General features: G+C 33.4%; 4 protein-coding genes and 1 pseudogene across 5 annotated transcripts; 2 read left to right on the top strand and 3 right to left on the bottom strand.

Moving 5' to 3' along the window:
* Positions 1 to 22,001: 22,001 nt before the first annotated feature.
* LOC114389387 lies at positions 22,002 to 26,958 on the top strand. Of its 2 annotated transcripts, XM_028350048.1 has the most exons (9): positions 22,002 to 22,118; positions 23,124 to 23,453; positions 23,746 to 23,779; positions 23,929 to 24,156; positions 24,663 to 24,752; positions 25,615 to 25,680; positions 25,763 to 25,854; positions 25,939 to 25,986; positions 26,367 to 26,958. In XM_028350048.1, the coding sequence occupies exons 2-9, from the start codon at positions 23,125 to 23,127 to the stop codon at positions 26,476 to 26,478; spliced, it is 999 nt and encodes a 332-aa protein (XP_028205849.1). In that variant the 5' UTR covers positions 22,002 to 22,118; position 23,124; the 3' UTR covers positions 26,479 to 26,958. The 2 variants fall into 2 exon arrangements, with proteins under 2 accessions (XP_028205849.1, XP_028205850.1); XM_028350049.1 differs by lacking the exon at positions 22,002 to 22,118 and having other exon boundaries at positions 22,132 to 23,453.
* Positions 26,959 to 29,094: 2,136 nt separating this feature from the next.
* On the bottom strand, positions 29,095 to 31,561 carry LOC114389150 (glutaredoxin). The gene is made up of 4 exons (XM_028349768.1): positions 31,406 to 31,561; positions 31,232 to 31,320; positions 29,588 to 29,686; positions 29,095 to 29,497 (listed from the first exon to the last, which is right to left on the bottom strand). The coding sequence occupies exons 1-4, from the start codon at positions 31,459 to 31,461 to the stop codon at positions 29,418 to 29,420; spliced, it is 324 nt and encodes a 107-aa protein (XP_028205569.1). The 5' UTR covers positions 31,462 to 31,561; the 3' UTR covers positions 29,095 to 29,417.
* Positions 31,562 to 38,425: 6,864 nt separating this feature from the next.
* On the bottom strand, positions 38,426 to 46,190 carry LOC114391131 (DExH-box ATP-dependent RNA helicase DExH17). The gene is made up of 27 exons (XM_028352126.1): positions 46,123 to 46,190; positions 45,504 to 45,687; positions 45,108 to 45,269; positions 44,481 to 44,718; positions 44,344 to 44,380; positions 44,207 to 44,253; positions 43,884 to 43,921; positions 43,732 to 43,753; positions 43,401 to 43,613; positions 43,105 to 43,261; positions 42,960 to 43,011; positions 42,351 to 42,422; positions 42,159 to 42,208; positions 41,926 to 42,043; positions 41,784 to 41,847; positions 41,580 to 41,663; positions 41,365 to 41,490; positions 41,084 to 41,280; positions 40,817 to 41,005; positions 40,462 to 40,713; positions 40,332 to 40,381; positions 40,153 to 40,170; positions 39,708 to 39,787; positions 39,416 to 39,605; positions 39,285 to 39,322; positions 38,818 to 39,165; positions 38,426 to 38,733 (listed from the first exon to the last, which is right to left on the bottom strand). The coding sequence occupies exons 1-27, from the start codon at positions 46,188 to 46,190 to the stop codon at positions 38,426 to 38,428; spliced, it is 3,402 nt and encodes a 1,133-aa protein (XP_028207927.1).
* A 10,445-nt stretch (positions 46,191 to 56,635) lies between these two features.
* Positions 56,636 to 59,597, top strand: LOC114391130 (annotated as a pseudogene).
* Positions 59,598 to 62,141: 2,544 nt separating this feature from the next.
* LOC114389590 (probable inactive 2-oxoglutarate-dependent dioxygenase AOP2) lies at positions 62,142 to 68,206 on the bottom strand. Its single transcript, XM_028350291.1, has 3 exons — positions 67,717 to 68,206; positions 65,240 to 65,561; positions 62,142 to 62,635 (listed from the first exon to the last, which is right to left on the bottom strand). The coding sequence occupies exons 1-3, from the start codon at positions 68,088 to 68,090 to the stop codon at positions 62,393 to 62,395; spliced, it is 939 nt and encodes a 312-aa protein (XP_028206092.1). The 5' UTR covers positions 68,091 to 68,206; the 3' UTR covers positions 62,142 to 62,392.
* Positions 68,207 to 72,089: the final 3,883 nt, after the last annotated feature.

The following is a 72,089-nucleotide window of genomic DNA, read 5'->3' as shown; positions in this document are numbered from 1 at the left end:
TGAATATCCTTTTCGAAGCAGGCACAAACCTGGTTTCCCCACGGCATGAGAGCATTGGCACAATAATCCAACTTTGAGATTATCTCGTCATACACGTTTTGGCTCCAACCATGTTTGACCATCGAAACAAGATCAGATTTCTCGAGCTAGTTATTTTGAAAATGAAATCTTCGTTTGAAATGGAGCAAATATTTTTTGAAGGAAAGTCAAGGAGATAGGTGAATGGTCTAAGACAGTAGCGATGATGTTCATGAGGCAGCAATGGGGAAAGAGTTCAAGCCATTCTTTTGTCGCCAAAGCTCTATCAAGTCTTTTCTCTACATCATTTCTGGAACCCTTACTTTTCAACAAGGTGTAGGGGTAGCCTTGTAGAGGAACGTCTATTAAGTCTGCATCAATATAATAGCAACATCATGAAAGCCTTGCATTGGCCATAAAGGGTGGTCAACACGTCCTTTCTTATCCTCTGTAGAAAGAAGATCATTAAAATGTCCTATGATGCACCATGAGAATTGTTTATCTGTCGCCAGAGAATGTAAAAGGTCCCAAGAATATTTTCTTCTACTTCTTTCTGGAAGGTCATAGAATCTTGTGAGTCTCCAAGTTGGGTTCTCAGGATGATGCACCTCAACATTAATAAAATTTTGTGAGAAGTTAATTAGACCAAATGGTTTCCGCCAAAAGAGGGCCAAACCACCACTTCTACCAATACTGTCAACAATAAAACAATAATAAAAACTCAACATTATTTTTATTTCTTCAATTCTTTTTGTATGAACCAAGTCTCAGACAAAAAAAGAACATCCAGTTTATAGGTCTGGATGAGGTCACAAAGGGAAACAACTGCTCTCGGATTGCTCAGACCCGACATTTTATTTTCAGCTTAAACTGTTGGACATTTTAGTGTAATTGATCTCTTTATTATGTTAAAATAAGAGTGCACGCTTGTTTTAATGTAATAACGAGATGTTCGGTTTAGGCAAAGGTTGGAAGTTACATGGAAGTTACTAAAACTTCCATCAACGGTTGGAAGTTACATGGAAGTTACTAAAACTTCCATTAACGGCAATTTTTAAAAATAAATAACTTCCATCAACCGCCAAAAACCACCTGTTCTTTGATTATAAATAATCATCCTGGTTCAGAAAGCATAACATGTGAAAAACTCACAAGACCAAAACAAAACTCTTGAATTATAATCTTCTGATTTTATCCGATTGAACAATTTTGGTTGAACCCCGAAATTTGATTCAATCTGAAAGTGTTTATACACGACTTCAGATTTATCCAGGATTATCTCGATTTTCAAAATTAACCAACAAAAGATTGAATCAAATCTTTCGAGATGACGAACGATAGTTCGAAGATGACAAGCAAGTTTGCGAAGTTGGACAAGTTTGAAGGACAGGATTTCAGAAGATGACAGAAGAAGATGCACTTTCTCTTGACAACATTGAATGTGGTGTATGTGCTGAGTACACCGATGCCGGTGTATATGGAAGGCGAAACTCTGGATCAAACAAGGAAGCGTTCGAAATGGGAGAACGACGATTACATTTGTCGTGGACACATTCTGAACGGTATGTCTGACTCTCTCTTTGATATTTATCAAAATGTTGAGTCTGCTAAGGAATTATGGGACTCTCTTGAATCCAAGTATATGGCAGAAGATGCCTCAAGTAACAAATTCTTAGTTAGTAATTTCTTTAATTACAAAATGATTGATTCGAGGCCTGTTATGGAGCAATATAATGAACTGCTGCGGATTTTGGGTCAGTTTACTCAACATGATTTGAAAATGGATGAATCCATTGCAGTTTCATCTATAATTGATAAACTGCCTTCTTCTTGGAAAGACTTCAAGCATACCTTGAAACATATGAAGGAAGAGTTGACTCTGGTTCAACTTGGCAGTCATTTCATGATTGAGGAGTCGCTGAGGGCTCAGGAAATTGACAAAGTCAATAATAAAACCGTAGCAGGTTCCTCTTCCGTTAATATGGTAGAGGAAAGTGGAACAGTTAAGCAAATTACAATGCTAAAGGTAACAAACGAAAATTTCAAGGAAATAAGAACAAAGGTCCAAACAAACAGACAAAATTGTCATGTTGGAAGTGTGGGAAACCTGGTCATTTAAAGAGGGATTGCCGGGTGTTCAAAGGAAAGAACAAGGCTGGTCCAAGTGGGTCTAATGATCCTGAAAAGCAACAAGGTCAGATTGTAGTGAATAATTTTAATTCGAATACGAATTCAAATTATGTATCACTAATATCTGATGCATTCTATGTGCAGGATGATGACGTTGCTTGGTGGTTTGATTCGGGAGCAACAAGCCATGTGTGCAAAGATCGTCGTTGGTTCAAGGAATTTAGACCAATCGATGATGGCTCTATTGTGAAAATGGGCAATGTTGCAACTGAACCAATCCTAGGATTAGGTTGTGTGAATTTAGTTTTTACTTCCGGAAAAAGTTTGTATTTGGATAATGTCTTATTTGTACCTGGTATTCGTAAGAACTTATTGTCTGGTATGGTTTTAAATAATTGTGGTTTCAAGCAAGTACTTGAAAGTGACAAGTACATCTTGTCAAGACATGGTTCGTTTGTTGGATTTGGTTATCGTTGTAATGGAATGTTTAAATTAAACATTGATGTTCCTTTTGTTCATGAATCTGTTTGTATGGCCTCGTGTAGTTCTATAACTAATATGACAAAATAAAAAATTTTGCATGCTAGATTAGGACATGTTCATTACAAAAGATTAAAAGATATGTCAAAAACAAGTATGATTCCTCCTTTTGATATGAACATTGAAAAATGCAAAACTTGCATGTTGACCAAGATCACTAGGAAACCTTTTAAGGATGTTAAAAGGGAGACTAAAGTCTTAGACCTTATTCATAGTGATTTGTGTGATTTGCATGCTACTCCATCGTTAGGTCATAAAAAATATCTTGTTACTTTTATTGATGATGCATCAAGGTATTGTTATGTATATTTATTAAATACAAAAGATGAAGCTCTTGATAAATTTAAAATTTATAAGAAAGAGGTAGAACTTCATCAAAATGGGCTAATCAAAACTCTTCGTACGGATAGGGGAGGTGAGTATTATGATCCGGTTTATTTTCAATCTACTGGAATAATACATCAAACTACAGCTCCCTATACACCACAACAGAATGGTGTAGCCGAAAGGAAGAATAGAACCTTGAAAGAAATGGTGAATTCCATGTTATCCTATTCGGGTTTAAGTGAAGGATTTTGGGGTGAGGCTATGTTGACAGCATGTTACTTGTTGAACCGAATTCCTAACAAAAGGAATAAGGTTACCCCATATGAACTTTGGCACAAAAAGACACCAAATTTGAGTTATCTCAAAATTTGGGGATGTAGGGCTGTAGTCAGGCTTACAGAACCTAAAAGGAAAACCATAGGTGAAAGAGGTATAGATTGCATATTTATTGGATATGCTGAACATTCTAAAGCATATAGATTCTATGTGCTAGAATCTAATGATTCTGTTGCTGTGAACTCGGTTATAGAGTCACGAGATGCTATCTTTGATGAACAAAGGTTTACATCTATACCTAGGCCAAAGGACATGAATTCCATGTCGAAAGTCTCAGTTAATATTGAGGATATACCTTCAACTAGTACTGAAACTAGAAAGAGTACGAGAGTAAGAAAGGCTAAGTCATTTGGTGATGACTTTCAACTCTATTTGGTTGAAGGGTCAAGGAATGATATTCAATTTCAATATCAATATTGCCTTAATGTTGAGGAAGACCCAAAGACTTTTAGTGAAGCAATGGCTTCAAGGGATGCTGTATTTTGGAAAGAAGCAATCCAAAGTGAGATGGATTCCATCATGCAAAATAATACCTAGAAATTGGTTGACTTACCTCCTGGATGTAAGCCATTAGGATGTAAGATGATCTTTAGGAGAAAGATGAAAGTGGATGGTACTGTTGACAAGTACAAAGCCAGATTGGTTATCCAAGGCTTTAGGCAAAATGAGGGTATTGATTTTTTCGATACATATGCTCCTGTTGCTAGGATATCCACTATTAGACTGTTGTTAGCACTTGCTGCTATCCACAATCTGATGATTCACCAAATGGATGTGAAAACTGCATTCTTAAATGGTGAATTGGATGAAGAGATATACATGAAACAACCTGAAGGGTTTGTTATGCCAGGAAATGAAAATAAGGTGTGTAAAATGATGAAATCTCTTTATGGCTTGAAACAAGCGCCTAAGCAATGGCATCAAAAATTTGATGAGGTTGTGTTGTCTAGTGGTTTTGTTATAAACCAAGCAGATAAATGTCTATACAGCAAGTTTGATACTCATGGCAAAGGAGTTATCATTTGTCTGTATGTAGACGACATGTTGATCTTTGGTACCGACCAAGATCAAGTTGATGAAACTAAGGCATTTTTGTCTTCTAAGTTTGATATGAAAGATATGGGGGAGGCGGATGTGATCTTAGGAATAAAGATCAAACGTGGAAACAATGGCATTTCCATCTCTCAATCACATTATATTGAGAAGATTTTGGAGAAATTTAATTTTAAAGATTGTTCTCCGGTAAGTACTCCCATTGATCCTAACCTGAAGCTATTACCTAATAAAGGTGTAGCAGTGTCTCAACTTGAATACTCAAGGGCAATAGGATCACTCATGTATGCAATGATTAGTACTAGGCCTGATATAGCTTATGCTGTTGCTAAACTCAGTAGGTTTACAAGTAATCCTAGTTCTCATCATTGGCAAGCTATGAATAGAGTATTCAAGTACTTAAAGGGAACCATTGACTATGGTTTGACATATACTGGATTTCCTTCGGTTATTGAAGGTTACTCTGATGCAAGTTGGATAACCAATATGGAGGATTATTCATCCACAAGTGGTTGGGTATTCCTCCTTGGAGGAGGTGCTATCTCTTGGGCATCCAAGAAACAGACCTGCATTACAAATTCAACAATGGAATCTGAATTTGTAGCTTTAGCAGCAGCTGGTAAAGAAGCTGAGTGGCTAAGAAATCTAATCTATGAGATTTCTAATCTATGAGATTCCATTGTGGCCCAAACCTATACCTCCCATGTCTATCAGGTGTGATAGTCAGGCAACTTTGGCTAAGGCATATAGTCAAGTGTATAATGGGAAGTCTAGACACTTGGGTGTTAGACACAACATGGTTCGGGAGTTAATCATGCATGGTGTGATATCAGTGGAGTTTGTGAGAACTCAGCATAATTTGGCCGATCATTTAACCAAAGGGTTAAGTAGAGATCTCGTAAAAAGGTCGGCTGTGGGATTAGGATTAAAGTCCATTTGAAATCTCTTATGTTAAGATACCCAATTCCCATCTAATATGACATTAGGTGCTGAATTCAATGTGGAAAGCTTAACATGTAGAGATTGGAACACATCATCGAAAGTATCCCAAAAGGAATGTGTTCGGTTCTGTAAGTTAAGGAGGTTGAAGTATAACTTCTCAATGGTTCTTTTGAAAAATTGCATTTACAGGTGCAAGAAAGAAAAGGACTACCTATATAAGCATGAAGTTTAGCCGCTTCAAGAAGCTGGGACTTGGCTTTGATATGCTTATGAAGGATAGGGACACAGGCTAGTAAAACTAGTGTCGAGCAAGAGTAATGTTATAAACTATTGTGCAGATTATCTTCATGTATTCATTATGAATAGAAAGGGTTCAATCCTTAGTGACACCCTGATATTCGAATATTTGAAACGTGTAATTTGCTAAGATGAAATTCAATCGTCACGATATTTCATCTATGCAGTAGTTTGTGGTATGTTATGACTTTGGTGATTTGATCGGTAATTACACTAAAATGGGGGAGGTTTGTTGGACATTTTAGTGTAATTGATCTCTTTATTATGTTAAAATAAGAGTGCACGCTTGTTTTAATGTAATAACGAGATGTTCGGTTTAGGCAAAGGTTGGAAGTTACATGGAAGTTACTAAAACTTCCATCAACGGTTGGAAGTTACATGGAAGTTACTAAAACTTCCATTAACGGCAATTTTTAAAAATAAATAACTTCCATCAACCGCCAAAAACCACCTGTTCTTTGATTATAAATAATCATCCTGGTTCAGAAAGCATAACATGTGAAAAACTCACAAGACCAAAACAAAACTCTTGAATTATAATCTTCTGATTTTATCCGATTGAACAATTTTGGTTGAACCCCGAAATTTGATTCAATCTGAAAGTGTTTATACACGACTTCAGATTTATCCAGGATTATCTCGATTTTCAAAATTAACCAACATAAACAACTCATTTGTCTTGGCGAGCCTGGTTGCTAGGACCCACCATTAAAAATGAATGTTTGCTTTCAACTTTGCCTGTGTCTTGGGTAACAACAATGGAAACTGATGCAGTGTCTCAGTCCATTATGTTGCTAGGAATCCGCCGCAATTAATTTCTTCCGCTTCTTGTCTCCCACTATAATATTTGTTTCCATATTGTCATCATTTGCAGCATCGTTATTGGGATTCTCATGATTGCAAATTAATGCGCTATTGATGGCTGTGGTAGGAGAATATTCGGTGACTTTAATGCTGCAATCAACAGCTCGTTATGCTTCTTTTCCGCGGCAATAAGTGCCTCATTATTGGCAGGTTTCAAATTCGAATTAAATGGCATTGAATTTGCAACCCCCAAATCTTGTTGTGCCACGTAGGAAGACTGGCCTTCTTCCCTGAGATAGCGTGAACCGGCTGCCATTGACGACGGAGGAGTGTCCCATGATCGTTGGCCATCATCCACCTGAACCTTGAAGAGTTTGCTGCAGAAATCTTCTGTGTGTCCTAAGAAACCACATAAATAGCAAAACAGACTTAGCCTTTCATATTTGAAGTTGATGATCTTTTCATCTCCACCCTCTTTTCTGATCTTCTTAGTGCACTCGAGAGGTTTGGTTATGTCCAATAGAACCCTAATCTTCATGAAGGACATCCATGATATCGAGTTATGCTTGTCATCATAGTCGAGGAATTCCCCTAGGAAATTCCCTATGTTCTGGCCAACAACAATGGTAGCGAATCCGAGAGGAAGATTGTGACTAAAGTCCAAGGGCCTCCTTTCATGACTCTCTGCATGTCTTTGTGATACGTTCTAATCAAAGGAAGGAAAACAAAACTGGTTTTCGAGGAACCAGAACCTCCTACAAGAAGAAAAACCAAAAGAAGGTAATTCTCATTCATGCCTTGCTTGAATTATTACATAGCTATTAATACTAGTTCTTCCTAACAGAATTGGATATTTTGGAGCCCAAATACACAAGGTTCGTTATGCTTGTCCCCACTAGTAGACAAGCACCAAGCAAGGGAATATTACATAGCTGAAATGCCCATCTCACCCTCAGACGTAGTCTTTTAGGTAAGATGGTTTTGTTACTACCCTCTTGGGTCTATTTGCTAATTGCACCTTCTTGTTCTTGAGTCTGCATAATTGGTCCTGCATTAGTCTGCATAATTGGTCTTGCATTCTGGGCTTGAACTGCAATGGTCTGTTCCCCCGTATCACTCCACTGCCCTTGGGGAAGCACCTTGTCCTCAAGGTGAAATTCATTGCTGAGTTCGGTCCAATCTTCCCAAGTGGCATCATCGGGTGAAAGGCCCTGCCACTGGACTAAGACTTCAGTCGTTGCATTGGGGGCCTTGCGCGCAGCTAAGATAGCTAAAGGAGCAACTGAGGATTGAGGCGTGAAAATGGTAGCGGGGAGAGACGCGGATACCGCCTCTGGATCTCCATGAAAAAGTTTCAGCAATGAACAATGAAAAACAGGGTGTACCTTGGCCTCTGCCGGAAGTTGGAGCCGATAAGCGACCTTGCCTACGCGCTCAACAACTTGGAAGGGTCCAAAGAACCGCTTTGATAGCTTGCCTGTGGTCTGGTCCGCGCCTTTAGCTGAGGACTGACGATAGGGTCTGAGCCGGAGAAGCATCCAATCCCCAATTTGATAATTCACCTCTCGTCGTTTGGTATCAACCTTGGTCTTCATGATCTCTTGTGCCTTCAACAATTTCTTGTGAATCATTTGGAAGACCTCATTCCGGTCCGTTAACATGGTGTCCACAGCATCAATGGAGGATTGTCCTGTAATGTACGTCGGAAAATTGAATGGCTTCTTACCAAAGGTAACTTCGTAGGGGGTTGAACCTGTCGAAGAGCTCCAAGACGTATTGTGTGAGTACTCTGCCCAGGGAAGGAACTTCCTCCACGTGGTGGGTCGCCGGTGAGCAAAAGCCCTCAAGTATTGCTCGATGACCCTGTTGAGAACCTCAGTTTGGCCGTCACTTTGAGGGTGATATGCTGAACTCATCCTTAATTGAGTACCACTCAAACGAAAAAGTTCCTGCCAAAACTTGCTTATGAATAAAGGGTCTCTGTCAGAGACCAAGCTATGGGGTGGGCCATGAATCTTTGCCACGATGTTCAGGAATAAGGAAGCAACAGTATGTGCAGTATGGGCCGTGGGTAATGTGCCTAAATGGACTCCTTTTGAGAATCTATCCACTACAACCAGAATGACAGTGTGTCCATTGGAGGGTGGCAAACCCGTAATGAAGTCAAGGGAGAGATCCTCCCATGGTTGGCGCGGCACCGGTAAAGGATTTAATAGGCCAGGCATCTTCTTTGTTTCATACTTGGTACATTGGCATTCGAAGCAATTTGCCACAAATGTCGATACATCAGCTCGCATCCCTGACCAGAAGAAGTTTTCAGACAAGCGGATTAGTGTCTTTGTGATTTCGGCATGACCCCCAGTGGGAGTGGAATGGAATTCCTGAAGGAGAGTGGGTATGAGAGGGAGAGTGCGAGGGAGCCAAATACGATTTCGAAAGAGAATGAAGCTGTCAGTGAGAGAAAATCCCTCAAACTCAGCAGGAGCTTCATTAATGTTCCGGCGTAACTGAAGATAGTCCTCATTGTGGTCCAATTGTTGCGCGAGTTCCTCTAAAAATGTGAAGCAGGGAACATAGAGGATCATAGAGAAGGTGGACTGAGACTCAGGAACTCTGGATAGTGCGTCTGCAGCTTGATTATGGGCGCCAGATCGATACAAAATCTGATAATCATACCCCATAAGTCTGACCAGATACATATGTTGTTCCGGGGTCTGCACAGCTTGAGTGAGAAGCTCCTTAAGACTTATGTGATATGTTAGAATAATGAAATGATGTCCCAGCAGGTACTGACGCCATTTCTTGATGGCAGCTGTAATGGCGAATAGTTCCCTTACATAAGTGGATGAACGGAGCAATTTGGCGCTAAATGGTTTACTGAAAAACTCTATTGGATGTCCTTTTTGAGAAAGGATGGCCCCCATGCCTACACCTGAGGCATCCGTCTCCACTGTAAAGGGTATGCTGAAATCTGGTAGTGCCAACACCGGTGCTGATGATAAAGCAAGCTTCAGCTTTTCAAAAGCAAGTTGTGCTTTCGGTGTCCATTGAAAGGGCTCGAGGGTCGTTGCCTTGACCAAGGGCGCTGCAAGGGTAGCATACCCTTGTATAAATCTTCTGTAGAACCCAGCCAAGTCTAGGAAACTTCGAACTGCCTTGGTTGTGTGAGGAATAGGCCATTGCTGAATGGCAGTGATCTTAGAAGGTAACGGCTCGACTCCTTTATGTGAGACCAAATGGCCAAGGTATTCCACCTGAGGCTGAGCAAAATAAAATTTAGAAAGTTTGAGAACAAACTGGTTCACAAGCAATACCTGGAAGGTAAGTGTTAAGTGTCGGAGATGATCATCCATGGAGCAGCTGTAGATTAAAATATCGTCGAAGAAGAAGATGATGAACTGGCGAAGGTATGGCTGGAATATCTGGTTCATCGTAGCTTGAAATGATGAAGGGGCATTACAGAATCCAAACGGCATCACCTTGAACTCGTAATGCTCGTGATGAGTTCTGAATGCAGTTTTCGGAATGTCATCGGAGTGCATTCTGATTTGGTGGTACCCCTGCAGAAGATCAAGTTTCGAAAAGTAGCAAGCTCCCCCCAATTCGTCCAAAAGCTCATCAATGGTGGGGATGGGGAACCTGTCACGCACAGTCAAGGCATTCAATGCGCGATAGTCGACGCAGAAATGCCATGATTCGTCCTGTTTCTTAACCAGCAGCACCGGAGAAGAAAAGGGGCTGGTGCTAGGTTGGATGAGCCCCTTTTGGAGCATCAAATCAACTTGCTCTTCGATTTCCCTCTTCTGGTAATGGGGGTAACGATAGGGCCTGACATTAACGGGAGCTGCTTGAGGTAGTAAATAGATATGATGATCAGTGTCACGCGGTGGAGGGAGGGAATGAGGTGGTTGAAACAGGGTTGCGAACTTATCAAGAAGCGTATGTATGGCGGGAGGGATGGTGTGAGCGGTCGAATTGTGGTATGCTAATAAGGTAATATGGTAGTACATTGGAGTATCGAGCTTACGAGTGAGACGGCGAAAAGACAAAAGGGAGGTAAGGGAAGCATCCATGTCCCCCTGCAATGTTATCAAGCCACCTGAATGGAAGAATTTCATGAGCAATGTATTATAATCAGTCAAAACGGGTCCCAATGATTTCAACCATTGAACCCCCAATACCACGTTAGCACCGGAGATGGGGAGAACATAAAGGTCCACGTGAAATTCATGAGTCTGAATGAGGATTGGAATGGCCTCACAGATGGTGTCACAGTCCAGTTGTTGGCCATTGCCGACCATGACACGCAGGGGGGTTGTCGATCGAGAAGGAAGGCCCAAATGGTCCACGAGCTGCTTTAGGATAAAATTATGCGTGCTCCTGCCATCCACGAGAAGCACGACTTCGTTGCCGGAAATGGTGGCAATGAAACAGAGTGTTTCAGGCGCGAGATGTCCTGCCATAGAGTTCAAACTCAATTGGGCCGGGTATGGGTCTGGGTCATGGGTCGGGTACGGGTCGTGATGATGGGCCGGGTCGAGTAGCGGGTCAGGGTCAGGGTCCAGATGACTTATAAGAGGGGTTTCAGGGAGAGGGGGTGTGTCGATGTCTTCAGCCAGCAAGAGGAATACCCTAGAGGCACACCGGTGTCCTCTATGGTATTTCTCATCGCAACTGAAACAAAGGCCCCTTTCTCGGCGAGATGCAATTTCCTCAGAGGTGAGGCATTGAAATGGTGGAGGTGGGTTAGGTCGAGGGTTGGGTGAAGGAAGTGGGGAAAGGGATGAGTGTGATTGGCGCAGAGAAGATGAGGGTAAGGAAGGGGGTAGGGAGAGAGGGTTCGTGTGTCGGAGAGGTAGGGTGGGGAAGAAGGATGTGGAGGGTGGGCGAGGTCGGGGCGGTGGTGGAGAGGGATGGGAATCTAGGAGTTTTTCCTCTTGGAGTTTGGCAAGGCCGGCAGCTTGGGTGAGAGTGAAGGATTGATGGGCTTGGACTTCACGGCGAATCTCCGGTGTGAGGCCGGAGATGAAACAGCCAAGGAGAAACGCAGGGGGAATGCCGACAATTCGATTTGCGACGTCTTTGAACTCCGACAGGTAAGTCGCGACTGTGCCTTTCTGCATTAGTTTACACAAGGTTCCAATTGGATCCTCATACTGAGATGGCGCAAATCGTGTTTGCAGCGCTTGGATGAACGCCGGCCACGAGGTGAACTGTGCATTGGCAGACATCCATTGAAACCAAGAGAGGGCGCGACCCTCCATGTAAAATGCAGCGATCTGTAATCGCTCGTGCTCGGGTGTACTATGGTAATCAAAGAACTGATTTACCTTGAAGATCCACCCCATTGGATCAGCACCGTCGAAGCGGGGAACCTCCAACTTCATTCTGTGTTGTTGTGCAGGTATGGAGTACGGACGAGGGATGGAGGCGGTGATAGATGGTTGGGGGTGAAGAACAGGGGCGATATGCTGTATGAGGTCATCAATTTTATGGGAAAAAGTCAATTGCTGTGTGGTAAGGGCAACGAGAATGTCCTTGAGCTTAGTCGAAGAAAGCGGTGGTTGATCGGACATGGGAGGCAATGAAAGCACCACTTGATATGTTCTAATCAAAGGAAGGAAAACAAAACTGGTTTTCGAGGAACCAGAACCTCCTACAAGAAGAAAAACCAAAAGAAGGTAATTCTCATTCATGCCTTGCTTGAATTATTACATAGCTATTAATACTAGTTCTTCCTAACAGAATTGGATATTTTGGAGCCCAAATACACAAGGTTCGTTATGCTTGTCCCCACTAGCAGACAAGCACCAAGCAAGGGAATATTACATAGCTGAAATGCCCATCTCACCCTCAGACGTAGTCTTTTAGGTAAGATGGTTTTGTTACTACCCTCTTGGGTCTATTTGCTAATTGCACCTGTTGTCCTATTGCTTCTGCATTATCTTCTTGTTCTTGAGTCTGCATAATTGGTCCTGCATTAGTTGCATAATTGGTCCTGCATTCTGGGCTTGAACTGCAATGGTCTGTTCCCCCGTATCACTTTGTGATGGAAAAATTGTAGCGTGAACACCCCTTTACCAGCCTTCGTGATCACGATACCCTTCACCGGACTCCACACATTTGTCATTCTTTCTTTCATGATGTTTACTCTGATAGTTTTTTTCTTTAAGAATCTACCAACCAGGCACAAGGAATAGTTCAGTCCCGATTTTATGATAGTGTTACTTGTAAACACCATCTCTTCTTCCTCCTCATCTTCAAGAGACAAATCTTGGATGTCTGGATGCTCCATGGTGAGAAAAATAGTGGAGATGAACGCAGTAGAAAATGGTTTTAATAACAAGGATAAGACTTCTCACCAATTAAGAGAGAAACCCTAATAGGGAGAGAAACAACTCACAGGGAGAGAAAAACCACAGGCCAGTAGTACTTGTCATTTCTTGGAAAAAATGATTCATGCTCAACTCCTATCTATTTATATTTAGTTTTGTGAAATACAGGGGTTTAAGCCCCAAAAAACAACCAAAAATCATGAGGAAACACAATTAAAGTCAAAAGTTGAACAACTATCATCTAAAGATAAACCAAAGCCAACAAGCTTGTCCACGACCTAGTTGCCCTCTTGCAGCTAGACAAAAACTCCTCCCTTGAGCTCAAACTCATTAATATTCTTGATCAACCTGAAACAAGGACGAGTATCAGGACATTCCTTAATAAGCTCAATAACACTCTTGGAATCTGACTCAACTATGAACTCCTTGAATCCACGACTCCAAACAGCAACCAATATCCGCATCGAAGGAGAATAAAACCGATCGAGCAACAAATATTATCGAATAAAACCATACATACATATATATAGGAAAGCAAATTCCTTCCTTGAACACGTTTCATGTTTTTGAAAAAAAAAATAATGCCCGCTCAACTCTTATCCTCCTCCCCCACCCCTCCCTCTTCATTTCTTTTTCTTCTATTTTTTTTTTTTTACTTAAGACAGATTCTTTATTATAACCATTCCTTTATATAAATATCATAAAAATAAAGAATCATTGTGAACGTCTATGGTAATATTTATTTCTATCTACTTGAAATATTTATACAATTATTTATTACTTAACTATATATAATATAGGAAAACAAGCCCGTTCTTCGGATATTTGTCACTTCCAATAAAAACCAATTCCCGCTCAACTCCTAACCTCCTTTCTCTTTTAATTTTTATATTTTACTTAACACAGTTTCTTTATTACTAGATCTGCACCTGTAGGATGCATAGGTTTATAAATAAGATAAGTAAGTATTAAAGTAAAAAATTCAACATCAACTGTCTGAAACATATAATTATAAATAACCAATAAGCAAAGATTCAAAACATAATCTCAACAGACCAATATGTAAAAAATAAATTAGCAGCATCACATTGTTAGCTTGCATTATTTGAAATTATTGAAGGGTTTAATTAGTGGGATTATTTATGGAAGGAATGATGTAGTATATTGATATGGATACATAGTAATTGCAATTATGTAGACATCTGATCATTTCCAACTATACAGAGCAGTTCATATTAACATCTTCCTTTCAACATTGACCCAATTTGGTGTGTGCTGACTGCTGATACTTGGGAGTTGGGAGTATAAAATGAGATTAAGCTTTGAGTTATTTCACTGTAATATTGTGCCGCAGGGGTGGTGGTCTAGAGTGAGAGGAACTGATGGCGATTAAGAGAAAGTGCAAGACTGAAAATAAAAGGATGATGTGTGTGTTGTGCAAGTGTGATGGGAGTGCACGTGATTTACTAGCTAGGGTGTGCGGGGTTATACACTTTGTGGAGAAGTAAGATTGAAGTTTATCGATTAAAATAAATTCTAGATCTTTAGATAAAAGGATGAGTACATTTAGATGAGTAAGAGTAGTACTTATAGAAACTGAAATTTTAAAACTTAGGCTTACAACTAAAATACTTGTTTTAAAAAGGATTATTTTAGTAAAACATCATAACAATTTAGTTTTTAATAGGAGGTATAAAGTTGACTCAATGATGAGAATAAATGAAAAAAAAAGTCACACATTCAATTTTTTTTCGGTAACATTTTTAACGGAATTAACAAATTAACATTTGTTGATAAAAATTTTTTTTTTAATAAAACTAGCTAATTTATTAACCTTGTATACTTCAATTCATAAATTAAGTTACTATATTAACTATAGCTCAAAATGACATACTTCAATTGATAAAAAAGAGTTGTCATAGCAACTATAATAATTTAAAATATCATCTTATCCTAGTAAAATATTTATAGGTGAATGTTTTAGCTCAAAGTTCAATTATTTAGCTTAAGCCATTAAAAGATGTAATTATAAGCCAAAATATTATTCTTCTAAGCTATAAGAAACATGATTTTCATACCAAATAAGTATCCTTATAACAACTCAATAAAATATTAGTATAATATTTTCCAAGACTTGGAAAACTATTACCACATGTATTGATCTTAGTCTACCAAGATATATGCGGGTCTCAATAAAATAACCTTTATAATAAAATATAATACTTTAGCCTTTTATTAAGATGTTTAGAGATAAACAAGATATCTTAAAAGCTTATATGATAACCTTTAAAGATATAGAGATAAACAAGATATCTTAAAAGCTTATATGATAACCTTTAAAGATATAACTAATCACGTTTATAGAGATTAATATCCGTGACTAAAACCTACAAAGGTATGCACTTGGACAAGCTTGTCGGAGTACAAGCTCTAACGACGAACAAGTACTTGTCCTTTACCAAAGATATAAGTGGTAGATCTCAAATTGAAATCTTAGATAACTTTTTGATGGATCCTACAATGTCACATAGGATTGAAAGATCTTTTAAGATCTATTTCATTTTTTCCTTTAGTGGTAGATCTCATTTTGAGATTTTAGACAACTTTCTAGAGTGAATAGACATTTTAATCCCTGACTTTTGACCTCATTTGCAAATTAGTCCTTATCTTTTTGAAATATTACAAATAGTCCCTATTTTTGCATAAATTTTGTAAAATAGTCCATACCGTTAAATTTGAAAGTAACGTCGTTAGTGAGGTGCATTGTTGATAATTTGTCAAGTTGTCAGTTGGCTGCGATTATGAAAATTGTGGGCAATTGCAACAGATGGCTGTGATGAGGATTTTGGTCTCCAAAACCACAATCAAGGTTTTAAATAACGGTCCACGACCATGATTTTTTCCACAATGTAAAGGGTTTTTGGGGTGTTTGCAACCGTAACATGACCTTAATTGTGGCTGTATTTGATGTGGCGAAACTACAACCCTAAATGCAATTTAAAACCTTGACCGCAATGTTGCAGCTACAATTGTGGTTTTGAAACTCTGGTACTATTGAGGTTTAAATGGTAGTAGTGGTTTTGTGTTACAGTTACTGTCATTGGCTACTATGGCCAATGCAGTCCTCATATGCAGCAGTTTAAAACCTTGGATGCATAATTGAATCAGTGTTTTATTTTGATTCATTTAAATTTAATTTTTTTCATGTGAGACGGAGACTTGCTTTCTCTGAAGCTAATTAAAGGGGTCAATTCAATCTTATAGTGTATTATTTCTCAATAGCAGAATGAAGCAGAGTTCACTGGCTGTAAAGTGTATAAGTTTCATAAAATATCATCATATTTTCCTAGAACATTCTGAATTATTTATATCAAGCTCTAACAATGTCAAATGGGTTGAAACTTAAAACAAAAGTTTTGATTTCAAATATATAATCATAGTTGAAAAACATATAATGTACCTTTGTTTAAGTATATGGGTCTAAATTTGTGAGAAGTAGACATCTTTGCATTCCATGATTAAACCAAGAACATTATATCATAGGCAGTGGGGTTGGGACTAAAAGGAGAACCCTAATTTGCATATCTAACGGTAGGAACTTATTTGCATATTTAACGGTAGGAACTTATTTGCATAACAGATGTAAAGATAGAGATTGTTTTTTACATTAAAAAAAAATAGGGATTAATTTGCAAAATGGATCAAAAGTCAGAGACCAAAATGTCTATTCACTCCAACTTTTTATAAGTCTCACATAGACCCCACTTTTAAATATTCCCCCCCCCCCCCTACCCCAATGTACACTTCCTTCTCCCAAGGTACATTTCCTCTTTCTTTCTTTTTTCTTTTTTTTTTCTTCTCCCAATGTACACTTCCTTTTTCTTTTTCTTCTCCTACCTCTGTCGTGACCTTTCTTCTTCTCCACCCCTCCACCTTCTTCTTCCTTTTCCTTCCTCCCTCCCCCAACCCTTCCCCTCCGTGGCCTCGTGGACCCCCTCCCCTCCGCGGTGACAACCTCTCCCTCCCTTTCTTCTCATACGCTATTTCTTTCTTCTTCCTCCGCCGTGACCTCCTTCCCTGCCGCCCCACAGCTTTCTTCTTCTTCCTTCCCCTCCGTCACGGCTGTGACCTCCTTCCCCCTTCCCCTCCACTGCGGATGCGGCCTCCCTTCGCCTCCCCTTCTACCACAGTCTCCTCCCCCTACGCCGATATATGTATTTTTTTTATGGTCTATTGTTGTTATTGGTTTCTTCTTCATCATCATTCCATCTCTTCTACTGATCTTTCCCACGTTTTGTTGTTATTGTTAGGGAAAGAGAATAAAAAAATTATTTTTTTAACAGTGTGCATATCTTAAGGGTTCTTGTACAAGAATCCATTCTCCATGTTGGAGATCTACCCAACCCAACTCCTTTATTGGGAGGTCTAATGAAGACCAAATCTTGAGTTCAAAATCCTTATTCAAGATCTAACACTAAATATGCTTTAAGATGTTTGAACAAAGTTTCTTTCTTGAGATTAAAATTTTAGGATATTACATAACTCACTGGCAACCAACATATACACATAAATTTTGACACCACCACAATATACACATGCAAGGTTTGCGTATTTACTATTTTATAATTGTTTCTTGTATATCTAATGCAATCTAAGATTACAAATATAATGACATGAACAATATAATATTATTTATCATACAAGTGAATATATACACTGTCATCACATAATGTTTAATTACTAGATAATTGATATTACATTATATATAAAATACTTGAGTGAATATGAAAAATGAGTAAAATACTTGGTAACCAATTACACTTTGGATAATTGATTACTCAAGCTTAGACTTCAAGCCAAATGGGAACCAGCTTCAAGCGTAACCAATTGCACAAGAATGGTAAGCTATTACAATGGAGTGCTCTGCTTTCCTGTTTGTTGTCAAACTCCTGTTTTTATTGATTACATGTCACTTCAATTGATTAAACACATTCAGACTCAAACCCAGAAACGTGAAGAATAAAATAACCGATTACATTGAGCTTGTTAAATAATGAATTTTTTATATTCTTATCTCTTACCATCTCTTTTCGAAAACCCAATTTCATATGTGAGTGAAGAGAGACCTCAGAAGTGTCCTAAAAGAGCTTTGATCATCCTATAACATGGTTTGATTCGTTCATCATGGATCAACGTTATGTCATTCATATGGAGCACTCTTTAGCCTTCATTGTTGGCTTTTCCGTACAACTAGGTGTATCCTAATCCATTTTCTTTCCAATTTTTTTGTTGGATCTTGTTCTTAGATAGGGTTTCTAAGGAGATTCTATATATAGGCAGTGCCAAAGGAACTTAGTGAGCATGAGAAACCCTAACCATTTTAGAAACTATTGAACACACAATTGGAACTGCTTACCTTTTCTCGGCGTGAGACGGTAGAGGAATCTGTGTTCATGTGGACGCACTAGAGGTTCAACTCGTGTTTGCAGGACTAAGTGATTCAATGCAATATCACACTCCAAGAGGTAAATTCCAACACAATTTTATGCTCTTCAACAAAGATCTTGTTTTGGCTAACGTTTGCTTCAACACGATTCTAAAATTTAAATCTGTGATCAAGTGATTTGTGAGCTAAAAGAGAAAATTTGTCTCTCAAATGTAATGGGTTCCTAAGTTACCCCAAAAAGTAGTTGGTTGAAAGTGAATTGTAACAAGATTTAAAAAGATATGGGACTAAAAGATAAATGAATTTGAAAATAGCAAGATAGAAACAAAGTAAATTAGAAGAAAAATAGCTGAAAATAGATAATTGTATTGATTGATTGGTTTGATTGTTTTTTCTAAACATTTTTTCAGGCACACTTATACAAAAGATATGAAATTATTGTCTTAAGATCATGCTTGTCCACGTTAGGCCACTATGTAACTGCGATATTATTGATTTCAGCTCATTTACAAAGGCTTTGGCTAATCTTATCTTCATCCATGATCTTTTGGCTCTGATTTTTGCTCCTATCTTCGAGGCATACCTAATTAAGCTTATCTTTCACTAAGACTCTCTCCTTAACCGCCTAGCTGATCATTACAAGTTTTTTGGACCCATGACAAGGGAAGATCTTATTGACTTTGGTTTGACTCTAACTTTGGCAAATCGCAACCATTTACCGATAATAAATACAAAATAACTTTGAATTTATCAGTATTTATCTTCATCCTTCTAATTCAGCAACAATCTTATCTTTTAGCTTTATCATATCCGCTAATCAAAATAATTTTTGAGTGATAACAAATCTACTGATGGGTAAGTTTTAGTCACAATTGTTTTGGTCCGTGTTACCAACAATTGGTAGCTCATTAATTTGCCACATCATTAAAAAATTTGATGTCATGTGTATTTATTTTTTATATTTTTGTAAATCATGTTTTTAAATCGTTCATCAGCAAGACAATGAGATACTAACGTTGTTGTTACGTTAGCCGATAGCATTGTTACTTGACAATGAGCTACTAATATGTCAATATCCAGGACTCAAATTTAAGATTTCTAGTTAAGTTGAAACAATATCAATTGATCCACGCGTTTAATGGTAGTTATCTTGTATTTAAAGTGTGAAAATTGCCAAAAAAAAAAGGAAGGGGTGCACTACCCAATCACAGGTTTTCAGCACCATGAAATCACCTAGCATAAGGATCTCTTTCGTGGGTTTTGTTTGGCTTCTTCTGGTTATGATGGATGTATGAGTGTGAACTTCAACAATGTTACTGATATATTTTTATGTTGATACAGGAAATAATCAAAAGATTGAAAAGAGATCTCAGTCGTTAAAATATTTAAAACCTGGTGTTTTAATGCAATATTTCCACATACTCAATGAAGCAGAAGGAAAAAGATCTTAGCCCTTCAAAAATTTTAAGTCACATATTTAATGGACATTGAATGAAATGTAGATGTCTATTTTCTTGAGAAATGGAGACGAGCCCGACTCGCAAATAGTAAGGATTATTGCCATGTCTATTCCGCCTTGTTGAAATCCCGTAGTGCCATCCTATTTTCACCCTTTTCGGTTTTAAACAATTTCATTTTAAAAGAAAATACTATAAACAATTATTTTTCACATATTCCTTCTATCTCTCTAATGATAAAATCCTTTTAAAAAATTGTTTCACTTTTTTATAAGATTTTTTAAAATTAATTTTTAGATACATTAATTATTTTTTTCTTATATATTTTTATTTAATTATTTTCTCTCTAAATATTAATGAAAAATAAATAAATAAATAGATAGAGAAGAAAGAGTTAATTTTGAAATTATAATATAAATAATTAATAAATTTAATGTGATAATTAATTTTCTTAAAAAAATATGAATTAGTTGAAAGGATGTTATAGTTAGAAACGAAAGAAATTTTTATTATTATATTTTTTATTTTTTTTTATAAAATTAGTGAGATTTCCAATGCACAGGACCATCCCAGTTCCTTTTTAAATAACAATTTATAGTTATAGTTATATTATAAGTTATTTCTTATAATAAGGAACATAAGTGATATCATATTTCACACAATAATTTAATTTATTAAAATATAATTTATAAAAATAAATAATTATATGTAAAATTATTTACTCCGTGCATTTTATATAAATTAAAATGGTAATTGAAATTCATTTTAAGTAGAGAAAAGGAATCCAAGAAAGGGGCCCCCAAACCATGAAAATTGAAAATCATCGAACTAGATTTGGGCAGCCACCTCGCAACAAATAAACTTTCCGTATCCGTGACGAACGCGCGTATATATATATAATGTCAAACTTAGCAATCTTTTAGCCATATCTAATGGGTGTAATTTAACCCATTCATTTTTATTTTTTTTTATCTTATCTTAATTGATTCTTACAATATCATACATTATAATCAAACAACTCATGTATATTTAATTCAAATGGTATAATTTTAAACAATTTTAAATTATTTTCTTAAAATAATTCTTAAATAGCAATATTTTTATTTACTTTTAAACAATAATTGTTTACATAAATAATTATTAGGGGTATTTGGGATTTGATGGTTTGATTCGATTTTTCATCGAAAAGTTATGTTAATCAAACTTAAAAAAATATATGTGATTTAATTTTCATTTAAAATAAAATTTAAATTAATTCAAATCAATGTTTTATGGTTGATTTGGTTCGATTTTTAAAAAAATTTCTGAAATTTTATTTTTAAATTTATATATTTTTTTTCATATTTTAAATAAAATTATATTTAAATTTTTATAATAATAATGTGAAACTTATTAATATATTAAACCTTTTATGATAAAAATATGTAAAATTTCATCTATTTAAAATAAAATATATCTTTAAAAAGTTATTTGAAAAAAATATATATTATATAAATTTCATATACATAATATCATAAAAATATTATAAAAATTAAATAATACACACATAAAATTAAAATAATAAATATTAATATAAGTGTTACGATTTGGTTTGATTTTAAAAATAAAAAAGAAATAATTTATTTTAAATTTTAGTTTTTTGAGTAATTTTTTATTTTTATTTTGAATGGATTTAAATTTAAAAATTTGTAATGATAATTTTTTATATAAACAATCAAAATTTAATTTTAAACAATTCAATTAGCATACGCTGTTATTATAGGGTACAATATTTTCATAATAAATTTCAAGTTTCAACATTCCACGTGGCAATGCGGCAGTGCATGCCAACCATGACGTGGGCAAATCTACCAAGTCAATTGTTAAATCATTGAAGCTTCTGGAACGAGTTAATGCCGACTCAAAGTTTATTCAATTTCATGATAATAATAAAAATGATCCATAAATGACCATTAATGAGAAGTTAATTGAGACTCCTCTTTGTTTTACAATCTTAAAACAAAAATTAAGGAAAAATATTGCTACTCCAAATTGAAAGAATAGATAATTAGATATTACAACAATGTCAAATTTTATTAAAAAAACAAGTCAACGATCAACAATATTGTATTAAAAAAAATTTAATGTTCATATATTATCATCCTATCATAACAAATTTATTATAAATTACATAATAAATTGTTATTAAATAAATATGTAAAAAATTTTACATCATCACTTTATACCTTTTTCTTAATTTTTTTTATCAAAATAACAATCCACACATTAATTGGATAAAGCCACTTCCCATTATCAAAAAATATAACCCTTTCTATTTAATTTATTTCTCAAAATAGAAACGTTCCTTCACCAACAAAAAAAGTAGCCCAAAACCGCAACTCACCGCTTCGCACGTTTCTTCGATCATTATCCACATTCCTCTTCTCCTCATAGGTTTCTAATCTTTAATTCTCCTTTCCCTTTCTTTTTGTTCCCTTGGCCCTTTAGTTATTATTGTCTGCAATGCATGCCTATGATTTTATTTTTTTTTTCTTCAGAAAATTGTTACATTTTAACGTCCATACATTCAAATTTCTATTATTTTTATTTTTATGTCTTTTTTCTACGTGCTTCAATCTGTCGTTTTTTTATTTTGTTTTTCCAGTTTATTGTTAATGGAAATATGCGTTATTGCTCTATTACGGAAAATTAATTAGCTTCAAACTTAGGAAATAGTTGCATTTCTATTTCACTCAGCGATATTGTAGCATTGCTGGGTACACACATGAATTTGCAAAAAGAACTGTTGGGTTCAAATTTAACTAGCTTTACACTGTGGTGTTGTGTATATTGGGGTCACATAATCTTGGACCAGTTATGGAAATTAATTTGTGGAGTATAGTTAACTAATTGCTAGTTTACATTTTGATCTGCACTGCCATATATGATGAGTTTATGTTAGTAGACTAGTTCATCAAGAAGTGATTCTTGATCAAGGAATTATATTCTTGGATTTTTTTTTTAACACCAAATTGTAATCATTTTATAGTATTCCTTCACTGGAAGCATGATAATCCCAGGAATTTCTTGATGCAGCAGAATGTGGGATCTATATACTGACAACTGTCAATCAATGTTTTATACTTGTGGTTGTATTGTAAGAACAGTAGTGGCAGGTAATTGAATCAATATGTGGTTTCATTTGCAACCATAGAGACCTCAAAAATCACAATATTGTGGCTGCAGTTGTTCTGGAGCACAATTTAAAACCCTGCAAGTATCAGCCATACTTGCTCAAACTTGTCATGTTTTGGTTGACATTGCTAGTGATTTATCAATAGATTGTACTTTTGGCTGTAAAACACTTACCTAGTGGCTACTTTCTCAGTTGTAGTAAAAGGAATATTTTGGAAACAAAAGTGTGTAACTTTAATATTAGCATCATTGTTTATCTATCAGGATGGAACAGCAGGATATGGCTGATACAACCACCCTTAGTTATTGGTTAAATTGGAGGTTCTATCTGTGTGCAGTTTGTGTTTTGCTGTCTATTGTCCTTTCATTTCTTGTAATATGGAAGGATAAGGGTTCAAGGAAATTCAGATCTGGAAAAGGAGAAAATCAGGAAGATGGGACTTTGTCTGGTGATGAAGCATGGAAACCATTCCTTAAAGAAATTCACCCAGTTTGTTTGCTAGCTTTTCGTGTTATTGCATTCTCTTCCCTGTTGGCATCTCTAGTTGCCAAAATTCATATTAATGGCAGAGCCATATTTTTTTATTACACTCAGTAAGTATTCCCTTTCTCTCGATGTTTCTCTATATTTACATATGAGTCTTGTCACACACTTATAGTGGTGCCATACTGCCATGAAATTGGTAGCTACTACCTTATTTTCTTAGTTGGTGACTTAAAGCTATACTAGAAAACAAATTCTGCATTAAGCTTTATAAATTGATTTCAAGTCATGTATGGTTGTTTAGCTTAGTTTTTTTTTTTTCCAATTTCATTTCAGTGTTGTTCATTTCTTTACCATTTGCTTCGAACCCTTCTGATGATGACTATTTTGGATTTCTTGCAGGTGGACCTTCACTCTGGTTACAATTTATTTTGGGGTATGGCTTGTAATTTTTCTTGGAGGCCTTTAATGGAATCATTCCTGTTCATATATCTCATTGTACCTCTTTATGATGCTTTTATAGAAAGTGTAATCTCTGAAGTTGAAGCATATTTGGATCTCACAAGCTGAAATTTCTTTGTGTAGTTTGCATCTACGCTATCAGCGTATGGGTGTTATCGGCATAACAAATCAAGCACCATCAATAATGTTAATGTTGCTAGAATAGATGTAGAGCAAGGGCCATACATGCCTTTCTTACACCAAGATACATCCAACCTGTCTAGAATGGAACACCTTGCTGATCCCCTTGCCGAAATACAGAAGAATCAAGTTGCACCCATCTGGAGTTATATTCTTCAAATTTTATTCCAGGTATCAACAAGAAATCAACAACTTTAGGTTTATAGAGAAACATATACACATGTTTGTTGTCAAATGAAAATCAAACTCAATTGTCACTTCTTTTCTTTTTTCCTTTATTTGTTTTTGTTTAGTTCATATGTTTGTGTGCACTCTTTACCATTTTGATGTCTTTCAAGTGTGACATCTTTTTTTTCTTCTTCTCTTTCTTTTTGTTTTGCACTTTGGTATTTTGTTCTCTCCTTCAAATGCATGATTTCACTAAAGATTCTTTGCATAATTTACTAATTTGTTAGGTTGGCAATGTATGCAGAGTAAATCTGGCACTTTTGGACATCATTGCATGAAAAGTGGATCACTTTTGCATCATGTTGTTAATGATGTTCAACTGCATACTATAAACCTGAACATATACATCTTTTTTCAACGATGTCGATAATTTAACTTCTATCCATGTTCACTACAACGTTGCATTAGTTTCTCCTAATTTTAACGTGTTTGGTAATGTCTTTAAACAGATGAATGCAGGGGCAGTGATGCTTACAGATTGCATTTATTGGCTCATTATATTTCCATTTCTTACTCTGAGGGATTATGATTTTAACTTTGTGAGTAGAAACCTTCTGAAGATTGTTATACTTCATGCTTTCTTCTTTCTTTCTTTATGCTAAAATTTATTGTTTCTTAACTTACTTTACTTTTTGCTTACATAATGTGACATTGACCTGTTAATAGGTTTGAACTTGGGGCTCATGGTGAGCCAGTTGATATGATATTTTGTGAACAAAATGAGGTCAAGCATTTACTAGATTTTAAAGGAGTTTCTCATAATTCATTTTATATTGGGATTTGGGATTTAGTAAGATTTTGGGTACATATGATTGCTAGAATCCTAGAGTTCACCTTCAATGGGCACTTCAAAGTGATGATTCCTGAGGCCATGTATGTTTTTTATCAAAACATTTTTGTTTGTGATATGCTTGTTATCTTGCACATTTGATATTTGGTGAATCTAAAATCAATATATTATGTTTTGATAGGAGACATCAAAATAAGTTCTGTGGTCAATATAATGGTCAGATTTACATAGAAATTGGAATCTTATTTCACTCAAAAAATACATTGAAGATGTCAATAATTTGAAACAATAGAAGTTCGTAATTCCTAACCCTTTCATCAGATTTTTATAGCCTGGTGTATATGCTACACTATCAATATTGAATGCCTAAACTGCAACCATGGTTATATTCTTTGCAGGGATATGCAATGTGTTCCTCGACTTGACCCTCCATCTGAGGATTCTTAATTACAGAAATAAATACTAACCACATGTTTAGTAGATTTTCATAGAATTAATAAAGCTAGATAATATGGTCTTGATATCATTGTTTTTGAACTAGTGCTATTGTTTTCTTTTTTCTCTCATTGTCTCCTAATGATTTAATCTGATCAGTTCTCCATCCTGTGTAGATGACAGTGAACATGCATACTCTAAATGTTGTTTTCCTCCTTGGAGATGCAGCTCTAAATTGTCTGGTGAATATTTTCAGAATTTTTTACGATCCTTATTTGGGATTATTGCATGAGATATTTTAAATTAGTTTAACCTACGTTTCAGAAAATACACTGGTTTGGAATGTCTTTCTTTGTGTTATGGACAAGTTTATATGTCATTTTTCAGTGGACTATTCATGCTTTCATCTGGATTTGGTAAGCTATGCAATACTTTTGCATGTCAAATTTTGCACAGACAGTGGTTTTTACAAACAATGGTGACAATTATCATTTCTACAGGTGGCCATACCCATTCCTTGATGTGTCATTGCCCTCCTCTCCATTATGGTATGCCATTTTTCTCTGTAGTACACATTGGGATATTTTCAAATTAAATGAAATGGTGGAAAACGTTATTGAATTTACGATTTTACATCCAGGGATTTTCATAATGTTGTATGTTTTCATTTTTCAAGCAAAACTTGTGGATTTGTGGAAAAAGGGTGTTTCCTTTTTTATTTAATGTTTTATTATGGAGTTTTTAAGTAAAATGCACTTAGGAATCGCAAAAGAAAGTGACAAGTTTCACTAGAATGAAATTTGAGGCCTTTGCATATAACACATAGCATTTGTACTTGTAGCATGATATCCTAGATTGTTTCCAGGGTCCTTCTTTTTCCCCTTCTCCCCATGAATGCCTAATCCAATATGTTTTCTATGACCTGTAGGTACTTGTTGGTTGCATTGTTACATATTCCATGTTATGGCCTGTTTAAACTGATTGTGGATGTGAAATATTATTTCTTGTCGAAATGGTTCCCTTCCTCTTGTCAGTCCTAAAGATTGAGTGGTATCAGAGTTGGACCGCATAAGAGCCAGAAACAGTTTAGCCACCAGCGGCGAAACTGCATCTAGCGCTCCCAGCAGCTGCATAGTGAATGGTTATGGCTCTTTCACATGCTCTTGGCTCAAACAAATTACTTGTATTAAGCCAATATGGTAATTAAGCCATATTTCTAAAAAAAAAAAAACTAGTTTTGCTACCATTCCACTGCTTCCCAGAGTAAAGGGGAAGCAGGATTGTAGGATCAAATGGAGGAAGGAGCTCTTTATTTTATGGTACTATTGTTCTATTCCTCAATAGTTGGAACTTGGAATCATGTTTGCTGTGTGATTATCAGAATACCTTTCAACCTATGGAGTCGCAGGTGTAGATTTGTAACGATACATTCCCATAAATACTGCAGAACTTTGTAACATCTTTGTATTGTGTATTTCACATTTGGGAAAGTTGATATAGCTGAACTGAAAAAGTGTTTACGATTCTGTTTTAAAACTGCCCATCAGCAGCACTAACATAATAAGGTCACTTGTCCTGTTCACGTTTCACTTGCATGCATGTGGCCATTATACTAAGCTAGATAGGTGCAAGTTTTTACCCGTTGTTTCTTGCTGCCCAAAATCATAGGGAAAATGATAATACAAACGGATTTTGTTTTTTTTTTTTTCATCAGTGCTATAAAGAGTGTTAACTCAAACATCACAAATATGATACCTAAATTTTGAAGTATTGATTATACTATTGCCATGGTGATCTTCAGTTGTCCAAATATTTATAAGAGATCATGAAATTATGAGTAAGATTTATCATTTCATGAGTCATAATATTAAATAAAAAAATAAAGTAATAATAAAGATAGTATTAAAAAGAGTGAATTAAAGAATATGATACTAGTATGACTGATAGTCAGTTGGTATGACTGATAATCAGTTGGTTGGGCAGGTGTCAACAAAAAAAAAATAGTAAGAGGACATTTGTTTTACGGATAATTTATTTAGTTCCAATATTATTATTCATAGGAATAAAGCTTGCAAATATTATTCTGAGTATATTATAAAAAATGTGTTTGGTTAATTACTAAAAATGATTGGAAATGTTTTTTATATTCTCAACAACAACTAAAATCATGTGTTTGTTTAACATTTCCCCCCCTAGAAATATATATAATAATTATTGAAACATTCTTATAGTTAAAGTTAGTTAAAAAAAAATACATGTGTTCAAAATAGGTACAAATGTAACAACTCAATGAAAAATCCAAAAAATGATGTCAAAAAAGTATTGTGAATAAAAGAGCAGTTTCCGTTGAGAGATTCTTGTTGAGATAAGAGCAATAATTGTCTATTTAAAAAAGAACATTAGAGAAAAAGTAAAAAATCATTGTAAATAACATACATGAAATTGGCGGTAAATGAAATTATTGGAAGAACAAAATGTGTGGGAATCAAAAGAATTACAACATATACATGAGGGAGCATTAAGAAAGTAGTGGAAAAACGAATAGTAAGAAGGATATATGTATATTTTTATTCACCAAGAAAATTCGCAGGATTAATAATTTTATTATTTTGTAACAAACCCGGATAAATTATTTCCCTTTTATGTTTCCGGGACTAAAAAGTTTGTCTCTGAAGCAAACATCTCCTAGTATTACTTTTTTAAATAATGGATTAAGCAAATAATTTGGGTTACGGTGAAAAAATTAATGTTTAATTGTTATGCATATAAGTGTAATAATGTCAATAGTTAAATTTATGCGTAGGGTAGATTCAATAGTGTGTGTTTGGATGGAGTTTTGTAAGAGAAATTATAGCGGATTTAAAATATCATAAATCAAAATTATCTATTTTGGATATAAATTCAAAGAGTTTTAAAAATGATAGAGATTTTATAGGGATTTTTTAAAGTAAAATGAAGAAATTTGAGATAACTAAAATGTAAGACTCCTCTAAAAAAATGCCAAGACTTTGAAATTATTCTCTTTTTTACAATTTCATCATCAATTCTCTCACCAAACCGTCTATTGGAAGAGCATAAACACAAAAAACACACATTTGGTAATACTGGTTAAAAATTTTGTGCAGTAAGAGTGGTGGAGGTGAGTCTCCCGTGCAACAGAGATGAGCTTCTGGCATGGTGGCACGACTCTCGCTCAGGTGATGCTGAGTGAGGGGGTGGAGAAGGGGAGGAGAGAGAGAAGAAAGAGAATGAGAGTCTCTGCACTAGTAGGATCCATTATGATTTCAGATTGTGTCTAAAAGTTGTCTCTTTCCCTTGGTGGAGGGGTTTTTATAGGAACATTCTGGCAAGAATGGTGGTTAGGAGGCACATGGCCTCGTGAGGCAAGGATCTCGGACGCTTGTGTCGTCCGAGATACCCCCATAACAGTAGTCCCCCCAGACTGGTATTGTTCATAAGAGCAATGCCAGTTTGGTTATCCGAGATGGTGACTCGGTAACTGGTATTGTTCATAAGAGCGATGCCGGTCTGGTTTTCCGAGATGATTATCATTCGAGATACCCTCCCGTAACAAAACTCAACCTGATTGCAAGCTTCAGATTTACAACTGACACTTGACTCTTAACGATAAACAGTTCCATTACAATACTAAAATCTCATTAACAGATCCGTCATATTTGGTATATCCAAATACAAAGATCGAGTAAAAATTTTAACCAGAACTAATCATCGGCACACTTTTGACTTGTATGAAAAAGAAAGCAGAGTCTGGGAAAAAAAGGTTATGTGACTGTATGAAAACATCAGTTGTAAACAAAAATAACTTCATTCAGCAATAGACTTGTTTGACAGAGTTGTAGTTTAAAGAGAATCACACAGGAATACACACATTAGTTTCTGGGACCTGAATTATATAACCGACCCAACTACTTGGGTTTTTATTTTTATTTAACTGCATAACCTAGAAATGGGAGATCCTTTAAGCAGTTGATTTGGCAACAGCTCCAGCAGATATCAGCAGAGGAACCAGCTTCCCCTGAGTGTGCAGGGCAGTTGTTGCTGCATAGAAACACAAGCAATTTAACACTTTATGAGATGAAACCTAATGATTAGAATCTTGCAGAGATCTATAAAAAATCTAAATCTTACAGTCACAGCCACCAATGTGGTTTCCACCAATAAACACATTAGGCACGGTTCGCTGGTCCGTCCACTCAACTAATGCTGCTTGGAGCTCTTTTCCATCGGCTGCACAATGTTCAACCACTTGGATTATAACACAAAATCGCAGACCCAAATCCTCTCTGCTCACTGCACTGTGCAGCAAGGAAAGAAAAAAAGATGCCGGATTCACATAGAACCCATTTGTCGGTGGGTTCTACTTGAAACCCGAGTCTTCCTCTCCTTGCTATAGGCACAGCAGTTGGAGAGACAGGACAAAATCACCCAGAAGGAAAACCAAATACTGAATTCCATTATTTCCATATATTCTATCAAAAACTATTATGGCTTCTCCAGCACGAGTGAATTGAAGCAACATGCAATTTGATTATTAGGAAAATAACTGGGAACTGTAGTTTCTTGTGACAAATCAATCCCTGATCAGCTATATTTTTCATACCAACTTTAGCAAAAACTATTCCAGCATCATTCATATGTACTCTATAAGAACCAATACCTCTCTAACCTTCTAAATTACCTTAATACAGAGTCTATACTAAAAACACACACCAAAACCTAGAGAGAGGACCAAACAATGCCAAAATTCACCCTTAGCAATAACAAAGCACCGACCAAAACCATATAATGTTATTATTATTCATTTCAAATAGTGACAGCGTAAAAGCACTGTTTCACCCCCCAAACCATTAACAGCCAGGGAGTGGCACAAGTATAACTCTGGACAAGAGAAATGTCAGTATCACTTTCTCTAGCACACTCTTTTGAATATACAGTATATTTAACCAATAAATGTGCTCAGCTACTTAATATGATTCAAACATACTGTTGCTACGTATGATATTTATTCTTGGAGGCATGTTTTTAGGGAAGCCAACCAAGTGGCCGATGTCTTTGTGAAGCATGGACTTGGTTTGGCTGGAGTTTCAGTTTTTTTGATTTGGTTACTTCCTTTGCATCTTTTCAGGTGCTTGCGGATATATCTTCTGTTTGTTTCCCTGGTGGATTCTAATCTAGTTTTTTGTTTAGGGGCGTTAGCCCCTTTCTCCCACCAAAACAAAATATTTCAACCAATAATATTTAGCCCTCATGGACAAGAGAATATGAAAAATCTTGTGAACTAAACAAAATGCAAAAACATCAATCTATAGTTATAAGAGGAATTGACCGATTTCAAATGATTGGATTCCAGGGAGAGAACTCCCGTGAACTCCTTTTATTTCAAAAAATATTATTTTTTAATGTCTCAAAAAAAAAAAATTTGTTGTTGTTTTTTCTTCTGCAAGTAAAATCCAAGAATCCAAATTGGATTCTACCACTAGAGCAAAACATGACAGAAGTCCTGCATCTTATGTGGCATAATGGAACTCACAAAAAGTGATCCAAGAACCCAAAATGGATTCTTTTGGGTTCTTTCACTAAAGATGTTTTAACAAAAAACTAACAACATTTTTCAATAATAATAATAAAAAAAAGCATGCCGCGAAACGATTCGAAAACAGGCTGACTCACATGTCTTATCAGACAACAATTCGGTGGCGAACAGCTTCACGATTTTTTTAAATAAAAGGGTTTAGCGAAAGAAAAAGAGAAAAGAATTGAAAAGGGACGCACATTCAGTGTCGAGTTCGATGGCCTTGTAATTGGCACCGAGGTCACCGAAGAGCTTCTTCACATCGACGCAGAAAGGGCAATAGGTTTTGCTGCAAACGCAACCATAAAAAAAATTGATCGAGTCAGCATCACTTGAATTCACATAACAGAAATCAAAGAGAGAATCAGAGAGACCTGAAAACGACGACGGAATTGGACGACACGATCTCCTTAGCTTTGGGCAGAGCCATCTTCGATATCTCTTGTTTTCGTAGTGATTAGTTTTTACGATCTAAAACCTTTTTTCAGTCACAAAATGCTTCTTCTTATTTTTCACGCATTTATGTGGTGTGTGTATATATAGAGAAAAAAAAAAGGGAAGGCTTAATTCCACGTTTTATCCTCAATTTTCTAATTGGTGTATTTTATTCTTAATTTTTTTAAAAAAATTGAATTTTACTCTTATTATTTATTTATTTATTTATAAATAAAAAAATTGGAGTAAAATTAAAAAAAATAAAAAATTGGGGATAAAATTGGTAAAAAATTAATAAATTTAGAATAAAAAAATATAATTATTTTAATAATAAAATTATGTGGAGTAAAATTTACGATATTCTTAAAAGTTTGAAGAAAAATATATCAAATTAAAAAATTAATATGAAATTCGTATAAAAATTAAAAAGTTAGAAGTAAAAAGTAAAAAAAAAAAAAAATGTCATCGAGTACATACCTATCCCACTAGGAATGGAAATAGGTCAGGCGAGGTCTAGCCTACTTTGAGGAGGCATGAGCTTGACCTATAGCTTATCAAAGACTTTTATTTTAATTCGACTTGACCTTTTTAAAAGCCTAGCCTAGCCGGTAACCTATTTAAAAGTCTTCTTCACATTAATCTTTAATATTCCTAGTTGTTTTTACCACAAAAAAAAATAACACACCTTCTATAATAGGTTAAACAAGGCCTTAATATATAATTTGTCTTAATTTTTAATCTTACACTAATTTAATTGGTAATCCTAAAAATATATTAATAATATAAAAGCTTGAAGTGAAAAAGATATGATTTTTGTATAGGAATGTAGGATATGATATGATTTTTGTATAGGAACATAATAGGATATGATTTTTGCATTGGAACGTAATAAAGGAAACCTAATAGGAATAGGAATAAAAAAAGGAACGGTAAGAAAACTAATAAAAATAATGAGAAATATAAAGGAACACATGACTCACACCTTGTAATTAAAATTTTACTTAATTATAAGAATAAAATCTGCTAGTTTTTTTTTAAAAAAATATTAATTGTACCCAAAAAATAATATATATATATATATATATATATATATGTCGGCCTATCAGACTTATAAGAATTTTTAATAAGTCTAAGCCTAACCTATTTAATAGACTTTTAAAAAAATTTGAGTCTAGCCTTTTAATTAAATAAGTCAGGCCAAACCAGGCTTTATGTAGGCCAGATCGTAGGCCGGCCTAACTTATTCTCACCCCTACTATCCACTACTCAGTAGATTCAAACCCACGACTTCATCTAACTGGACTTTTTATATATTTTTATTTTTATACAGAAGCTTGATTTTTTTATTTATTTTTATTTTCATACAGAAGCTTGATTTATTTAATTTTCCACTTGCTTGATTTTAAATTATTTTCCAAAATTTATCTTTCTTAACCATCAAGCAACGGTTATGATGAAAAAATAATAAGAAAAAATAGGAAATAATAAATAAGTTATTCAGATTAACAAAATAAGAAAATTAAAGTTCAACTTTCTGTTACTTTATCTGATAAAATAAAAATTATAATTTAAATTTTATATACTCTCATTATAAAGCTTGTTACACTATTGTCTAATCAAATATTATAATAAGTATGAATTTTAAGCTAATTATTATAAAATTAATAAATTTATTATATAATAATAATTTTATAATTAGATAATCATATAAAAGTTTTTTACAATTTTCATGTAAGTTTATAATAAGTGCATTATAATTGTTTCAAATGATAACTTTTGATTGATTGATAGTTAAAAAAATAATTATATTCACAACGCATCATAATTAATTAAAATCATATTTTAACATTAAAATAATTTAATTATATATATATATATAACATAAATAAATAAATTTAAAATTTATTATTCAATATTATTAATATTGAAATTATGAAATATTTTTATATTAAATTAATAATATATAATTCACATTATCACTTACTAGATAAACACTAACAAAATCAAACATAAAAATATTACTAGTATCAAAAACAAAAAAAACAAAAATAGTTTGGGTAGAAATCTATAAATAGGTATTTTATAGGTATGAAAAACCAGTTATATATACCTTGTTGCACTTATCTTTACCGAATTTATTGCCTTTATCGCCTTTTCAGTTTAATGTTTTGTCGTTTTAGCAATCTTTTCTCTTCACCTACACCAAACGCTTTCTTTAGTAGTTTCGAAATCCATTATTGAGAAGAATATTTCCCTTCTTAATATCAATTAGTTGACTTTATTTTGGAATTGTGTTGGAGCATTAGGTAATTTAATCGGTTCTTTTCATTCATGCAGTTGGCTAACCAGGGAATGAAAGACTTAAGTAAGCTTGTTGGCCTTGCTTTCAGCCATCCTCAAGAATAGCTCTTGTTCTTTCTTTCATTCCATTGCGTTCATGATGCGAGTAACCAAGCATGAAGTAGACTTAATGATCTCATTTCTTTGCACTGTCTCATATGAGAGCTACTTCTTTTGCTCCAGCTAGTTTTTCATGCAACAACAAAATTAGCACGCCCGATGGGACCAAAGTAGGTGAATAAAGTTTGAAGTTCAAATCAGGGGTTGTCATCATTTGTGCTATGCATTTGTGTGATCTAGTAAAAATATAGGAGATATGGAACCAACTCAGAAAAAGATGTGCAAATCGGAAGGCATATGCCTGCATCTATAATGCCTGCGGAGCCTTCAACGCCAGTACAAAGCATGGCTACTGCTACTATTTCTACTACTAATGCCACAATGGTGAGCATGGTAATGCCTACTATAATGACAATGTCATTTATTAGGCAACAAATTGATATAGGCATACATGGTATTATGTATCAAGTGTCCCAACAACTTGCTGATATTGTGAAACCAATAATGCACTAAAAGAGTTTCATCATGCAAAAGAACTTGATACTAAACAAACCCAATCAACAAATTATTTGTCAGCCTCAACAGTGTAAGGACCAAACATGCAGTCGAATCAATTAGCCTCAAAGGTCTTATTAACATTGAAATGATAGTTGAAACAATGAAAAAGTATTTTTGGTATATAGCTTAAACCATTGGAAGGGCCTGCATACCGAAAACCTTACCATGAGTGAATAGACAAGATGATCATATTGTCGAAGGGTACAAAATCCTAGACTTCACTACCTTTTCAAGAGAAGATGGCAAATATGCCTTGGAACATATAGGTAGATTTACGACCCAGTATGGTGAAGCTAGTCACAACAAATACCACAAACTACAATCATTCCTTTTGTCACTTATAAGGACGACATTTATGTTAGATCAAAGCTTGAAGCCATTAGTTTTTAGATTTGGTTTGATAATTTTGTAACGCCTAACATGTTTAATAGATGAGGCATTTGTATTGAATGTTTTTAGACTAGACATGTGTGTGATATAGTCTTAGTTTTTTTCTCATGCTTAGTGATTGATCAAACATGAAGTGGATAAAATATTCTTATTTTCTAAGTTTATTAAGAACTTACTTCTACTTGAAATTTGTTTAACAGCAGATAAACAATTATGGTATCTTGATAGTGACTGCTCAAGACATATTAACATAGATAAGTCAAAGTTGATGTCTCTAAAAGCTTAGGAAGGAGGATTTGTAACTTATGGTGACAACACCAAAGGAAGAACTCTAAGTGTAAGTAATATTGGTAATTCTTTAACTATTTCCATAGAAAATGTCTTATATGTGGAAGGGTTGAAACATAACTTGTTAAGCATAAGCCAACAACTACGTGATAAGGGTTTTAAAATCGTTTTTAACCAAAAGTGTTGCACAATAACTGAACCATTTTCAAACAACAGTAAGTTTGTTGGTAGCTGTATTGGCAATACCTATATGCTTAACGTAGAAAGTGCGTCTCACTCCAACATGGCTTGTTTAATAAGTTTGTTGGTAGCTGTATTGGCAATACCTCTTGTATTAAAAATTTATCATTTTATTTATTGTTATTTAGGTAATATCAGGTCTATTTTTCAATTTCTGTTATTGCATATCTTCACATAAACAGAAAATCTTGATGCCAAAGACTAAAATAAAACAAAAAAAGATCAAAGTAGATTTTTTAAAGAGGAACAGATAAAAAATTATCTTATATTATAAATAAAAAGTTATTTAAGCCAAAAAAACAAATAACTTTCATTCATATAGTTTTAGCAGACTCTGTTACACATAAGCCTAAATCCTTTAAGGTAAAGGCCAAGAAAAGTAATCTAATGTATATGTCTAGCTCAACCCTTCGTGTGAGAGGCCATCATGGCTTGTAATGAAACATTTAACACTAAAGCTTATTTCATTTATTTCACTTACATGTTCCATAGTTTTGATTAACACTTGATTTTTTATTTCTGGGGCAGAGGTTACATGGCTCCTGAGTACCTAATTCGCGGACAACTTACAGATAAAGCTGACGTCTATGGTTATGGAGTGCTTGTTCTGGAGATTGTGAGTGGCAGGAGGAATAATGCCTTCAGAGAGGACGCTGGCTCGCTTCTAGTAAGACTTGTGTTTAATTTTCACATGTTTAAATATATTTTTTGTCTCTACATTTTTTTTCGTTTATGAAATTTTTTTCTTCGTTTTAGTCCTTTTAAAATATATTTCTTTTACTTTTCATCCTTAAATTATTTTAAATAATGCTTTGAATAATAAAAAAAATATTTTGAAAGATAAAAAAAAATCTATGTAAAACACTTTAAGAACGAAAAACAAAATAAACATATTTTACAAGAACGAAAATAAAAAAAATGTTAAATTACAGGGATCAAAATTATATTTAAGTCTTTCAAAAATTTTAAAACAATACCTTGTTTATTTTTTAGGTTAATGAGTTCAACAACTTTTGTTTGAAAAAAATTATCCTTTTGGCACCAGGTTTGGAAACTATACCGATCAAACACTTTAACCGAAGTGTTGATCCTGACTTGGGAGATGATTTTCCTCCAACTGAAGCATCAAGGGTGCTTCAAATTGGATTGCTTTTCACACAAGCTTCAGCTTCCTTAAGACCATCTATGTCCCAAGTTGTTTACATGCTAAGTAATTCAAATGTAGATGTTCCTACACCAAATCAACCCCCATTTTTGAACACTGGAATGCTAGACTCAGATAGTTCCATCAAGTCTTATAGCACTAACAGCTTCATATCCAATGCCTTGAAAAAGATTGGAGTGTCCTACAGCTACTCAGAGTCCTCTAGTTCACGCAATTCAGATGGGCCATCAAGAAGTGAAGAATCACTTGTCCATGTTTAAATTGCAGTCTCCAATCGCAATTTTGAAGGTTCCTGTGACTGTCATAACTCTCGCATCGCTCGCATTTGTCTGCAATCTATGGCAAGATCATGATTTTGAAGGTCTCCACAGGGTAACAACCGCAATTTAAAACAACGTGATTTCCAATAGAGAAAAAAGATTATACATTGACAATTTAAAAAGTTTTACACAATCATCACAATCCACCATGTATAATAAATTTGTTAACTTTTAAAATAATTATTTTAAAATAATTTAAAGGATGATTTGTGATTGAATAATAATGTAAAACTGTTTTACACCATGAATGCATACACATTAAACTCTTTACAATATCTTCATTGGTTTTGAGTGTTAATGTCAATATGTTGTTTAGAAAGAAAGAGTAAAATATTAGATTTAGGACTTAGGAAGGCAATTTATATAACCGAACAAATGTAAAGAAAGAAATGAAAAGAAGGTTGCCTGTTGAAAGGGTAGCAAGTGACAACAGTTCACTAACTGTAGAGAGACAAGTGACATAACTTGATTCACATCCTTTTATTTTTAATGTTTCTATAAATTCTATAGTTATTTCTTTTACTCAGTTGTGTAATTAATTAAATCATTTATTAATAATATCTTAAATGAATATATTAGGTTTAATATTTAATTGGACCAAAATAAAACATAGATAAAGTTGAAGATTTGATTAAAATTATAAATTTTCTAAATTAAGACCAAATGTTTCTATTTTGAAAGAGACTAAAATCATAAATTTATTAAAATAGAGATCCAAATGTCTCAATTTTAAAAAGAATGGACCAAAATTATAAATTGAACAAAATAGGAGACTTAAAATTACATTTAAGCGTTAAATCTAATTATGTTTATCAGAATTTCAGATTTTGTGATAACAATAAGATTGGTAATGGATTGGAATCCCCCATATTATCCCTCCTCATATGTTTTTTTTAGAAGCAAATTTTATATTAATGTCCCTCCTCATATACTTTCACCAAAATTCGATGCAAGTATACCCATGAATTAAACATTTATATTTCCCTAAATATAGATTAAGTTTAATTTCTTAGTGTTCAACCCCTTTATAATTAACCTTAATCTAATGTTCTATTCTCATAGGTCCATTAAAATCGATCCAAGGTTCTTTTAAAAGACTAAGGCCAAAGAATGATGGTAATCGAACTTCCTTTTAACTGGAATCCTACAGTGCCTAGTGCCAACTTCTCCATGAAGCCGTATAGGAATTTTGTTCAGAAGTTCGTTCAATGAGTAAAAGTTTAATATTGTGGTGTTATCAGCTATTCAGCTGGCTGTCCCCTTAAAGAAAATTAGAGAAAGGAAAATACACTCTTGAACCCAAGAAATGACTCTATTTCCTTCATTTGGCTTGTGCTTTCCAAAGAACAGCACTGTCTTCTTATTTCACTTGAACTATGCTTCTCTTCTTTAGAGTCTCTAGAAGCGCAACGCTGCTTCTTACTACTCTCTGGAAAGCTTCCGGGATCTGAAGACCTTTTTCTCTCCTCCTGACATTGAAAAACTAACAGTTAAGACATAAATGGAAGATTTAAAAGAAAAAGGTGCTTGAAACACCTTTAGAAATATTTTGTTCTCCATCAGTGCCACAGAAACTTCCAAATTTTCTACTTTTTACCTCAAGTACCAACCTGAATACTGGATGTATATTTTTCTACTTCAGCAGCAGTTTTCATGTATGAAGTAAGCATATTATCGGTGACCTCTAAGGAATTCGTCTCTCTTGCCACACCAAAAGCATCGCTCAAAGAACTGGGAGGACTAGGATTAATCTTTGAGAATAATTCCGTTTTATGGATTATTGATTCCGCACAATTAAGCTTATTAATCGGTGGGAAATCCTTAGATTTTCTCCGTATATGGTCAAAAACTGTTTCTTCAGTTGATTTTTCATGAGTTATTGCTTCAGGTTCAGGAAGGAAAACACCTTCAGGAATAAAAAGAAAAAATAAAGACTTGACATAGAAAGCGATGACTGATTGCTGAATCACATGCTAGTAAAAAGGTGTACCTGTATCAACTATATTAGAGCTTCCAGTTGTACAATGATCGTTCAGATAAAATTTGATATCATCTTGTTCTGCCTTCCTCAGCTCAACTTGCAAATTGACATCATTTCGTTGAGGAACTTCAGGTCTGTCTTCATCATCCAGAACAACTACCTCATGACGATGATCAGGCCTCTTCTCACGGGCATGATTTCTTGAAAGAAGGACCTCTAGTGATGGAAAGTGAATGTTATCATATGCAGACAGGAGAGAAAAGTTTTTGGCTTTCTCCCGAATGTGGTCAAAGACTGTTTTCTCGGTGATGCTTTTGCATTCGTCCTCTACAACCCCAAAAGCACGCACACCTTCCACTACAAAACAAACGCTCATTAGTGTGGCCAAAAACCCACTTTAATTGACAAAAAGATGAAACTAAGAATGTTTTTGAAAATCATCATAAAGGTTGCTAAAATCATATATAGAGTGGTACCTTCCTCAAAACTTTCATCCAAGAGGTCGAAACTTGGACTGCAATAGAACACATTTAAAATTTTAGGTCTTAAAAGTTATACAGGACAACATAAACAACTATATCATACATTTCAAGGGAAAATGACAGACATGGAATCCCTGTCCTCGTTCAATTTGCATAGCTCTTTTGTTGGTAAACGAGGTACAGTTATGTTATCATCTTCTATAACATATATCTCTTCAGGTGGAGGACAAGAAGCCTGCTTCTTGTTTCTTTTTAAAAGCACAATTGAATTGCTCTCTCTCGTAAAGGAAAGTTTTTGGTGGACATCAATACCAACTGAATGGACAAAAGTGAAGAATTAAGTGATAATTACAAAATTTTGACAAACTATATTGGAGATCGAAGATATAATTTAGACATCTATTGAGCATATCTTACTGTATTCCTCAAATATAAAATCAACTTTGATGGTTTGCTTCCCTTGTGCGATGGGCACAAAAATTGTTGCACTGTATGGGCTGCAACATGAAAAAAGGAATTTATCTCAGCCTAAAATTTGTGATGGTAAGACTTGTATATATGACTTTATTCATTTTCATATGCAACCCGAACTGCACTTGTAATATATTTAGAAATCTAAACTGTTTACCTTATCCAGTTGATAAGACATTATAAATTATTACAAACTTGCATCCAAACAAACTTTCAAGCCTTTTCATATGTACAATGGCCAATATTATGATGCATTTTATGTATATTTTTTAGAATATTGTACTGAAAATCCTCCAAATTAAAATTCTTAACACTCTTTTAGTCTCGAATGCTCTACAATAGTATTAAGTTTTTACTGCAAAAAATAAAGCCAAGGTTTCAGTTCATGTACCTGGAGAACTGATCAACCCTGTGGCAATGGTTCGGGGAACATTAAAACTTGATTAGACGAGGAAAGAACAATTTGCATAGTTATTGCCAATATCATCAATGAGACAATTTTTTTTAAATAGAAATTCTTTAATCGCTGAACACTATCAAGTCGTAAAATTTAAATTAGTAAGTCATCACCTTATTTTTTCATGAAAGAGAATAGTGTTGTCCTCCTCCGAACCAACGATCTGCAAGAAAGAAATTTGTGGAACTTATTTTAATTGTTAAATGCATGAAATTCTCCTTAGAAGACATTCAGATAACACACCATATCAGCATAATGTCGTTTAACTGACTGGCCTGACTGTGATATCCTAGCCAATGTTACTACTAGCTTGGAATTTCCTTGTATATGGCTTTCAATCTCTGCAAGCGTCACATCAACTTTTGGAGGTAGAGACAGTAGAGAATCTTTAATATGGTTACCAAATGGGTATTTTCGACCAGTCACTAGCTCTATTCTCCTCGGATCAGCATCAGCAAGTTCCTCAAACGATCTAACTCCCATTGAATGCAGTGCCTGGAAAGAACTTCAAAATTAGAATATTAGGCAACTGATTGCTAGAGCATATGTATTAGTAACAATTATGTGTTAATAACATCAACGAATCAATAAATGTTACCTTTGCTGTAACCATCCCAATTCCAGGTAACTGTTTCAGAAGGTATGGACTGTCATCCCAAAGCTTCTGGCCTAGTGATTTGGCCAGAAGGGCTGAATTCACAGTTCCTTTGTAATTCCTTTTATAAACAAAATAGTCTTTCAAGCATTTTGCAATTCTACATCCATTTGAGCATATAGAATTCATGTCCTGTGGCATCGAGTTTACTTAATCACAAAGATATAAGAATGTTGATCTACAAAAAATAATGATTTTACAATGCAACACCTGAATCAACGATAGGTCATGAACTGATGGATCACCGGTTAAGCAGTCATTTGCTAATATAAATATCTTTTCTTCTCTTGTTTGAATGCGCTTCTTCTTTTTCCTTTTATCTCCAAGAATGTGAAAGCGAAGCCGACCATCTTTATCAGCATTGATCTCATTTAAGAGTTTCTTCTCATTGCGTCTGAGCTGTATCCCTTCATTTTCCCAGTGCAGAATTGTGTCAAGTTTTGATGTCAATACATTGTGTATTAAAAAAAGTTCACAAAATATATCCGCACATGCAATTTCTTCTGCACAACACACAACATGAAGTGCATCTTCCAAACTGCAATTTTCAGGAGTCCGCATTATCTGTTTCATTGTGTCAAATCTCAAATAGTACTTTGTCATTAACCTTCCAGGATCTAAGGCAGGAAAAGGAAAATATCAGCAACCAATTTGGAATTTAATATTTTACCAATACATTATGAATATTTATTAAAGATATTGATACCTAATGGTCGCAAGAGGAAACCATCTTCATCAACCCAGACCATATCATTCTGTGATAACTCGTTAACTTTACGCACACAAATATCTGAGATAAAATAGCTTCAATAGTTTAGGGACATGTGTCGGGGAACTCTCAGGAGAAAGAGAAAGGGAGATAATAAAAAATAGAACACTACAAAAGACAACCTAATGATGACTACTGTACCTTGCACGTGCTTCTCTAAACGATCGCCAGAAATTCCTTTCTTAATTGCATAGTTCATAGGGTTCTGATTGTGCATAAAAAATTGCATCAGATGGGATGGGAGACTAATGAACAAAACTAATTGATATCCTGGGTCACTTGCCTTTTTCATTCTAACGTACAAGTAGGAGCGTTTCAGCCATTCAATTGCTTTTGTAATATCAGATACTGTCAGTTGAACTATTTCCGCAAGTAAATGCTCCGTCACACATGACAGCAATCTATGGTAAGCAAACATTGATTATGTGAACAGGGTAAATGCACAATGCTTGCAGAACTTAAGCATTATTCAAAGATGTGAAATCTATTCTACAATTTAGAAAGAGGCAGTCTTACTGTGATTCCACCACTTCACACCCATTTAAGAGATTCTCATACAAATGAACCTGTGGTATGAGAGTATGCAAGAGTCAATAAAAGCACTGTTTTGGAACAATAGAGCTCACGATCAAAATTAAAGAACTTCGTCAGGATAGGAGCCAGTGAGAGAGATTAGTAGAAAATATATGTGCAAGTAGAATAATTCACCGTTTCTCTCCTTGTCATGATTATAACCATGCCTGTATCATCAAATGGTGGTCGGCCTGCCCTTCCACACATCTGTACCATAAATGTTTTACCTCAAATGATATACATTACATGGAAAAGTCAAGCATTGATTTTCCCTGCCCCTACTATATTAGGTAGACATAGTGTGATTGAAGGAATAGAGCAAAGTATACAAATCTTATGAATGTGTCTGCATGTGTTGTAAGTGCTTGTATTATATGTCTATATGGAAAGAAGTCTAACAGAAACAACTTTCCGGAAGCAAACAGCTAGTTGACAAGTACAGCCATAAATGTTTTAACTTAGCTATCAAAATATACCGGGTATTTGAAAAAAGAGAATAAATTCACTAAAGCAAAATGGACATCTTAATCATAGGCTATACCGTATATATAGTAACAAAAGAAATTTTTAAAAATTAATAAAAACCAATTTTCTGTTGCTAGGTCAATTATGATGCATGTATAGACACAAGATCCAAATTGAGGAGAACCTACCTGCTGAAATTTATAATTACTTGTTTCATTATCCATTTTACAATATTATATATGAATATATGATTATCATAAGGAACCTTAAGAAACAAACCTGCAATATAGTAGAGCGGTCATATTCCATATAGAGACCTTTTTCCTTGTTACTGGCCATAATATTTCAATAAATCAAGTTGTAAAACCATATTTTTTTAATATGCTACAATGAAGTACATAAAAAATTAAAAAATATAACATACAAGTGCTGTGTTGATTTGATAACCACTGTATGTGCTGGGAGATTGATTCCATGGGCTAGTGTATTTGTAGTGCAAAGTACTTGAATGTCACCCTTGAGAAAAAGGCCTTCCACAATACTTCGATCTTTGAGGCAAAGCCCACCATTGTGATAACCAACTACTAGGAAAGCCATTTTCTAAAAGTCACATATCTACCAATTTGAAATTCTAATTCAGGTGCATGGGATTGCAATCACTTTCCAGTAAGAATTATTATTTAGCCAAATCCCAGAACAATATATAGATTCCTTTCATACCACCGTAAAGAATATATGACTGCATTTGCTTGTCACTGCAAGATAAAGAAGCCTCTCTCAGCCGATCTTGTTGTTCTCTGTTCTTAATGAATGGATTTGATTGACCAAAAGTCATTACTATTTGAGAGAGTCGCTGAGCAGCTTCTTGTGCTCCCTTTCTTGTTGAACAAAATACAAGAGCAGATTTCCCTCTTGAGTATTGCATGAGAATATCTGAAATCATTTATACATATAGAATGGAAATATTTATCCTCATATAGAAATCATAACAGCAATGAAAAACTACAAGGTACAAAACAATTAATTGGCAGGACGAATAATCTTTACTTACCGAAAATATAATTTTGAAGGCGCTGCATGGTAGTAGTATAAAGCAGAAATAAAGATAAGTTTAACTGGTAAAATGGATTATTTAAAAGTAACAATTTCTAGAGCAAACAGTTAAGATAGATACTATTTAAACTTTGACAACTTTAAACCGACCTTCTCAAAGAGGAAGTCATTCTTGGCTGGGGCATAGCCTGTATAAATTTGACAGTAGAACGATAATCAAACATTTCTAATTTACTGCTAGGACTACAGACCACGACATTGACTATTATTGAATTAAAATTCACAAATTCAAATTAGGGATCTTTGTTGCTCTCATCTCTTTTTATCGGAGAAATAGCCAATCCAACTTGGACGTATAGATTTATTTATTTTTAATCAGCAAAAGACATAGATTTTGTAATAGGATGCAACAAATGATAATTAATAAGAAACTAAATTAACGGTTGTGTATGAGTTCAATTATATTTGCATACCAAAAACCTTGGTTGTCAGCTTTACCGGCCTCATTTCTTCTCCAAACCTGTGAAAATTCAAAAGCAAAGTAAAATTTGTCTGAATGTTGACTTTCACCACTATAGAACAAAGTCGTATAATGGATGTGGAAAACTACCTTTTGATCCCTTGATCAGGAACCTCAAGCCACTTCGCTGCAATAGTACGTATATTGCATAAAACTCTACCCATTGATGTTGACATGTTATCTTAACTTCCATAACTCTTGTAACAACCAATTAACATAAAAATTACCTAGATCCTCAATATTTGGAATTGTAGCAGACACAGCAAGGAAGCGGACCTGAGCCAGAGGATTTGATTTCATTTTCGGATTGCCAGAAACGATTTTAATTCTACTAACAATTGCTTCCAGAGCAGCTCCACGTGGATCATTCAATAGATGAACTTCATCAATTAGTAAAAGTGATATGTCACTAAAAAAGCTCAAGCCACCACTTTCTATACCATATCGTGACACTGCATCAAATTTCTATTCATTGGAAAAAGAAATCGAGTTAGCTATATCCCATAGTGTCAATAAATCAGTCAGCCTATTTCTTGTGCATGTGTACATGGCCTAGGAGAACAACATCTCAACGAAGGAATGCTGATTTGTCACACAATGACACAAAAACCAAGTGTATGTTAATTTCCAATTAAAAAAGATAAGCTTCTAGAGGTTGTGGAGAATGGAAAACATATGCATACATAAACTTAATAATTCGTGATAATATTAAAATATATCCATTTTTTTGGTGAATATAAAATATATTCGTTTAATATTTTAAATAAGAAAAAAAGAAAAAAGAAAAGACAAAAAGTATGCTAAAGACAAGTAAGTGGTCTTGGTCTACTTATGTTCTTCATTTGCATACTGACCTCAGGAGTTGTGAGAATAATATCAGCTTCTAGTATATTCCTTGGAGTGTAAGATTCATTGTCACCTGTTAACTCCAGGCAATTTATTCCCCACGGCCCAAACTTCTTATTCCAATCACGGAGCTTCTCCTGTACTAAAGCCTTAGATGGGGCTATATAGATCTTAACACCACGAGAGAAGATAATAATACCAATAATTAGTTACTGATACATGACGATGGAAATACTCATTAAATTGTGCTTCATATGATTCACAATGTACTAAAGCTTTGGCTGGTGTTTATGTGTCGATACAACATGAGCCTTCTTTATAGCAAAAACTTTTTGGGCTTATAGCATTAACACAAGGATAAAGAAAACCTGACTGTAGGATTTTTATTTCAGGAAAGGGCTTACTGTTTTAAGAGATCCCTTTAAATGTAAGAATCTTTCCTCTGCGGTGATGAAACTGGAGAGTAGCCTCAAAATGCAAAGTTCAAAGAGTACAGTTTTACCACTCCCAGTTGGTGCAGAGATGACCATGTTTACATCAGAGTGGAAACAGATAGGAAAGCATTCACTCTGAAGTGAATTAAAATATCTGTATAATCGAAAGCTCATGATGTAAATCAAGAACCCTTGTGAGACCAATTCAAATGCAGAATATTTTCTGAACCGATTCAATCAGAGGTTTGAAAGGCAAACCACCACTTTTCATGCTATATTACAAAGATAAGTGATAAATGATAATCATCTCATATATAAGACCACATGGAAATGTGACAGACTAAAGCCTCAGCAGCTAAACTTATTTGCAGCAAGCTAGCAACTTATGGCCCGTTAGTTTTAAAGTTAGTTAGAATTAAATTTGATAAAATTAATTTTGAACCATTAAACGTAACTGAGATATGTATGAAATTAACCTCAATGATAAATTTTATATCGAAATGTGTGGTATGTAGAACGGTAGAAGGAATTGATTCTACTATTTTGCCAAACAAGCACTATATCTTTCACATAAAAATATATACAGTACCTGAAACTAAAACATGAGCGAAATGGTGCAGGCAAGTCGAACACAGACTTCAAAGAATACGAATCCATAATCAGGATGCTGAATTAAATAAACAAAAAGGAGATGAAAACAGAACTTCAATTCTAATGTACCGAAATGAACGTAACTAAGGTAACATGATCAAGAACATATGATAAGAACCGAGATATAAAACTGCATCTAACCTCTGCTTATTCCAACCAATTTTAAGACAATAGAGACACACAATAAAATGTTATAATCAACCATGACAGTAATCTTGACAAAAAAATGATGAAAAGAGATCGATCAAATTCTGTTAGCAAATATCTACAAACCAAAATTTCTAATTCTCTGATTACACGTAATTCAACCTCTCTCTACACACACACACACACTAACTCAAACGAAATGAATTAAAAAATCTTCAATGAAGCTAGAATTGAACTGGAGAAATTGAGAAATCCAAATCGTTCTCTGAAACTCTCCTGTTTTAGACTTAGGTTAGAGTTCATAGAAATCCTAATTTGACGAAAAATAAAATCAACTCTCAGCAGAAGAAATCCTGAAGTTATACTCGAAAGTCGAAAGTAATTAAACATTGGTGGATTCGGAAAATCTAGATTTTACAGAGTATAATTGCATCAATACACAGGCGGATTCAAACTCCAACACGAAAATGGAAATTGAAAAAGAGGATTCGTGAGGCATTAAGAAAAGAATTGAAATATATTAGAAACAAAAAAAATTAAAAAAATAACGGAAACGAGTTTTCTATTGGAATCCTAAAATTCAGATACAGATCGAGTTTCTCAAGCGTGTTTCATAGGTAGAGAGAGAGAGAGACCTGAGAGAGGTAGAAGGTAAAGAAAGGTTCCTGAAATTGTTCTAAGGGAGTCTCGTGCGTTTTCGTAGTAGGAAGAAGGAAAAGAGAGAGAGGAAGAAGATGCAGCTCGGGGTTTAAGCGAGGGAACTTTGAAGAGTGTGCAAAGAAGCAAGCGAAAGTTGAATAGGGCAGTATTTATAGTTGGATGCTCATGGCGGGAATAATGCGAGGCTTCTTCTGAATTGTAATTACGCTTCGTATTGAAAGAGGGATGGCTTATGCTTTTGTCAATATTTAAAAAAAAAAATGTTTTGTCAATATTTTTTTTAAAAAAAATGTTTTGTCAATATTCTTTACATTCATATAGATGGGATAAAATAATGTTATGGTAGAAAAGAAAGGGTAAACTATTTTTTAGTTTTTAAACTTTTTTACATTTATATTTTTAGTTTTTGAATTTTTTTTGTTTTTTAAATTTCTTAATTTTTTCTTCTTTACTTTTCGTCTTTTAACTTTTTTCATTTTTATTTTTAATTTTTTAAGGAACTAAAAGTAAAGATGAAAAAAAATAAGAGACTAAAAGTGAGCACGAAAAAAAAAGTTAAAATACTAAAAGCATATAAAAAGTTAAATAATTAAAATAAAAATTGACTAAAATATATTTTTCATCCATTTAAATATCAAAAATGTTCAAAATCTAGTCCTACAAATTTTCAATACACTTTTTTTCATCACAAAATTGAAATATATCATTTTTAGCCCAGACATAGGTTCGAATTTTTTTACATGGGTTATACATATGATGGATATAAATGTGATGATTTTACAATTGATGTAAAGTGCAATGTTATTTTATACATACCTATGTGAGAAACCATGTAGATAGGTTTGGATGTTTGAATCTTATTCTAAGCCAAGAAAAAATAATTCACATTTCAATTGTGTAAGAATGAAAAAGCATGTTGAAAAATTTTACATGGATGAATTTCAAACATTTTGATATTTATGAGAACAAAAAAATTATTTTAACCTAAAAAATTTAAAAATTAAAAACATAATAAACCCCAAAAAAAAAAAAGAAATTACATTCACATCCCATCCCATGTGTTTTTAACAAACCACATTCAATATCTCTTCGTTATTTAATTCTACCAAAAAAAAATCTAATTATTTTTCAGGTATAACCTCGAATACTCCTCATCCTAAACTCACTTGATTACTCCTCATCCTCGAATACTCCTCATACTATTAACATAAAGGGGGCTTTGATTACACTTGTGCGATCTATTTTTTTTTTTTTTTTGTGTGAATTAGGTTAGATACTCCTGTCAATTTTATTAGTATATTATATATATAAATATAAATATACTAACATTTTTCTTATTATTTCTTAAAAAATCTATTTTAAAATAGAAAATTTAAATGCATGCATGTTAATATATATATATATATATATATATATATATATATATATATATATAATTTATTTCATTATTTCTTATCAATTGAATTAAAGTTAGTTTAAGTTTATAATTTCTATATTTGTATTGTGATAAAATTTTGAGATCATCTCCATTGACATTCTTATTTTTTGGATCTCAAGTTACTTTATGTGGGTTGCATGTGTCACATTAGTTTTTAAAATCTCAACAAACATTTTACTTCAATGAAGATCTCACTAAGAACTTTAATTGGGTCTCATATGTTATCCCACATGTTTCTAATTTAATATTTATATATTCTTAAAGCATAATTAGTTTCTTCGAATGAATAAATATATATATATATATATATATATATATATATATATATATATATATATATAGAAATACATTACATAAATTTTGGGTTCATAATAACATGACAATAAATTAGAAATGAAAAAATACATAGCAATAAATAGCCAAAATAAAATTTAATTAGTATTTTCTTCATTCTCATAACGTGTCCAAATATGTTTTACCAACTCTGTTTGAAGTTGTTGATGAGTTTTCTTTTCATGCATGTGTGCTCTCCTTTGCATATATTTTTCAAAATCATAATGATGATCATTAGTTGTTGGAATGGTTAACATGTTATTGTCTAAATAATCATAAGAATGCTTAAAATTATCATGGTATGTGTGTTATTCATTCTCAACAATCATATTATGTAATATGATGCATGCATATATTATATCTTTCACTATATTGACTTGCCAACCACGTGTTGGTTCACGTATAATTGCAAATCGAGATTGGAGCATTCCAAAATCCCGTTCGACATCCTGTCTAGTTGATTCTTGTCGTTGATGAATAATTGTCTCTTTTCTCCTAGCGGTATTGGGATTGTCTTCATAAACGTAGCCCACTAAGGATATATTTCACCTATTAAATAATACCCAATATTATATTGGGCTCCATTCAGAGTATATTGCATCGCTAGAGCTTTTCCTTGTAAAACGTTATTAAATAAATCAAGAAAATTTAAGATGTTAATGTCATTATTTGCACCCACGACACCAAAATATACATGTCAAATCCACAAGTCTTGTGCAACAACGACTTCCAACATAATTGTGGGTTTATCATTATCACCTCGAGTATATTAACATTTTCAAGCTATCGGACAATTTTTCTATTCCTAGTGCATACAATCAATTGAACCCAACATACTTGAAAAGTCACGTGTCTCCCTCATTTGTAGTAGGTATTAAACATCATTGTTGTTAGGTCTTCTCAAGTACCCAATCCCAAATATTTCATTCACATCTCTTACTAATCTCTCTAAGCATTTAGGAGTGGGAATAGGTCAGGTCAGACCAGGCTTTAAAAGGCCTGAGCCTAGCCTACGATGATTTTTTGAGGCCTGAGCCTGGCCTATAGCCTATCAAAGGCTTTTATTTTGACTTGGCCTGGCCTTTTTAAAAGTCTGGTCTGGCCTGATAGCCTTTTTAAAAGCCTTCTTCACATTAATATTCTTATGCTCTGGAGTAGAAACGTAATAGCAAAGAGTTAAAGGAAAAGGAAACATTAACAAGAATAGGAAAGTCAATAAAAATAATGAGGAATATCAAGGGGCACATGACTCACACCTAAATTATAATTAATGTCTTACTTGATTATAGGAATGGAAGTTATGGAGCAGTAATGTGTAATCAAAGTCTACTAGTTTCAAAAAAATAATTAATTGTACCCAAAAAATAATATAAGTATATATTGGTATCCAAAAAATAATATAAGTATATATACATATATATATAGGCCAGCCTATCAGGCTTATAAGACTTTTTAATAAGCCTAAGCCTAATCTATTTAATTTAATAGACATTTAAAAAAGCATAAGCCTAACCTTTTAATTAAATAGGTCAGTTCATGCCAGGCTTTATGTAGGTCAGGTCGTAGGCCCCTGTAGGCCGATCTGGCCTATTCCCACCCCTATAAGCATTCTACTACATTAGTTTCACCATAGTCATCTACACTATCAGCGGACGATCTGTATGCCAATACATGGATAGCAGCAGTGCATTTCTGCAATGGTGAAAGACCCATTCTACCATTTGCATTAAACCTTGTTTGGAGGTACTTATCATGATTGCTTAGCGCATCTACAATTCGAAGGAATTAATGTCTTTGCATTCGAAACCTTTGCTGAAATTGAACGTCTATCTATACTGGGATTTTTAGTGAAGTAATCAACGAACAATCATTGATGTCCTTCTTCACAACCTCGATCGACACCTTTCTTTTACGTGTTTGTCTACTAGAGTTGTCAGCTTAACGTAAACTAATACAATATTTCGTAAACTTTTTTTTATAAAAATAATGGCTACAATTTTATAGAAATAACTTTTTTTAATTTCTATAAATATTTAAAGTCCACGACTCATTGCGAATACTGCGCACCACCACACGAACACCATGCACTACCCATCGCAGCCTAACAGGCCTCCATGAGCCATCGCATTGCCACACCTCCATGAGCCATTGCATTGCCACACCTCTGCAACCCAGATCGGCACTACCACAAATACAATCATGCCTTTCTTGTCCTCCATGACCCATATCGACACTGCCACAGACACCATTGTACCACCACACACTTCCACGACCTAGATCTACTCCACCACAAACACCACCGTGAAACCAAAAGCCTTTACCTAGATTTGAAATTTCCTCTTTTTAATCCTCTTTATTTTGTTGTAATGGTTATAATTTTGGGTTTGCAGTTGGGATTTTTTTTCATTTTGGGATTCATTTTTACTTTTCGATTTCATTGTTGATTTTGAGTCTCATTTTGGATCGATCCTTTAATTTTTAGATTTGGTTTTGTTTGACTTGTTGTCCATCCATGGTTTCCTTTGTTCTTGTTGGTTCATTTGGGTTTTCCTCTAGATCATTTATGATTATTTCCCCTCTCCTTCTTTGTTGCTTTTTACAACTAAAGTAAATTAATTTTGTATTCCTTTGATCATGTTTGTGGTGACGAACCATTCGTTTGATGTGCCGAACTTCTTCGACACTGCAATGGTCAAACGCAACAAGGGTGAGTTCATTAGTGTTACGAATTGTGACAAACCTACTGCTTAAGATGCTCTGAGCACAAAATTGTAATTATAAGTTGAATTCCAATTTTGATGAAAGTGGTGATAACACCAGTATTAGTATTTAATTAGTTTTATTAATAAGTTATTTATATAAATAAAATATATAATTTATTAAATAAATTACACTTGCTCCCTTTTGTTTACTGTTAACTTTGCCCAATACCCCTCACTTAGTGGTACAATCATTAACAACATTACAACGGGAGTGTAGAAATAATGTCAAATAACAAAGAATTAGTTGCATAATTTGTGTTATTTACTCAAAAACTGAAAGAGAATAAGTATATATTTTTATATTAGTGCATTTATCTACCTTATGCAATAGACAAATTATGAATTGAGAATAATACTTTATAAATTTTAAAAAAATAAATTTCAAAAGATTATCATGTTATAAATATTAATATAACTTGATAATTGAAATTCATTTTAGCTTGTCATAAGTATAAAATGCTTCAAAATTAAAATACATAGCGAATTATGAAGAAAAGATTATACAAATAAACTAAGAATATATTAACTTTGCATAAATTGAACTAAAATAAAAAAGAGAAAATAATAGTCAAAACAACATGACATCACTAACAGCTATACTAATAAATAACTAAAAAATGTAACAATAGCCAAATCAACATCACATCACCAACACCTATATTACAGGAATTTAATGTACATCGTCCTGCAACACACATATCCCCCATATCAGCAATTTTTAAAAGAAAAAAAATGGAAATTTATTTAAAACAAAAATGAAAATAAAATAAGTTATACCAAAACAAAAGAGAACACAATAAAAACTACAATACTACATGACAACATTCAAAATTCTAATTATATAAATCCTAATGTACCTAACAAATAACATAGTTTTGTGTTATTTTAAATGTTTAAAATAACTTAACAAATACATATGAACTCATTTCATAAAACTCAAATTTATACAAAATCATAGAAAGATGGAACATACATATTTTAAGTTTTGAAATACTTTCATTTGTATATAAAATTCTAAGTTTCATTAGTGGCATCATCTTCCTTACCAATGGTAAGAATCTTTAAACCAAGACGTGATGCAACTCTAGAATTGCAACATATAGTTGTCTATGCATAAAAACAATTTCTGGAAGATAGATACCAACATGTTAAGAGATTGTCATTGAGTCTTATTTATTGTCATCATAGAAGAAAGAACAATTGGAAACTGTTTGCATTGAAACTTGAAAGAAAAGCTTATATAAGAAGGAGTCCATGATAAACTCAAAATAAAAAAACCTTTTGGCAAATATTGCATCTTGAAAATCACCTTTGCTTCAATAACATATATATTGCATCATTGCTTCTTGCAAATTAGACCTTCTCTTCTTCTCATTCTAAGACATATATTGAGACTATGTCTTTAATGTAATTTCATTGAAAAGAAAATCCTCCAAGGCACAAAAAATAATGTAATCTTAGCTTTATGTAAAGAGCTTGTAACATCCTTTGCAGATACTTTTTGGTTCATCCTTTCTCTCTTTTCCTCCGTTGTTACTCTTAATTGAGGTTTTATTTGGATCCTTCATGATTCAAATGAGCTAAAATTCACAGTTGTTGAGTGATTGAAGTAGAATTCAAATACAATCTTTGTTTTTTGACCAATTATCATAGTTATTGTGATCCTATTTAAATTTTATGCTTAGATGCATGTTAGGATGATCAACCTAACTTTTAAGAATTTGAATTGTGTGGAAACAAGTTCAAATCCTATATCTGAATTGAAATTGTGCAAAGCTTTGATGTCAATAATGGTGGAATAAATATTTGCATTTGTAGAGATTCACTTATCTAGATATGAGTTTCTAGGTCTAAATCGCCTTAGGAATTAGGGATTTGGCTTGGAACTCAAGGATTAATCACTATGGAATTAGGATTAATCATTGTAGTTTGGATCTTGGTTGCTTGAACTAGGAGATTGATTACGAATGAGTTCTATATGAAGAATTCTATGGATTTTATCTCAGTAACACTTTTCTTTGTTTGAAAATATTTTTACTCCAACATATTCTTTGAAAAATGAAAAACAATTTAGTTTTGTCATAGCGAATTAAGGCCTCGTTACAACGAATCCTTTCTTAAACTGATACTCAACACATTCGCCACAATGAATTGACAACTAGATGCAACGAATGTGTGTAAAAATTGTTTGTTAATTTCCTTTATGTTGCACATAGTCTTTATGAATACGATAACTCCATACTCATTGTTTCTTTCTAAATTAGACTAGGTTTACTTGCCTATTATATCAGAAGCACAATAGGTATTCCTCCAATACTTTTTGACTTGATCATACTATTCGAATTAACAACATGAAATTTCCTTTGCCCATTCGAATCACCCAAATGAAACCCATTTCCATCTTCTGAATTTCTTTCAACACCATTTTGGGGATGGTTGTATTCATCGTAGTGTACACCGGGATAGACTAAATGCCAGATTTGGCAATAGTTATTTTTCCTACAAGAGATAACTGTTGACTCTTTCAACTTGAGAGCTTGGTCTTCACCTTCTCAATCAGATAAGAAAAGTCTTTGCATCTAGGAGACTTGCCTAAGAGTGGGATGCTAAGGTAATTACCCAATGAATTAGCCTCCTCAGTGCATTGACAATCATTCTCCTCATGACTTGGGTGACATTGTTTTAAAAGAAAATCCTTGTTTTTTCCTTGCTCACAAGCTAACCTAGCATGTCTTCAAAATCTACAATAATATCGTGCATACACTGCATTTGCTTCTCCTTCACTTGCCCAAAAAGAAGCAAGTCATCCGCAAACATTAAATGCAAAATTTTGGTCCCATTTCTACCCACTGTTATAGATTTGCAATCACCAACTTCTACTGCTCTAGAAATGAGGTGCAGCAATTTTTCCATGCAAAGGATAAATATGTAGAGGGATAATGGATCCCCTTCCCTTAGTCCTCGTTTTGGAGAGAAAAACTGAGATTGTTGCCCATGCCATAAAACATTAGTTTGGACAAACGAAATGCGATGCATGATCAAGGAGATTAAGTTCATGGGCATACCAACTTCCAACAACACTTTTTCTATGAAACCCCAACTCAATCAATCATGTGGTGTATACTATGAAGCAAATCTTGCATAATCACCAAATTCTTATGGATACTTCTCGAAGGAATAAAACCCATTTGGAAGGGGGACACCGTCTTAGAGATAAAAGGGCTTTAATCATTTGACTATGACTTTGGTCACTAACCTTGTGTTTGGATTAGGAATTTCAAAATTTCAAGAAATTTGAAATGCCTATAATTTGAATTGCTTTGATTTTAATTTCTTTCATTTTTCACATGCTTTGTTTGGATAAATCAATTCAAATTTCTTCCATTTTAAATTCTTTGTTTGGATAGGGCAATTCAATTTCCTCCATATGTAAAATTTCAATTTTATATTTTACATAGATGAAATTTTAATATTAAAATTTATAGAAAATAAACACAATCTAATTTTGAAATATTAATTAAATTTTTTTTTCAATTTTTAATAATTTATAAATATAAAATATTGATAATTTTAACTAGGGTTGTTTTATCTAACCACAACCAATAATGTTTTTACACCGACATCAACCAAGGTTATTTTTCGGTCAATATCAAATAGGATTTTTTTTGTCAAAGTATGTCGGAAATATTTATCAGTTGATGTCAGTCGGAGCTATTTTTTGGCTAACGTTGGTTGAGTCTATTTTTCAGCTGATGTTGGCTAGATTTTTTTTACCAACGTCGACTAGGATTTTTTTGGCCGACACCGGCTAGGGTCTTTTCGAACGACATTGACCAAGGCTATTTTTAGCCAACGTCGGCCTAAAAATCCTAGCAGGTGTTGACAAAAAAATCTACCCAATATCGGCTAAAAAATAGCTTGGTCAATGTCGACTAATAGAACATATCCGATGTTGGTCGAAAAACATCATTAGTCAACATTGGCCGAAAAATCCCTATTCGAAGTTGGCTAAAAAAATAGCCCTGATCAATGTCGGACAAAAAACCCTACCCAACATCGGATATAAAATAGCCTTGGCTGATGTTGGTTAAAAAATAATTTTGATCAATGTCGATTGAAAAAACTCTAGTGAATGTCAACTGTAAGAACCTAGTCGATGTCGACTAAAAATAGTCATGCCCGATGTTGGTAAAAAATACCTAGCTGGTGTTAGCAGAAAAAGCCCTAGCCAACATCAACCAAAAAACCTAGCTAATGTGGTTAAGAAATAGCTCTGGCTTATGTCAGCCAGAAAATCCTAGTCGATATCAGCAAAAAAAATCCTAACCGACGTCGGCTAAGAAAATCTAGTTGACATCATCCAAAACACCCTAGCTAATATCAGCTAAAAAATAACCTTAACCGATATTGGCTAAAAATAGTTTTGGTTGATGTTGACTGGAAAAACCTAGCTGACATTAGCTGAAAAACCCTAACAGGTGTTTACTCAAAAGTTAGTCATGATCGATGTCAGTAGAAACAAATCTAGCCAACGTTGGCAAAAAAAATCATTGGTCAACATCAACTGAAAAAACTTGGATGACAACAACCAAAAAAATCCTTGATCGACATTAGCAAAAATTTCTCATGAGTGACGTCAGTGAGAAAATAACCCTAACCAACATCATCTAAAAAAACCTTAGCCAATATCGGCAAAAAATAACTTTGGTTGACATCATACAAAAAATTTTTTACTGAAAAAACCTTGGCCAACGTCAGTGAAAAACAACTTATATCGATATCGACTGTAAAAACTTTGATCACCCGTAGTTGTGAGTGTTGAGCGAAAAAGAATCGCGAGCAAGAATGTGAGTTAAAGTAAGCATCTCCGAAAAAAGAATTTCAAATTCTATATTTTTTGAGAGAATTTGAAATCCCACTATTTTAGTCAATCAAAATGATTCATAAAAATACTAGAAATTAAATCTCCTTTCAAATATTTTATCCAAATAAACTATTTTATCATGAATCATTTTAAATTCTTTGAAAAAATGAATTCTCCTGCTAAATTACTCCATCCAAACACAGGGTAACTTATAAGTGACATTACACAAAGATATTATTGGGCAGAAATGGTTCACAAATTCATGATTTTTGACCTTAGGGATGAGGCAAATGTCTATCTGGTTGACTTCTCTGATATCCAAGGGACTCTCCCAAACATGTCTAGCAGCCTCACATAACAACTTACCAACAACTTCTCAATTCTTTTGATAAAAGCAAACAAGGAAGTCGTCAGGTCTTGACGCTTTCCAGTGGTTCATTTAAAACAAAGATGCTTTAATTTCCTCATAAGAAAAGCTAGTTTTCAAATACCCATAGTCAAAGTCAAAAACTCCAAGGAAGGAGAAATGGGTTTCTCTCCAAGCTCTCTCCTCATTTTCTTCAACAAAACAAAAAAAAAATTGATAAAAAGTATTAACCATAGCTTGCATTCTCTCACTTCTTCCTCAACCCAATTTCCCTCTTCATCTCTTATCATTGCAATTATGTTTCTTCTTCTTCTGTTGACAATTTTCAAATGGTAGTATCAAGTATTTTGATCTCCATCATGAAGCCGTACAGTTTTGGACCTTTAAAACCTAGCAAGTTCCTCTTGATATAGAATATCTCCCAACTCTTTTTGCAACTCATTCTCCATAATCTCAAGGAAAGGATTCCTCCTTTGATAATATTGTCGCTGTTGGATACCACCCAATCTATTCAACACACTTATATTTCTTTGCTTAATAGTTCCAAAAACATCACACTTCCAAACAGATATATTTTGTTTCAAATTAACCAAATTTGGGATTAAAGAGAGGTCTTGACGCCAAGTCTAAGCTAGATGATCCTTACAGTCTAGGTGAGTGAGCCACCCACACTCAAACTTAAAGGAGGAAACAAGTTTAATGCAACTCTAACCGTTAAGGGCAATAAGAATGGGGTGATGATCGGGAAAATTCACCTGAGGAAGGACTTGCACCATAGCATCAGAATATAAGAGCCTCTACACACCATTGCTTAAATCACGATCAAGCCTCTCAAAAAATACGATCATAGCCATTCATCAAAGTGCCCCTCCACATAAACCTGGAGCCATGGAAACCAAGATCCAACAAATTATTTTGATTGATTCGATCTCTAAATATTTTGCACTTTCTCTCTGAAACTGGAGCTCCCCCTTTCTTCTCTGCGCTGACATTATATCATTGAACAACTAACAACCACCTTCCCTACACATGATCAGAGACAAATCGTAAATTATTCCATAACTAATTTCTTTTAGATTCATTAGAACTCGCATAAATGGTCAAAAGACATCATTTATTTACATCTTGAAACTGAATGTCTAAATGGAGAAATTGGAAGTGCTTTAGGATAACAACAACATCCACTGAATGCTTCTTCCACCTAACAACAATACCACAAGAGTAACCACTAGGTTGAACAAAATCAAAACCATATAGGCCAAAGGTTTTGACCAGCTTATTCGGGTCACACCTAACTTCCATAGTAACCATTCAGCGACGTTCTTGACCGCGGCGGCGCCGAGCTCAAGATCCTCTACTTCCTTGAGAAGCTAAAGTGCAAGGTGGCGCGGCACGGCAGCAGCATCATCACAATGAACGGCAACCACGAGATCATGAACGTCGAGCTGAGGGCAATTTCGGCTTCTCCATGGAACCTGGCGTGGAGGAATTTAGGGTTTGGTGGGAATCGTTCGAAATTGGGAACAAAATGAAAACCCTCTGCCGTGGTTTGGAAAACCCTAAAAACCCAATGGAAGGCATTCCCTCTTCCTTCCGTGGCGTGAGGGAAGTGTTCCACGACGGGTTTCGAGCCCGGGTCGCAACACTGTGGCCCAACGGTGATGCAGGATCATTACTATAATCTGTAATTAGATTGCAGATTAGATGATGATAGGAGGCTGAGGGAGTTAGTTAGTAGTGCCACGTGTCATTGGGTAGTTAAGTGTGTTAGGTTTTTCAATTGGAAAGTTGTTAGGAGATAGTTAGTAACAACTTGCTATATATAGCAAGTTGTGTTGTTGTGAAGGCTCATTTTTTAGGTTTTAAAAATTCCCAATATCCTTGTAATTCTCTTCATTCTTTCTCACATCAATAATATAATCAGAATCTCTTTTTGTTTGGGATTCTCTTCTACATTTCTAGTTCTTCGATTTGATCCAAAATCCTAGTATTATATCAAACGGCCCAATAGTGAAAAGATTCTTATCGCAAAATGTCACCGTTTTGGTCGTTGGGGATTCAGTTTTCGTGCACGGGGTTTGCTGCCGCAGCACACTTCGTACGGCTGGGAGAAGATCAACGAGGAGGTTCGGGATTGGGTTAACTGGGTTAACGGCTCAACCGGTCACTTTTCGCCAGATTATTGCCGGGGGTAGACGGCGTCGTTTGGGTGAGGAAATTCTCGCGTGGGGATGAGAGAGAGTGTGATTGTTCGGCGCTTGAGCATGTTTTATCCACGGTGCCTGGTGTTAAAAGAATGGTGATGGGGCACACATTCAGATGGTGGGGATTAACGGCATTTGCGACAACAGGGCGATCTGGATCGACGTGGGTTTGTCGAAGGGGTGTGGGGATGGTTTGCCTGAGGTTTTGGAGATCAGTGGCAATTCTGGGTTGAGGATATTGACAGCGAACCCTTTGTATCAGAACAAGGGTAATGTGGATGATGATGTTGGGAAGGAGCAATGGCTTGGGGAACACGGTGGACCTAGGCAAGTGGAAGTTAAGGCTTAAGGGATGGATAATATTCGATTCTGGATACCGTCATTGATGTGGTAAGTGGTTGATTTTTAATTAATTTGTTTTGTTGTAGATGAAATGCGCATATAGATTGGTTGGATGGTTGAGTTCTATAATGTAGATGGCTAAATTTATGAAGACCAGGTTTTAAAAAACGGTTCGGCCTGATTTGGGGTCATAACATCAAGGCATTTTCAGTGTCCACGACTGCAATTGGAATCACATTGGCCATATTTGTTCGCGATTTGCTGTGATATCAATAAACATGAAGAAAGCGCAACAAGACCACCACTGATACTTAAAACCTTAATGATGACGAATAAACATCTATTTTGTGTGGGAAATTGGGAAGGTAATAGGGTGGGATTTGTATCCTCTAGGATGCTTACCAAAATTGCAGAGAGGAGTGCAGTTCAATTTTATTTTATTTTATTTTTATTTTTATTCTTCATTGGTTGCTTGATGTATTTGGCTATTTGCAGTGGTTATGTGTACTTGTGTATCACGTTTGTCAGTGTACCTTTTATTCTCTCTTACGGAGTGATTGGTAACAACTGTGGATGTGGATCCAGCAGAAGCTACATTTTTCCATTTTGCTCTGTATCTTTTCCCATTTTGGATGTGGAAATAGCTAGTTATGTGCGTTTCTGACTTGAGAACAAACCCCTACTTAGTATATGCCCACGATGTCTGCAGTTTTACTTCAGTTGTCTATTTATTACAAAAATGAGACAGAAAAACAGAGGAAGGGAAATGTTAGGGTAGAGATGAAAACATGGTTTCTTCAGAAGGGGGGAACTCTTAGTGAGACACTCTTGTAGTTAACTAACCCACCTGTTAAAAGCATAAGCTGCAAAGAATGAATGCATTAAGGTCAGGAGTGCATTCGGAGGAGAGGTGAAATTGTTTTGTTTGATTGGAAACACGTGCCAGTTTATAAATAATTGAAGCATTTTGATAAGAGTCATGATCAGTGTAGACAACAGAATGGGGTGGATTGGGATGAAAAGAGAAAAGAGGAGAGTAGAGAGCAATAGGAAAAAAAGGATAAAGTAGAGATAGAAAGAGATAAATGTGATAAATGATGTGATGAAAAAGATAGATGTAGGAAAAAACTGGACAGAAATGAGATGGAAGATAAAGTGAGTGAATGTTAATAGTTTTTCTTTATATTAAATGAATCATTAAGATGTTAAGAACTGCACACTGAGAAGTTTCTATGAACTCCACAATTCTGTAGGCTAAGTTATTACATGGTTGTTAGTCCATGCAGTCTGGTCATATGAGCATTACTAATGTTACATAGTTTGGTTGAGCATAAGCCGGATTACTTTTACTTGTGACTAGTTATAATTGATGATGGGCTGAGTGTGGTATCGAAAAGCTAAGAGGCCAATTAATTTTGGGGGTTTTGGGGGGTGGAAATGCGTTCAGAAGTTCTAAGCCAGTTCTTACTTCGTGATGACTTAAACATGTAGCGTAGAGTTGGTTACAACAACAATTCAGTTATAAAATATATCAAAAATAATATAAAAATTAAAAATTATAATAGTCTGAAAATATTTCATATAATAAAATTAAATAAATGAATTTTTAATAAATAAAGATATTATCATCAAATATGAGCATATAAACTAAATGAATGTCAAAATACAACGAAAGTGATTATATCCAATATCTTATTTTTGACATACTAACTAAGGTAAAGTATATGTAACTAAAGAAAACTAAACCTTTAAGTCTCTTCAATCTCAATAATTTTTTTCTCGTGTTTTAAAAAATTTGTAATGAAATGATAATTCCATAGAATAAAACAAGTTCAATTTTTATTTTTTTTAACAAATAGTGTTATTTTCAATCGACGTGTGATAACCTGAAAAATCAATTATGATATCCACAATGAATTTAAAATAAGATTTTATAAATTATATACTTCAATGAAATCGAATCAAAACAACAATTTATTCTCATAACATTCTCAATAAAATATTTAAACACCTCGAATATATTTAAATAAATATCACAAACACAACTTATTGGTTCCCGAAAATCATGAGACTCAATTCTTTTATTTCCGGAACTAGTGTGGATCTCGGAGATTTTTTAAAGGGTCCATGAGATCATCCATGTAATGACGTCTCATTGCATTCATGATCATAGATGGAAGTATCCAAAAAATTTCTCCATGCTTATCTATGTTGGAAACCACATGCCATGCTATGTTTACGTGTAGATTCTCTTATAGCATCTAGATGTCGGTTTATAGCTGGCTCGACATCTCAAAAGTTCTACTGGCGGAAGGACCCAAGAGATCATTGGTGGCTGCCCTGTGGGTCTATCAGGGGATGGAAGAAAACGAAAAAATGGTGGTGTGTATGGATAGCCACGGTTTGGTTAATTTGGCTAAGGAGAAATGATTTCATATTCAACATTGGGATCATTGAAGGCAAGAACAAGAGGTTTTCATTTTTGTTTGCAAGAATGGAAAACGCTGTCGGTGTTGTGCTTATAAGTGGGGTTGGTTTTGATTGTGGCCCATCATCAATGACTGTAAACTAATTAAAAATTCTGATATATCTTAATTATTCCTGGATGTGTGGTGAACTTCCCTTTATGATTTCCTCTAAAGTTTTCTCCCTAAAACTTTCCTTCTTAGGGATTACAACTCTTTCCTTAATCAACACAAGTCATCGACAGATAAGAGATAACCTTCTTAAAATTTTGTGCGGATGAACAGAGATATCAATTACCGTTTTCAATTCAATTTGTCTCATATGTTTGTATATATAAACATTTAGAGCAAGTTATTTTCTTGCTATTCATAAAAAAAAAAAAACATTTTATGTCCATTTCATCTACAGAATATAACAAACTCAGCAAATATTCATCCACAAAATAAGCTGTAACCTTTACCATTAACATTGAGGCAAAACACACACACACATAAGGCAATAACCACACACACACACACACATATATATATATATATGACACCACATAAGGCAATCAGCAAATGCAACTTTTTCAACTTTTTACACCCTTAGAACATGACACTAAATTCACACCACAATATGTGTTTCAAATACCACAATATGCTTTGATCCTGGAATCAGATTTTATGGCCTCTTCAGTGAGAAAGAAACGAAGATATCCATAATGATCAAATGGTTTATAACGTAGAGGATATTCCTCATCAACTAACTCCTCTTGTGGTTCCATTATCTTAGCAGCATATGAAAGTAGTCCCATGGAGTATCTGTCTATCTTTGAGTTCATTAAAACTCTATGTTCACAAGCGGGTATCCTGTCATTACTCCAAACCTGTGCCACAAGGTTTTAATTTAAGCATTTTTAAGGAAAGAGAGTATAACATATTCAAAATTTTATATGAGATATTAAAACATAATATAGAACTATCAGGATCGAAAACTTTGAGGCTTAAATATATTTTTGATGTTGGTAAATATATTTGATTTTGTTTTTAGTCTTCCTACATTTTTTTATTATCTTTGTAAATTTAAAATTTCCATTCTTGGTTCTCTTATCAGTCTATATCACAAAAATATTTATGTGGCTCAATGCAACATTGTCATGTAAGTAATTTTGTAATGAAAGAAAAAAAAAAGGTTTGAATACTGCAAAGATCATTAAAAATATTATGATAACTAAAAGTAAAATTTTTGTATATTTTTTAAAACAAAAAAGTATTTAAATTACTTTTAAAATTTTAATTTTTTTTTACCTTAGCTTAGTATAAAAATTGAAATGGAAAGCATTATTGAAAATTGTATGTATCTCATTTTCATTTTAGTATTATCTATTTTCATTTTTGTCACTTGTGCAAATGAGCTATATCTGCTATATGGAGAAGTCTTTACTAAATACAACCACTTACTCAAGTTTCATACATGAGTTGCCTACAAGACTAATTATTTCTTCAAAGTAATTATTTTCAGAAGCGTCAGGCTTTGCATTCCGCTAACCTTAATTATTTTTTTTCGTACCTTCAACTTTAGCATTTTAGGCACTTGATTTATTATTATTAGATTGAATTATCATTTGTGTTTAAAAGATGGAATTGACTCAAAACACTATTTATTTTACATCACTCTGTGTATTTGATGTAAAATAAAATTATTTGGTGAAGTAATTAAAAAGTAGGAGTGGACATGAATTAAATTTTTAAGAATCTAATCCATATCCAATTCATATTAACTTAAATGGATTGAATTTTAAATCTATATCCATATTTAAAAAAAAACAAATTGGATTCAGGATATAATTCATTTAAGTGGATATAGATTTGGTCATATCTAATTTATATCCACTTAAATGTTATAAGGATTCTTTTTTACAAATTTTAGTAATTAAACGCTAAAAAGTGAAAACTTAGCATCTATTCATTTAAGAGTTATTTTCAACCGACCTTGGTCAATACTATTTTCGACCGATCTTGGTTAGGGTATTTTCAGTCTATCTCAATTAGGGCAATTTGGGATGACATTGGCCCAGACATTTTTAAACCGATATCAACCAAGACTTTTTTTCGGCTAACGTTAGTCAATGCATTTTGGGTTGACATCGATCAAGGATGTTTTGGGTCAATCTTAGGTAGGGTTATTTTATGGTTGAGATCGGCTAGGGTTTTTAGTCAATATCGGTCAATAATATTTTTTGGTCGACATCGACTAGGAGTTTTCGATCAGCGTTGACTGTGACTGGTTTTTTGTCAACGTTGGATAGGATTTTTTTTTGTCGACATCGGTAAGGTTTTTTTGGCTGATGACGGTCATTGATATTTTTTGGCCAACATTAGCCGATATTATATTTTGGTTGACGTTGGCTAGATTTTTTTGCTGACGTTAGTTGAAACTATTTTTTTGTTGGCGTCAGCTAGGGTTTGTTGGCCAACATCAATCGTGACTATTTCTTTTGGCAAGCATTGGCTAGGGATATTTTTTGTTGACATCAACTAGGATTTTTTTGGTCGACGTCAATTGGGGGAATATTTTAGTCGACGATAGCTAGGTTTTTTTTACCAATGTCAGTCAATGATGTTTTTCGGTCAATATCGGCCAAAAAAATCTTAGCATACGTCAACAAAAAAAGTCTTGTCTGACATCGACCAAAAAAATTCTGGCCGATGTCAGTCAAAAAACCTACCTAACGTCAACCAACAAATAATCTCGACAGACATCGCAAAAAAAAAACCTAATTGGCGTCGACAAAAAGATAATCTCGACTGATGTTGGCCAGAAAAACTTTGGATGACATCGGCCAAAAAATATTCTCAACCAATATTGGTCGAAAGAACCCTTACCCACATTAACCAAAAAATATTCTCAACCGATGATGGTTTAAAAACATCATCAGTTCACATTGTCCAAAATAACTTTCGACGAGATCGACAAAAAAATAGTTCCTATCGAAGTTGGCCAAAAAAATCTAATCGTCATCATCTCAAAAATTGTATTAGATTTAAAAATTCAAACAAATATCTAATTCATATCCAATTGATTGGATTGGATTTAAAATCCAAACCATTTAAATGAATTTAAAGCGGATTAGATTGGATTGGATATGGATTGGTTTTATATATTTGAATTTTTTTGCATAGTCCTACTGAAAAAGTATAAAATAAGTGAAAAACAATAAAATCATTATTTATTTAAAAATGATAATTTGATAAATATATTAATTAAGGATAAAAAAAAAGAATATAAAAAATTAAAAACATTTTAAAAAATACTATTTCGATTAACGTTTCAAAAATATTAAAAATTATAAAAAAAAACTTATTTATCAAATAATCATATGAGTTTTTCAGGAGATAAAAAAGAAATAAAAAAATTAAAAATTAACAAAAATATGTTATTAAACATAAATTTTTTGAGATCATCAAAATATTCAACAAAAGTGACTCACCATCAATGCATCGCCGCCCATTACCAAATATAGCGAGGGTGAAGCACCGACCTCTAACCATTTCCCATCCTTCAATTTGACCCCCAAGCCTTCTACCTTCTGATTCAATATAGTTAGGAAAGCTGTGTCACAATGAGGAGCAACTCCCAAATTGCTCTCACCCTCTCGGGGAATTCTGTATTTGTAGCCTCGAAGCACATACTCAGTTGATTCAAGTAAAGTCTCAAATTTCTTTGTCTCGAGTCCATAGCTCTCAAACACCATTCTCTTTACAATATGATCCAATTCCACTAGTTGTTTTGCATAGGAATTGACACTTTCACTGTTCAACAGAAGAAGAAAAAACATGAATCAAGGTTAAACATATATTTGAAGTTACTAGCGTGGAATTATTTATATTGTAAAATAATTAAAAATCCTATTAAATATAACTTTTAAAGAGGCTATAATTTAAAGCAAACAAACTAACCATATAGGTCAAATTACAATTGTAAGACAATGTAAATAATTTTTATACTGCCAATGTTATATTGTTTTCTTATATGTGCCGGTGTATGTGCGCCTGATTTTAGTTATTTTTTATTTTTAATCAACTTTTACAAAAGTAATATATTTTAGTCTTTTATAAAAAACTTAAAGTATATGGTCGATTTTTATTAATCTTAAAGATTAAAAATAAATAAAATTTATAATGGTTAAAACAAAAAATATTATTACATTATACAGGGTCCATAAAATACATGTGACAAATTACGCGGTATTCCATTACACACATCAATCCTTGATGTCAGGTTTGGTACAGGAGTACGGGTGTCTAGCTCTTAGCTGTTGGACTCTCAATGGATATGTTATCTCTAACCACTTAATTATTCGAATATATTACAACTTCTTTGTCTCTTGTCATATATTCCATTGTTTACCAATTACACATTAATTTTATAATTATGTGTTAGCTATTATCTACTAGTTAGTCATTATCTGCAAGGTTGGTACATAATAGCCCAACAAACAAGGACATACAGCTCCCTCTTCACTCTATAAATATTAAGTTCTCTCGTATTTTTTTCATATTTACTTATACTCTCCTAACCTACGTAGCATTAGAGTTATTTGTTTTATAAGTTCTCCCTCTTACCTTCGAGGTCACTTTCAGTCCGACTACAAAGTTCAGGAGTCCACATTAACCACGTCTATCCTAATGTGTATCAACTCCGAATTTTAATAGGTACAATTATATTTTCAAGAATAAAAACATTCTTGAAAATTATCAATGTTTATGATTAGGATGGAAACCGAATGGCTCACGTACATTATTTGTCCCGAAAATATAACATATTTTAGTTGAGAATAGTTTAGGTACTAATGGTGGTGTAAAGAGATTTTTTAATGTGATGAAATCACAATTTTTTTCTATCATTGAAGACAATTTATATATAAGGGACTTAATGGTACTAGAGGTACCTCAAATACAGAAAACAGGCCCAACATCCAGCAACTCGATTAATCTATATTAACACCTCATCCGGTATAAATATAAACTAACCCCTTAGCTGAGATAAAAAGGCATCAGAATCCTGCACATAACCAAAACCCGCATAGCAGAATATTCTGCTTCCCCCACACAAGAATACATTTTCCAATTCCTAAGAATCAGTCACAAAACCATAATCACAAACTAACATGGTAAAAAGAATATCGATTTTTATAATAACTATTACCTTACCAGTCATATTTATTATGATTTTTAATTTATTGAGGATGTAAAAATAAATTAATTTCTTATAGGAAGTAAAACTAAAAAGCAACTCAAAGGATCGGTGTAATAGTGATGTAAAGTTTGGTTGCGTAAGTAAAAACAATTTATTTAGGGAGAGAAATTATATACCATTCTTATCATGTATAAAATTTCCTTTAAGTTAATAATAGTCGTGCACTGTAAACGATATTAATTTTTGATATAATAGATTGAGATATATATGTAGTATGTGACCCAAAAAAAAAGTAAAACTAAAAGGCATAATCAAAGTTTCAAGGTAAAAAAAATATTTAAACTAAATGAAATTAATTTTCAGGATTTGGAAACAAATTAGAGCCTGTTTGTTGCTCTTTACAGAAAATTAGAGAACTCGTTAAAAACAAAGGTAGTGAGCGTAAACGCCTCCTTTGCTGCAACGTTTGCACTACTATATAGTATATAGCAAGCACCTGAGTGAAAATAGCCAAATAATAGAAGCCCCAACAAGGTGTTGCAGAATATTTAAGGCACTATGATATTGTCATAAAAATATTTTTCGAAACTTGATAGATATAAGGTGCGAAATTAACTTGTGAATACTCAATCGGTCCATAGGATCAAAATTTGTGAAAATATTTTAATTACCATCGAAAAATCTAAGATCCTAATTAATTAGGGTGATCACCAAATCAAAAAATGAACTAATGAATCAAATCAAACAAACTAGTAGTTAATTAATTACCAGAAATGATGATTTTCTTGGGGCCACATAACGTGTGTGTATTTCTGGCAATCCTGAAAGCTGAGTGGGTTCATGATACCCACAGATTCATATAAAGGAATCCCAGGTCGTTGCCCAGAATAGCTGAATATAGGCTTTTCAGTGGTTTTCCTCCGTTTTGTTTCTATTGAGAGGTCAAAAAAATTCATCATTTCAGAATAAACAGAGTCGTATGTCTCCAAACTGACCTTATCATAGAGTGCCAAGAAACCACCATGATCCTCAAGTGCACCACGCACTACTTGAGAAGCTGAAACCCATGCATCAGTACCCGGTTTCAGATTTTTGTTGGTGAAGTCTACAACTGGTAGCTCAGACTGTGTTTGGGATTCCATGATCCTTAATTAGGACTTTAATTAAGCTCCCTATCTTGCCCAAAGATTTTGATATGATGCAAGTTATCACTGCAAAATTCAATGCTTGTGACACATGTAAATGCAAGTTTAACATTTATCCGCTTAAATACATTTTTGGTATCATAATTTAATATTTTTTTCATTTTCATTCTGTATTTTTTTTTTAATTTTAATTTTTGTAAAATGTATTTGTTCTTATTGTGGCTTAGATAATGTTTTAAATAGTAAAAAAAATGTTTTTATCAATGAAAAAAAAAACAATTTAAAACACTTTAAAATAAAAAAATAAAACAATCATATTTTACAAGAATTAAAAAAAAAACTTAGAAAAACAACAATAAAAAAATACTAAATTATATAGACTAAAAATATATTTAAATCTATTTAAAATTTCAAAAATCGTGTGATCCTTTCTTTCTCAAAAATTACCTTACCTCTATGTCCTTAACATCCATCCACCTTTAAGAATTGATACTAAAGTAGTGGTCTATCTAACCAATAATAATAAGAAGAAGAATTTATAACTATTAATAATAGTAATTACACTTTTAGTATACAGATTTCTTATTCTTAAATTATTCTTATATATATATATATGAATGTTTTTATTTTCTTCATAAATCTTTTAAGATATGTAATTGTTGTCACTTCTTTTAAAAAAACTACTACCACTATTTTTTTAACTGTTTTTTTTAAATAAAGATAGAGGAAGGAAGTGCCTCCTTTTCAACTAGTAATCATGATAATAACACTCTATACCAACATATAAAAAGAATATTATTTACACTAATTTCTAAGATCATTTTACCCTTAATAATATTAAATGTTATATACGTATTAATGAATCCTCTTTTATTTCTATTCCGCAAGAAGTGCAACCGTCAACAATTTTTGAACCTTCTCACCCATTATTCTAACAATAATTTATCAACTCTACTCCTCCTATTTTTCTACACCTATGTCACCGTTAGCAACATGATCACTTTTTGTCAGATTTTTTCAGTTTTCCAAATCAAAGATTTTATAGTGAAACTTGATAACTTCCTTGCTTACTATTTTACTGTTGCGACATTTACATTGTCATGCTTCATAACTGTCTTATTTTTAATTTTTTTTTTCTCTCTCTTTCTGTTTTTTTTTATTTTTTATTTTGAAAACATTTTTTAAAATTACTCAAATAGTGGTATTCACAATATCCAAACTTAATTTTGATGACTTAATTCGTCCAATAAATTTCCATTCACCTAGAATTAAGATAATAATACACACAAATAAATTACTCTCATCACGAGTGTGTTTTCTTTCTCAATTATATAATGCATTCCGTTAAAATTTAACTCATTTAAGGAAATTATTTTTAATTTGTTGAAGGACACATGTGCTTTCAATAATTATATGTGATTCCAAATTATTGAAGGTATCAATTTAATAATGTTGTGTGAGTGCTTATTAATTAAATAAAATATATTCATTGACCAATTGCTTTGAGATCTCCTATGTGTAACAATTAATTTTTCTCTCTTCCGTGCAAAATTAGTTGCTTCAATTCATGAGAGAAAACATGTTCATTTCAGGACATTTGTGTGGGACTCCAAATCATTCAAGGTATCAATTTCAAACTAATTATTTTCTTTACTCTCCACTTGCATTAGAAAAAAAAAGTAATAACTCCCTCCATTGATTCATTATAACTCTTTTTGCCCCATCTTTGTTTATCAATTTTCTTTATTAGCATCTTATTTATTTATTTTACATAATTTCAGTATGGGTGCATATATGTATTTGATTTAGAAAAGAGGCAGATGAATAAATTTGAGTAATCATTCTTATCTCCATAATTGAGTACTCACTCTTATATATATGTTTTTATTTTTTTTCTTCTACAAATGTTACAATTATGCTTGGATTGAATAGATATATCAAACAAGCAATGAGTAGATTAATTGATAGTTTATGAGCTTTAGAAAACAAACAGATTGAAAAAAAAAAACTCTCAAGAGAGAACAAAGAAGTTGTCACGCAAGCACATAGAAAAAAACTCTTGTATTTTATAATTTCTTTTTTTTACCTTATGCTCTTCTTCTTCATGTTATTTTATATAACTTTTTTTTAATAAAAATTAAAGTAACTCTTTATTTTACTAATTATTAAACTTAGGTATTTTTTTAATACTACTAAAATACAATAGACTACATGCAATGCATAAAAAATAATATAAGAAGTAGGAAAATTCGCATAAATCAACATGTATTCAGAAATTATATTGAACTAAAATTAATATACACATTAATTAAAAAATGATAAATATAAAAATAATATAGTGTAATAGAAATCCAGACACATAAGTGTGACAATGCCAATAATGATAACAATAATGATTATGTAATTAGAGAATAAAAAATAAATATATTTGATTAAAAATCACATTGAAGATGCGTTATAAATTGCAGTGAAATAATTTGTAACATTTTTTATAAAATATTTTGTTTCCAATTCTATAAAGGCACTATACATAAATCTTGAATTGTCACATAAATAAAAAATTAATTTTATAATAATTATTTGAAATCAGTTATATGATTTGAAATAATTATTTTTCATAAATAGTTAATACAAGAATAGTATATATTTTTTAAAAAATTATATCACTGCAAATTCTTCCTCAAAAGTGTGAGACATGGATAAATTAGTCCTTAAAAGATAAAAAAAATTCAAATATAATCCTTGAATGTGCAATAATTAATAAGTGTAACAAATTAGTTCTACATATAATTTAATAACAAATTGATCCTTAAATTTTATAACTTAATGTTAAATTAGTCCTCAAAAAATATAACTTATTATCAAATCAATCATTGAATATTATAGCTTAACAAAATAGTCTTACAAATTTAATTATAAGACTAATTTATCACACTTTCAGAAATTAGTGTTACCATTAAATTTATAAATTAGTCTTACTGTTTTATCACTCCACCACACTTTCAGAAAAAAAAATATGATTATATATCCTATAAAATACTATAAAATAATACAAATTCTTATCCGATCGATCTCAAAGTAAAAATTTTGTCTTGATAAAAAAAAGTACAAAAATTATAATATTTTCAATAGCTTAATTTTAAATGGAAAACATAAATGTTAAATTAGTGAGTACGCACTGGGCAATTATTATAATTAATCTTCATCCTCATTTCTCATATTTATCTTTTAAAAAAATCCTCATCATTTCCCATTTATGAAATAAGTATTTCTATGTATAAAGAAGGTATCAGTTTCTTGTCCCTTTCTGAGTAATTTCCATTGATCTTCATTGTCCAGGAGTTCATAAGTTTTAAATTTTCGTCATTTATGGTAGTTAGCATTTTAGTATGTATAATGCATAGGATAGATGTATATTTTATATAATCAAAGTTTATACTAAATAAATATTTTTCAATATATAGCCAAGTGAAATCAGACTCAAATCCTTTAAATAAGATTTTGAATTGAATTTGTGGAAAAAAATATGTGATTATTATAAGAGAAGACTCTATTAAAGGTACTCAACCATATTCAAACAAGTAGATTGAAAGATCAACCTTACTTTTAAAAAAGTTATTTTAATTTTTAACTCAAAAATATTATGTTCCATATTGAATTATTCATAAATATAGATAACATAAAATTTATATCTGTCAAAAATTAAAATTAATGATATGATCATAACAAAATCTTTAAGGACTATTTAATGGTGTGAAACATAATTATATTTTACACTGATTCGTCATGCTATCTGGTATAAAACAATGAGAAGATTGGTTGCCAGGATATGGAGAGGATGAAGGGAACTTTTGTATGTTCTTATTGAAACTATTTGTGGGAGTTGCTGATTAATGATATTAAAAAGAAAAATATATGATCCTCGAGATGCAACAATGAAATTATTTGGATGGCAACTTCATCACACGATCACCAAAATAAATATTCCTGGACCAC

This window comes from Glycine soja, chromosome 16, assembly GCF_004193775.1.
Source record: "Glycine soja cultivar W05 chromosome 16, ASM419377v2, whole genome shotgun sequence".
Classification (NCBI taxonomy): domain Eukaryota; kingdom Viridiplantae; phylum Streptophyta; class Magnoliopsida; order Fabales; family Fabaceae; genus Glycine; species Glycine soja.
This window is presented reverse-complemented; position numbering and strand designations above follow the sequence as displayed.

What these genes read in the sequence shown, in the direction of transcription:
- LOC114389590 (XM_028350291.1), bottom strand. Translation starts at nt 68,090, where the DNA reads ATGGAATCCCAAACACAGTCTGAGCTACCAGTTGTAGACTTCACCAAC. An exon ending in CAAGAAAATCATCATTTCTG is followed by an intron (nt 65,562 to 67,716) that starts GTAATTAATTAA and finishes TCTGTTGAACAG; the next exon opens with TGAAAGTGTCAATTCCTATG. An exon ending in TGGGCGGCGATGCATTGATG is followed by an intron (nt 62,636 to 65,239) that starts GTGAGTCACTTT and finishes CTTGTGGCACAG; the next exon opens with GTTTGGAGTAATGACAGGAT.
- LOC114389150 (XM_028349768.1), bottom strand. Translation starts at nt 31,461, where the DNA reads ATGGCTCTGCCCAAAGCTAAGGAGATCGTGTCGTCCAATTCCGTCGTC. An exon ending in AATTCCGTCGTCGTTTTCAG is followed by an intron (nt 31,321 to 31,405) that starts GTCTCTCTGATT and finishes TTGCGTTTGCAG; the next exon opens with CAAAACCTATTGCCCTTTCT. An exon ending in CCACATTGGTGGCTGTGACT is followed by an intron (nt 29,498 to 29,587) that starts GTAAGATTTAGA and finishes GTTTCTATGCAG; the next exon opens with CAACAACTGCCCTGCACACT.
- LOC114391131 (XM_028352126.1), bottom strand. Translation starts at nt 46,190, where the DNA reads ATGGATTCGTATTCTTTGAAGTCTGTGTTCGACTTGCCTGCACCATTT. An exon ending in ATGACTTCCTCTTTGAGAAG is followed by an intron (nt 43,754 to 43,883) that starts GTCGGTTTAAAG and finishes ACTACCATGCAG; the next exon opens with CGCCTTCAAAATTATATTTT. An exon ending in TTTCCTCTTGCGACCATTAG is followed by an intron (nt 41,491 to 41,579) that starts GTATCAATATCT and finishes TTCCTGCCTTAG; the next exon opens with ATCCTGGAAGGTTAATGACA.
- LOC114389387 (XM_028350048.1), top strand. Translation starts at nt 23,125, where the DNA reads ATGGAACAGCAGGATATGGCTGATACAACCACCCTTAGTTATTGGTTA. An exon ending in ATATTTTTTTATTACACTCA is followed by an intron (nt 23,454 to 23,745) that starts GTAAGTATTCCC and finishes GATTTCTTGCAG; the next exon opens with GTGGACCTTCACTCTGGTTA. An exon ending in GGGATTATGATTTTAACTTT is followed by an intron (nt 24,753 to 25,614) that starts GTGAGTAGAAAC and finishes CATCCTGTGTAG; the next exon opens with ATGACAGTGAACATGCATAC.